Source organism: Schistocerca americana, chromosome 2 (genome assembly GCF_021461395.2).
Source record: "Schistocerca americana isolate TAMUIC-IGC-003095 chromosome 2, iqSchAmer2.1, whole genome shotgun sequence".
Lineage (NCBI taxonomy): Eukaryota > Metazoa > Arthropoda > Insecta > Orthoptera > Acrididae > Schistocerca > Schistocerca americana.
The window spans coordinates 109,696,501-109,768,589 of NC_060120.1; positions in this window are offsets into that span (position 1 = coordinate 109,696,501).

Consider the following 72,089-nt stretch of genomic DNA (forward strand, 5'->3'; position numbering starts at 1 on the left):
CCATTTGTGATCCCAAATTTAATATTGCACTCATCAACTGCTCCATGTTAACTGTTTCAAAATTCTTTTCGCCTCTAACATTTCCCGCAAAACCAGCTTCCTTCGTCATAGCTGTAAAGCTATCTGTGTTCGATACTATTTCAGAATCTTCTATCGTTAATCTCGTATTCTGTGAATTTTGTGATTGAGAAAAATTTTGAAATGGTTCCGGACTATTTTCCCGACTTATTACATTGTTTTCCACTTCATTATTCATGATACTGATTTCCTCTGTTGGCGAGTTCGCCATGTTAACAATTTCGTCATTCTCACTATCCATCACTTTTGCCTGTACAAAAATTATACACAATGACTCTTTATCTTCAACAATACCATTCACACGAAATATCAAACCCGTAGACAACAAAAAAAATAAATTTGAAAAATACCATTAGAAGAATGCCAATTACCAAATCTACACATGCAATATAGACTACAATTACTAAACTACAAATTACTACAACAATACTACTGTCTACTATTTTTACAATCAGAAGAATTCCAAGGGACGATCCGAAGCAGCGGTCGCCACGTGCATGGGGGCTTAATTATCCAAAATGCAAATATTTTTAGTTAGCTGTAAGTCCGATTACGCTGTTTCGTAAACGGTTGGCCCTGACTAGTATTATTACGCTATCTGACTGCAAAGAACAACAATAAAGAATGAAATGAAAATTTTCGTTAACACAATTAATTAATTAAGTCCCCAGCAACTATAAAACCTACTAAACCAAAGCACAAGTGTAGTTGTTCTATGTGTGGTAGTGTGACTCAACGTACACATCTGGCACGGTTCTTCTTCAACAAGACAAGAAATTTTAAATACCATTTATACTGAAGTAACTAAAAAATAGAAATACTACAATTGCGTAAGGAAAGCAGAATTACACTCTAATACAAGAACACACGCCAGATGCTTTGTTGACTGAACCTGTAATGATGCATTATTTAGGACACTGAAATAAAAAGAAACGGAGTTTGTTACCTCATTTATATTGATGAAAATCACTCTAATCCTTACAATATATCTCCACACCGCCTCTCTACTACCACATCTCAACAAGACTCTTCAGTATCACATCTCAGCAAGCACAGCCTACTAGCACATCTCAACAAACACTCTCTGCTACAACATCTCAGCACAGACTACCCCGAGTCCTCGACAGGCACTGACTACTACGAGCTCTCGACAAGCACTGTGTAGGCGGCTTAATAATACTCTTTGGCGCAATGGCTCAGTGTAGCCAACTTTCAAAATTTACGAGAAGGCAAAGCTCTAAATATTTAGAAAGGTGAAAGCTTTTGCAGGCACAGCTGAAGGCAAACAGACATTCATACAGAAGCGAGTGCTCACTTCTTATCGACACCTTTGTGTGGCGCTCTTCCGGCGGATCCAAGTCTGCTACAGAAATTTGCTAAAAGAAAAATCTGCCAAAGGTTTGCATTCCTTGCTGCGACAAGGCAAAGCAATCTTCCAGATTTGAAAAGCGAGACCAAAAGCTAACAGCTCTCCCCTCGCCAAGTAACAGCGCGCCACGCGGTCAGTCTAACTCACCCTTCTTCGACTGGAGCACAGCTGTGGACGCTTCCCGTACCGGCAGCAGACTGCCACGCTTTTTCAGCCTCTTCCACACTCCACGTGGCCCGGAAAACCCAAAGATGCCATTTCCGCCACCAAACTAACGCAAGTGGATTTCTCACAAGTAGCGAAAACCTCTCTGCCGACTTAACCACTACGAGAGTTGGCTATTCTGTACCACTGCTGCTGAATCTGTATGACTATCGCAGACTATCTGCAGCAGACTACGCCACCGTCTAGCAACGTGACACATAACCACATTCATTCAATCACACCACTATGAGAGATATGAGGATAGAGAAACAAGAAAAAGAAAGAGAAATGTTAATGAAATTGGGCTACCGCACTAATGAAAGCTGGTTAAGGGACCGTTTCAACTCTGCTATTCACAATAAAGTGCCTGCCAGAGGGTTCAATGAACCACCTTCATGCTGTGTCTCCACCGTTCCACTCTCGAACGGCACGCGGGAAAAACGAGCACTTAAATTTTTCCGTGCGAGCCCTGATTTCTCTTATTTTATCCTGACGATCATTTCTCCCTATGTAGGTGGGTGCCAACAGAATGTTTCCGCAATCAGAGGAGAAAACTGGTGATTGAAATTTCATGAGAAGATCCCGTCGCGACGAAAAAACGCCTTTGTTTTAATAATTGCCACTCCAATTCAGGTATCATGTCTGTGACACTATCTCCCCTGTTTCGTGATAATACAAAATGAGCTGCCCTCCTTTGTACTTTTTCGATGTCATCCGTCAAGCCCACCTGATGCGGATCCCACACCGCACAGCAATACTCCAGAATAGGGCAGACAAGCGTGGTGTGATCAGTCTCTTTAGTAGCCTGTTGCACCTTCTAAGTGTTCGGCCAGTGAGTCGCAGTCTTTGGTTTGCTCTACCCACAATATTATCTATGTGATCGTTCCAATTTAGGTTATTTGTAATTGTAATCCCTAAGTATTTAGTTGAATTTACAGCCCTCATATTTTTGTGACTTACCGCGTAATCGAAATTTAGCTGATTTCTTTTAGTACTCATGTGAATAAGTTCACACTTTTCTTTATTCAGGTCAATTGCCACCTTTCGCACCATACAGATATCTTATCTAAATCATTTTGCAAGTCGTTTTGATCATCTGATGACTTTACAAGACGGTAAATGACAGCATCATCTGCAAACAATCTAAGACGGCTACTCAGATTGTCTCCTATGTCGTTAATATAGATCAGAAACAAGAGATGGCCTATAACACTTCCTCGTGGAACGCCGATGGTGAATGAGTAGGACATCTGCCTGATTCATAGCACTTCCTCATGCGATTGTGCGGCAGTTAAAATGCGGATGAACTGCAACAGCAGCTAGAATGTTAACTTCCCCCTCTTCTGTCGCAACGCGTTTCTTTCTGTTACGTTGGATAGGTGTTAACACTACCACTTTCACGTAACTGGTTGAAGAGACTGATAAGTAACTGACGAGATTGTTAACGTCTGTTGGGATATCTCGTCACATACAGTGTACGAACTGCTGTCTTCCTGCACTCTCGATACACCATGAGCATGTCCCTGCACTGGTAAATCCCACTGTCCCTCACGGCTTTTTGCTTTGACTGTCACACACTAAGTGGCAACTGGCAATGCACCCAAGAAACACATACGCACATTGTAAGCTAGCATAACAACATCGTACCTAGCAATTACACGGGTTGAATGGCACAAGCAAGTGTCGGTGTGCAAAATCTTCAAAATACGATATCTCGTAAACGACTCGCACTACAATCCTGCAGCAAACACCATTGACATTCTAATTTAGCCTACTTTTAGACTATTAAACTGAATGGGCATCTCTCATTTTAGAAATGTATATGTTTCCACAAAAGTACACTTTCTAAGCGTTATTTATTTTTGTTTATTGGCTAAATGGCTCTGAGCACTATGAGACTTAACATCTATGGTCATCAGTCCCCTAGAACTTAGAACTACTTAAACCTAACTAACCTAAGGACAGCACACAACACCCAGTCATCACGAGGCAGAGAAAATCCCTGACCCCGCCGGGAATCGAACCCGGGAACCCGGGCGTGGGAAGCGAGAACGCTACCGCACGACCACGAGCTGCGGACTTTCTGGCTAAAAATCCGAGCCCCTGCCTCCGAGTCGGTTCTGTCAAAACCGCACATGAATAGCACCTTCCAGTTCCGGAATATTTACAGTGCAAGTTTTAGGTGGTTCCCCCTGTATATCTTTTCAATGAGCATCGTATGCGCAGAACGAGAATTCTGCCGCCGCGCGGGATTAGCCGAGCGGTCTATGGCGCTGCAGTCATGGACTGTGCGGCTGATACCGGCGGAGGTTCGAGTCCTCCCTCGGGCATGGGTGTGTTTGTCCTTGGGATAATTTAGGTTAAGTAGTGTGTAAGCTTAGGGACTGATGACCTTAGCAGATAAGTCCCATAAGATTTCACACACATTTGAGAATTCTGTCCACAACATCTCCTGCAGCTCAAGTCACGTGATTTTGGGACGGCCCATTGCAGCCCGTGTAGAGGTTAGGGTATTTTGAGTGTTATTACTTTCCTGCTACAGATAGATCACCTTCAAAAGTAGCGTGAAATTTTGTATATGCGTTTTACAGGCGTATTAACAATTTGATACCAGGAACTGAAGTTGACTTACAGATGTAAAGAGCAAATGGAATTGTGCTCTTTTGCCACAGTGTCATTTCTCGGATTACAGGTCACTTACGTTGCCTCAGGTGTAACGGAATAAGAAATGACAGTCAACAACATTTTTTACGTTATCTGTTGTACTTATTTATATTGCCGAATCTCTGTTGCAATTAATTACGATACAGTGAGTCCGCAGACGACGCCGAAGTGTCACGAGAAAGTAACGCATTTCGAACTACGAAACTGTTGCAGTCAGTACGGCAAGCGATTTGCATCAAATGCATGTCCATTATTATATTCCATTTTTCTTTACTCACCCCGCTGCTTTTAATAGATAAGTGAAATATTCATAACATTTTTCCGCCAGCTCACGGGAAAAGTAAAACTACACAATAAGCACAAGAAAAAATAATATTACAAGATCATTACTCGAATTTTGGAAAATAAAATAAGTGACAGCCAACAATACTTTTTTTAGATTTTCTACCCCACTGATTCATACTGTCGAATCTGTTCTAATTAATGACATTGCAATGACGCTGAACAAGAAACTGTCTCATGCAGAAGCTTTTAGACATTAGACACACACAAGGGTTGGAGAACCTGCATAAACTGGAAGAAATTAATCACTCATGTATAAATTTTATCTACATATGAACACAGCATCAGCATGTATACACTGACTGGTAGTTTAGTCACACACACTTGCAAATTTATCTAGCACTTGTCTCGTATACACATGGCCATAAAACCGCAGAAATTGTATCTACAATACCGTGTCTCAATATTTTTCAACATACAAAGTGCCTCATGTCAATAAGATACTTACAATTATATATTTGTTGTACATACCTATCAAAAGTAACTGTTCCTCCTTTCACATACTTCTCTTAACATCCCTGGCAACGACAATACTGCACCATAGCTGTTACTAAAACCCAAACGTGCAGAAAGGCACATAAAATAAAGCAAACATTTGTAATATTCAAGTTTCATTGTTACCGCAAAATTGTAGACAAGCAGCGTCGTCCCAAAATCACGCGACTAGCCACGTCTGGTCTTGAGAACACGCGCACTAGACTATGCTCAATTCATATATATATATATATATATATATATATATATATATATATATATATATATATACATATATATTCTACATCTAGTGCAGCTTAGGGATGGGGGATCGACAGGTAAATGCCAATATTCGATGTACTCAAAAACCACCCTACTTACTCTCGATATCGACGATGAATCGAATGAAAAATATCGATATATCGGCACCAAGTAAGTGTGCTGTCAACAGGGAATGTATATCTGATGGTGATCTCTTAAAAGATCGAAACCGGTCATCTAAAAAGGTACCCACAAGGGTGATGTAAGGAACTGATGAGCGTTTTCCAAATGTTGGACGTTAGATTCTGAAATATCTGGGCTGAAAGCGGCGCTTTACAAATGGCGCAGAAAATGGACGATAAAATCTCAATTTTGCTCCTGAGAATGGCTGATGGAAATGCAAGAACGTTGACACTATTTTGAGGAGTTTCTTGGAGCTCTCATGGGCGTAGAAGACAGATAATAAGTTCCCTATAGAGGAGGCGTTGATTTTAAAATGTCTGCCACCCCACTAGTGGCAAATTAGTAACTATTCATGTTCAGTAAATTTTTTTTCGATACTGACAACCATGAGAGACAGCAAAGGACCCAGAAGAGCAGTTGAATGGAGTGGACAGTGTTTTAAAAGGAGGATATAAGATGAACATCAACAAAAGCAAAACGAGGATAATGGAATGTAGTCGAATTAAGTCGGGTGATGCTGAGGGAATTAGATTAGGAAATAAGACGCTTAAAGTAGTAAAGGAGTTTTGCTATTTGGGGAGCAAAATAACTGATGACGTTCGAAGTAGAGAGGATATAAAATTTAGACTGGCAATGGCAAGGAAAGCGTTTCTGAAGAAGAGAAATTTGTTAACATCGAGTATAGAGTTAAGTGTCAGGAAGTCGTTTCTGAAATTATTTGTATGGAGTGTAGCTAGTGTGCATGGGAAACATGGACGATAAATGGTTTGGACAAGAACAGAATAGAAGCTTTCGAAAAGCGGTGCTACAGAAAAATGTTGAAGATTAGATGGGTAGATCACATAACTAATGAGGAGGTATTGAATAGAATTGGGTAGAAGAGAAATTTGTGGCACAACTTGACTACAAGAAGGGATCGGTTGGTAGTACTTGTTCTGAAGCATCAAGGGATCACAAATTTAGTACTGGAGGGCAGCGTTGAGGGTAAAAATCGTAGAGGGAGACCAAGAGATGAATACACTAAACAGATTCGGAAGGATGTAGGTTGCATTAGGTACTGGGAGAAAAAGAAGCTTGCGCAGGATAGAGTAGCATGGAGAGCTGCATCAAACCAGTCTCTCGACTGAAGGCCACATCAACAGCAACAACAACCGTCAACCAATAAGAAATCGAAATCGTGTTCCCGTTAATGAGCATGGAATTCTGCTTAATCAGTTTCTAGTTTTATAAGCGAGTGTTGCAACTTTGATAAGTACGCAGTAGGAGTAGGAGAAGATATTATGTCGGAGCGTAGCGTCATTGCCTAATTGGCAGTGATGTTTAATGAAACTGACAGACTTGGTGTGTCTACCTGAAGTCCATAAATTACATTTGTATCCCTGGAAATTTGAAGTGTGGCGTCACCCCACCGACTTCGAACTGTTATCCTGTCTTGTCTTCGTGGACATTACTGGCATAGTTTGCTAGGAGCCACCTGGAAGCTGTGTACATTTTCCACTGTAATAGGCGAATCTCGGAATCTTTCCGAGTGCAGTTAGACAGTTACAGGGCATGAATCACTGGTTTCGGAGCAGTGATAAGTCCAGGATATGAGGTCAAACGACAGCATTTTCCATCGGTTCTTTCCGCTGGCTCTTGCGACGGCAGACATAATGTAACCACTGGCAAATGACGTTGGTGGTCGGTGTTGAAAATCAAAAATAAAGATAAAAGTGCAACTGGTGTTGTCATTTGATCCCAAGTGATATCACAATTTGCACCGTCATATTCCGTATAGGCCACGAAAGCTGCAAACTCTTTCGCAGGTCGAAACAATTTTGGCGATCCTTATTTATACTGGTTTCAATTTTGGAACGGTGTGGAGACTTTCTGCGGATCCGCGGACGTTAGCCGCGAATGAGACTTCGCGTGACACGATGGGAGCTCCAAAGGCGACAAGATAGGAACGATTAAATCTGTTTTATTTATGTTAGGGATTGAAAACCAATGAAGTTACGATCGCACATGAAATCTTCTTTATTTGGGTGGATTACTAGTTTCGATTAACAATCTACCCATCTTCAGATCATAAAACATTCTTGATCAGTGTTGGTACCATTTCGGATTTACGCATTTTTAAAATCTTTCTTAAAGGGACAACATCCGTACATGACATAGTTAAAAACACCTTTCCGTCGTTCGTGGCCAGTATAATTTACGATGGTCACAAAACAGAGGCCTTATGCCGATAAAATTTGTGTAAATTACCAAGTTTTAACGGGATCACGGCTTTGTTTTATAACCATCGTTTAGTTAGACTGTCCACGAAAGATGAAAAGCCATATTTGATTAGGGCAGAGTCGTGCAGTATCGGCCAGCTAAAAATACCGGCCAACATGCCGAGTTCCTTTTCCGCCGCCGGATGGCGGAAACGTAAGGAAGCAGTAGCAAGCTTGTGCATCCATGTGCACTGGAGTTGGATATCTTCTTCCTCTCTTCAGTGATTTGTCTGTTCTCGGTACCTAATTGTGGCTGCTGTAGCTGTTAACGCTTGGAATATAATTTTTGTGCTCCTTTTTAACGTAAGTGACTAATTTCGTTGTTATATAAATCGGTTACCTATGTTACGTAAGGAACAACATCTAACAAAGGTTTCGCGATAATTTCTGTAAAGTAAAGTACAATGTGAATAGATCCTACGGCATGTTAGTCGTACAGTACCAGCCAGGCTATTTTATTTCATTATCTGCCAAATGTAATTTCAATTTTTAATTAATATTTCTTCTACTTACTTCTTTTCAGATTGACATGGCAGAAAATGAGAAAAAAGTAAGAGTAAAATGGAATGAGTGTACATGGAAATGGCTGTGAAGTAGGTTACGTCTAACGAAATGACTGCGAGGAAGGCTGTACGTTTTCTGTACGTCGAAACACTTGGAGACAGGATAAGAGTAATTGAAGAAATGCGCGAAAAAACGGGCTAAACCTCAAATGTAAAAACTTAGAGATAAGTGTTGCCATCTGTTGCTGGGTACGGGAACTATCAAAATTGACTTTGGTCTCAACCCTAATTGTCACATTAGGATATTTAGGGGTGAGACAAATGCCAGTTTTGATGTTTCCCGTACCCAGCAACAAATGACTAAACGTATCTCTAAGTTTTTACATTTGAGGGTTAGCCCGTTTTTCCGCGCACGTATTCAATTAAACAACGTAATTCCCCGTAAAAGTAACTCTTTAGATGGAAGACGTAAGAATACTTTCGATGAAGGAATGAAAAAAACAACTAGTATACTGCATGGAACAATTAGGTAACATGGCCCTCAACTAAAAGAAATTCTTGCAACAAGAATTAGTTAATAAGTTCATGCCCCTCAATAAAAGGAATTCTTGCAACTTGTATTTTTACATCCGAACGTGCCTCACCAGTTCAACAAACAGAATATGGTTGCTGGACAGCAATTTTACTATCATTTCATGTCGAGATACTCTTGTCTCTATCTAAGAAAGCCAGAATCTACAAGCCTCCAAAGGGCTATAGGTTTGACCAGGTGCCAAGTGAGCTAGACAGTGGTTAAATGAGCTGAAATATTAACAGCAAGTTCCCACGTTTATGTGTTCTGTTATTATTCAGTAAGCATCAGTGCAGTGTACAACTAACAACTGATGTTATCAAAGAGAAGGCAATGAATGGCCGATACTACATGACATTTTCTATAAGCCTTGTAATTATAGCTCTTTTACTTTCACTGTAAGTAAGTACTGCAAAAAAATTTTTTTTTTTTTTAACCTGCACCAGGCAAGTAACGAGCAGCCTTTAGTGGCTCGCCATCACAGTTTTCTTTTTCTTAAATATCTTTATGACTAATGCCCTTTTGGCATATTTATTATTTTATAAATGACATATAAGTACTGCCAGTCTTTCACGATGATTCCGAACTTATACCCTATTATGCGTTTTTAGTCATAATTCTGTGACCATGACCATTCTTTGATTTAATATTCTGAGGAAGACACTCCTAGCAGTGTTGAAACCAGGTTAATTTGTTAAAAATAGTGACCGAGGGCGGTTTTTCTTTCAATTGAAATTACAGTCATTACACTGGGCCATTCACAGAACATGTGTTAAGGTAAGAGAACAGCATGTTAATAATCCATTTAACCACCACAATAAACTCAAATTACTTAATCTGGCTGATACTATACGGACTCCCCTGTGCCATGTTTATGGATGTTGACGTTTTCAGAACGTACATGGAATATATTCGCATTCACGAATACCGGCGACCATAAGCTCTATAATGGAATGACGGCAATGAAAAATTGAGCCGGGCCGGAACTCGAACCCGGATTTCCCGCTCTATGCGAGCAGTCGTTCTAACCGCTTTGGCCCTCCGTGCACGACCCATAGCGAGAACAAGATTTTCAAATGTCGTCGTTCATGCGTCAAAAGTTGCACTCGTACACCTTACGTAATTCCCGCACAAGTCGCTGCATGATATCAGCGGATAAATATGATATTTCATTATTGTCTGTGTTGATAAGAAGTACGATGCAATGTTCCTTCCGACACACCGTTAAAAATATTTACCTTCACGGTCGGCATACCCTCAATTACGATATGGAAAAGATAGAGCTTGAGCTTGAAGAGGCAGAAGACTAACGATGTCCATATTGGTGAAAAAGATCGCCCAGTCACTCACAACACCCCTTATAAATGTACGAGGGAAAACAGAGGGTAAAGGCAATTTTTAGAAGTAAACATTCCACATTCCATTTGGAAAACGAAATCGCATGTAACATCATTTCTGTACATAACTCTCCTCAACTACATCTACATAGATACTCTGCAAATCACGTTTAAGTGCCATCTTCACAATTCTCTATCATTCCAATCTCGTATAGCATGCGGAAGAATGAACACCTATATCTTTCCGTACGAGCTCTGATTTCCCTAATTTTATCGTTTCGAACGTTCCTCCCTGTGTAGGTCGGTGTCAACAAAATATTTTCTCATTCGGGGGAGATAGTTGGTGAAATGAATTCCGTGAGAAGATTCCGTCGCAACGTAAAACGCCTTTATTTTAATGATGTCCAGCCCAAATCATGTATCATTTCTGTGACACTCTCTCCCATATTTCGCGACAGTACACTACAATAAATCGTATCGCAAAGCTGAAAATCACTTCTAGCCATGTCAGAACTGTGCCGTGGGTGTTCCAACAGCTGAGAATCATGATTCTGAATGCATTGGGTTATGTTATCACCTGTATGAAGCGAAACCATACTTTTTGTTGCTACCTCTACCCTTCGTTTTTATTTTGGGTTTCAGATCACGCAGTAGCTCAGAATAGCCGTCACTATTCAGTATTTGATTTTATGTACTGTAATGAATCAGCAATGGACATTTCATATCCCAGAGTACTCTCATCAACTTTCCTGCGGAAGCATGGTGTGCAACAGTTTAGACAGTCTTGCACGACTGCAGATGCTGATCCGTAACTAATGTTCGAGTCATGCGCAGCATCATCAGTTCTAGGATAACAATCATGACGAATTATTTGCTGACCTGTCTCAATGTGTCTGTCCGTTTCGAAGTGCGTGCGATACCAGAATGCTCTGCGTCACAGCTAGAGACAATTCCACTTTTAAGCCGATGTATACATTCATAAATTTGTATTTCACTGAAGCAGTGATAACCACACTTTTCTACGAATAATCCTTGCGGATTTAGTCCCCTCACAGTACGAAAGACGAATCAAACCCGTCATTTGTTCGTTGGTGCGTACGTACATTAAGGTGCTCTTCATAAATTGTTCTGAAATACAGAATAGATCAATTCACTGAACTAACACAGTCGGCGTACAAGGACGACAGTGGGGGTAAGGCGTATCATTGTTGATACAGTGTTATAAATACTTGGAGCAGCATGTAAATGGTTTCACTCATTGATTTGCGCTCATAACTGATGTATTTACATTTTATCTCTTCGCAAAAAATTCATTGCACAAAACATTATCCGGTAGAGACATCAACGAATCACAATCAGTTGTACAGACATGATGCCGAACTATGAGTCCACGTGTTGACTTGAGAATGAAAGGTTCCGCTCGTGTGACGTCTGAGAGGCTGTTCGTCTAGCATGTGTTGTCGCTTGTAAACAAAGTTAACCTGACGGTCCACTGTATTTCATCCTCGTTGCGCTGGCATCCTAAGCGTTATTTATGTAGCAAAGGGTACTAATTTGTTCATACAACGTTTAAACCTGCGTTACTCATCCTCAGATGCAGCATTGTATGCTAATAGGAATTCGGCTTTCCCCGCCGCTAGGAAGGTGTTACGGACACGCAGAGGTTGCCTGCGTGTCATCCTCATCTTGTTGTGTAACTTTAGTCTGGAACAAAGAGCTGTAGAGCAAAACAATAGCTCTTCTGTATAGTATAAACCTTGTTGGATTAAGGTAGAAAGTTATGGAGAACGCTAATTGTTGCTTGCCTTCGGTCTCCCCCCCCCCCCCCCCCCCCTCCACCGTCACCCGTCTTCCCTGGTGTCACTCTGTCTCTCTCTTTGTCATTTTACTACTAGACTGTCTTCCGCTCCAAACGTAGTGAAGTCATGCTGCTGTTTGCATAACCATACATTATTTATTGCCTGGCCTGGAGATATTGTGAGGTTTCGGAATGATTGTATATTGTTAAGAGAGGCATTTCGATACAAGATTTTAAACTCTAAGACGTTTCCAGCGGTAAATATGGTCTCGGACCATAATTTATTACTTACGAACGCGGATGAACCTGAATCAATTGCAGAAAGATAGAAAATTAAACCAGTGAAAAAGAATGCAACGTAAGTCGAATATGCAGCTTTGAGAGATTAAATAGTGAAGGAAGCAGAGGATAAAAATAGTATAAAGACGACGCCTTTAGAAGCCTCTGGGTGCCACGGAAATATTGAATTGAAAGGAAAAAATAGAAAAATGCAGCAAAAACTTATACTCACAGAAAATGCAAAACAGCTAAGCAGGAATAGCTAGGAAATAAATGGCTGTAGAAGGGTATATAATTAAGAGACATATTGTTGCCCTCTATGAGAAAATTAGACCTTTATAGAAAAGAGTAGAAGTTGTGTGAAAAGCGAGAGCTCAGAATTTTTTTTCTTTTGAATTTGTGTTAAGTTACTATGAGACCAAACTGCTGAGGTCATCGGTCCCTTGGCTTACACACTACTTAGTCTAACTTAAACTAACTTACACTAAGTACAACACACACACACACACACACACACACACACACACACACACACACACACACACACACACACACGCCCGACGGAGGACTCGAACCTCCGACGGGGAAGTCGCGCGAACCGTGGTAAGGCGCCTTAGACCGCACGGCTACCCCGCGCGGCGCTCATACGGTAAAGCAGTACTAAGAAAAGAAGGCAAAGGCGAAAAGAGGAATAAATACATATAAGGATTAAACAAGGGAAGTGGAGCCAATATTACAGAAACGGAAGAGGAAGTACATGGAGATATGGGAGATACGATGTAAGGCGGCTATAATTTCGCACCCTACAAGCACTCATCTACATACTTTGCCGTGATTTACAGGCTGTATGTCATGTATATGAATATTTAAGGAAGACTGACATTGTCACGTACGCCTTGTAAATAGTTGGTAACGCTTATTGCATGAAAGGTGACGCAGTGTCTTTATTATCAAAACGGCGCAGTCAATGATTATACTACACTATACTAGTACAGGTTGGGAAGGCAGTGGAAATGAAACGGCTGGCGTAACTCAGGCCCTGGGTGGAAAATCTCGCACAGGTGCGTTTGGTCGTGCTTGACACAGGAAGTAGCCAAGACGGACGGTCGGGGCACCAGAGCACTGAAACACAATACAGCTGCGACCAGCCGATATTCTAGCGGGGCCGGAAGGATAACCGGATAATACTTCAGAAACTCTGAAAATCTTAGAATAGTTTTGCATCGACGGACATGCATCCGTGGCGCGCTGCAAGTTCCGAGTGACCGTTCGCCTGGGCAACAGCTTATCCGGAAAATACACTCCCGGAAATGGAAAAAAGAACACATTGACACCGGTGTGTCAGACCCACCATACTTGCTCCGGACACTGCGAGAGGGCTGTACAAGCAATGATCACACGCACGGCACAGCGGACACACCAGGAACCGCGGTGTTGGCCGTCGAATGGCGCTAGCTGCGCAGCATTTGTGCACCGCCGCCGTCAGTGTCAGCCAGTTTGCCGTGGCATAAGGAGCTCCATCGCAGTCTTTAACACTGGTAGCATGCCGCGACAGCGTGGACGTGAACCGTATGTGCAGTTGACGGACTTTGAGCGAGGGCGTATAGTGGGCATGCGGGAGGCCGGGTGGACGTACCGCCGAATTGCTCAACACGTGGGGCGTGAGGTCTCCACAGTACATCGATGTTGTCGCCAGTGGTCGGCGGAAGGTGCACGTGCCCGTCGACCTGGGACCGGACCGCAGCGACGCACGGATGCACGCCAAGACCGTAGGATCATACGCAGTGCCGTAGGGGACCGCACTGCCACTTCCCAGCAAATTAGGGACACTGTTGCTCCTGGGGTATCGGCGAGGACCATTCGCAACCGTCTCCATGAAGCTGGGCTACGGTCCCGCACACCGTTAGGCCGTCTTCCGCTCACGCCCCAACATCGTGCATCCCGCCTCCAGTGGTGTCGCGACAGGCTTGAATGGAGGGACGAATGGAGACGTGTCGTCTTCAGCGATGAGAGTCGCTTCTGCCTTGGTGCCAATGATGGTCGTATGCGTGTTTGGCGCCGTGCAGGTGAGCGCCACAATCAGGACTGCATACGACGGGGCACACAGGGCCAACACCCGGCATCATGGTGTGGGGAGCGATCTCCTACACTGGCCGTACACCACTGGTGATCGTCGAGGGGACACTGAATAGTGCACGGTACATCCAAACCGTCATCGAACCCATCGTTCTACCATTCCTAGACCGGCAAGGGAACTTGCTGTTCCAACAGCACGTCCGCATGTATCCCGTGCCACCCAACGTGCTCTAGAAGGTGTAAGTCAACTAGCCTGGCCAGCAAGATCTCCGGATCTGTCCCCCATTGAGCATGTTTGGGACTGGATGAAGCGTCGTCTCACGCGGTCTGCACGTCCAGCACGAACGCTGGTCCAACTGAGGCGCCAGGTGGAAATGGCATGGCAAGCCGTTCCACAGGACTACATCCAGTATCTCTACGATCGTCTCCATGGGAGAATAGCAGCCTGCATTGCTGCGAAAGGTGGATATACACTGTACTAGTGCCGACATTGTGCATGCTCTGTTGCCTGTGTCTATGTGCCTGTGGTTCTGTCAGTGTGATCATGTGATGTATCTGACCCCAGGAATGTGTCAATAAAGTTTCCCCTTCCTGGGACAATGAATTCACGGTGTTCTTATTTCAATTTCCAGGAGTGTACCATCGACCGGCTGTTACAAGCCAAGTGATTCATTCGACCAGGCTGCACGTTCCTCGAACTATGATTCAGTCTCGATGCTCTCGTGCTGACGATGTTGTAATGGTCAACATGTGAACACGCAGACAGATGAGGTTGCCCTCCATTCAGAAAGCTGTTGCACTCAGCGACTAGTATATTGACTTGCAAGTTATAGATTAGTATTCAATGAACTGTGGATGAAGCCCGACCAACAGGGAATTACATGCACTGAGCGAAAATAATAGTGCATTGAGAATGGCTAACTTCTAGCCGAATAATAAAATTTAAAAAGCACGTGTGATGGCTGCAATCTACAGTTTAAGCAGACAGATGTCGTCTGCTGCGAGGCTTCATTTTCAACAACGCGCGCTAAACTGTGTACATCTAGAGGAGTGGAACGGAAACTGGGGCCTATTAGCACAGAGTGATCTTTCATTTAAATAAAAATTCAGCAAAACAGTAAAATTTCAGCATTCCTTTGAAGCATCAATCAAATGTTTACGTACGCAATACATAACTTTAATTAATCTTAAAATCTTGTCACGTCAGCTGGGACCACGGCCACAATACAATCAGCCCAAGTGGACGCCTTAATTGTGTGCAATGTAATGGTCCACTGTCCGCCCCCGGTAGCTGAGTGGTCAGCGCGACAGACTGTCAATCCTAAGGGTCCGGGTTCGATTCCCGGCTGGGTCGGAGATTTTCTCCGCTCAGGGGCTGAGTGTTGTGTTGTCCTAATCATCATCATTCCATCCCCATCGACGCGCAAGTCGCCGAAGTGGCGTCAAATCGAAAAACTTGCACCTGGCGAACGGTCTACCCGACGGGAGACCCTAGTCACACGAAATTAAATGGTCCACTGACACTGCCAGAACTGGGCGACACAAGATATATAAATGATATCACAATAGGCTCATATGCAAGGGAAACTATATTAAAACCTGACCACAATAACATTTAATTACAACTCCCTTTCCCCTTTAACACCCTTACCTTAAGACCATGAAATTAAATACAGCCCAGTTAAGAATTAGTGTACAAGAATGTAAAGCTGGATTCCGCTGTCTAAGTCAGATACCAATAAATTAACCTTACTTGCTTCTAAGGGCTCCTTCGCTCTTGAGCAGTTGCCATGCACTCCTGTTCGCCAGCTTTCACGATCGTGGCAATCTGCTTCTTTCAGGTCTCTCTTTCTCGCCATCCAATTTCTCCCGTTCTCCATGTTACTCTTCGTCCTTCTTGGCATCGACTATTCCAGGACTGCTTTTGGCCATCGTTCTTGCTCCATTCGCCGTACATAGCCATACCAATGAAGAGCTCTGTTCTCAGTTCTTTGCGTGACTGTTGTTTCACATCCATTATCTCCCTAATTTCCTCATTTCTCCCCCGCTCTCTTCTGCATATTCTGGCTGTCCTCTTTATTCCACCTCATTTCTGCTACTTTACTTCTCTGCCGCTGCACCAGAACCCATACTTCTACATCGTATGATAGTATAATTTCCACAACTGTTTGCACAATCCTCTGCTCTGCTTCTTTTGATACTGCTAGACTCCACAGAACGCCACTTAGCATTTTCATTGCTCCTCCTGCCCGCTGGATCCTGCTTTTCCACATCAGTTTCACAGCTTCTCGAGAAATGGATAATCAGTCCTAAGTATTTAAACTGCTTGCTAGCTTTAATAGTTACTTGCGGCAGTAATACATCCCTACGTTCCTCTCACATTTGCTCTTACTTATTGTAACCCCGCCTCATTACATCTGACATTCTCTCTACTTTGTGCTGTCAGTACTTCATCATCGGCGAATAATAATGAGTAGATAGTACCATCCTGGAAAGGAATTCCCATGGCTCCTCATGACTGATTCTACTGTTCCAATAATACACTGCATGTATGTTTTAAACAGGGTCGGCGACATAGTGCAGGCTTGTCTAGCTCCTTTTGATGTTTAGAATGTCTCACTCAACTTTCTCCCAATTCCAACTACTGTGTACCATTGTGGTAATTTCCCTGAATAGGAATACTTCTTGTGCATCTGTATACTCCACTGCTTCCCATATCGCACTGATAGGAACAAAATCAGACGCCTTTGTTCTTAATCCGCAAATATTATGTGTACTTCCTGATCCTTAGAGTAAGCCTTCTCGCTTATTTGTGTAAGGATAAATTATGTTCCATACAAGGTCGTCCATTTGTAAGACCTGCTTGTTCCTCTCACATCTTTCCCTCAACCTCATTCTGCAACCTCTTTTTCAGTACAGCGCTAAAAAGTCTCCTGACGGATGCCATAACGCATGTTTCTTATTTCCTTTTTGGTACACTACTGGCCATTAAAACTGCTACACCAACAAGAAATGCAGATGATAAACGGGTATTCATTGGACAAATATATTATACTAGAACTGACATGTGATTACATTTTCACGCAATTTGGGTGCATAGACCCTGAGAAATCAGTACCCAGAACAACCACCTCTGGCCGTAATAACGGCCTTGATACGCCTGGGCATTGAGTCAAACAGATCTTGGATGGCGTGTACAGGTGCACCTGCCCATGCACCTTCAAGACGATACCACAGTTCATCACGAGTAGTGACTGGCGTATTGTGACGAGCCAGTTGCTCGGGCACCATTGACCAGACGTTTTCAATTGGTGAGAGATCTGGAGAATGTGCTGGCCAGGGCAGCAGTGGACCATTTTCTGTATCCAGAAAGGCCCGTACAGGACCTGCAACATGCGGTCGTGCATTATCCTGCTGAAATGTGAAATGTAGGGTTTCGCAGGGATCGAATGAAGGGTACAGCCACGGGGCATCTGAAATGTAACGTCCACTGTTCAAAGTGCCGTCAATGCGAACAATAGGTGACCGAGACGTGTAACCAATGGCACCCCATACCATCACGCCAGGTGATACGCTAGTATGGCGATGACGAATGCACGCTACCAATGTGCGTTCACCGCGATGTCGCCAAACACAGATGCGACCATCATGATGCTGTAAACAGAACCTGGATTCATCCGAAAAAATGACGTTTTGCCATTCGTGCATCCAGGTTCGTCGCTGAGTACACCATCGCAGGCCCTCCTGTCTGTGATGGAGCGTCAAGTGTAACCGCAGCCATGGTTTCCGAGCTGATAGTCCATGCTGCTGCAAACGTCGTCGAACTGTTCATGCAGATGGTTGTTGTCTTGCAAACGTCCCATCTGTTGACTCAGGGATCGAGACGTGGCTGCACGATCCGTTACAGCCATGCGGATAAGATGCCTGTCATCTCGACTGCTAGTGATACGAGGCCGTTGGGATCCAGCACGTCGTTCCGCATTACCCTCCTGAACCCACCGATTCAATATTCTGCTAACAGTCATTGGATGTCGACCAACGCGAGCAGCAATGTCGCGATACGATAAACCTCAATCGCGATAGGCTACAATCTGATCTTTATCAATGTCGGAAACGTGATGGTACGCATTTCTCCTCCTTACACGAGGCATCACAACAACGTTTCACCAGGCAACGCCGGTCAACTGCAGTTTTTGTATGAGAAATCGGTTGGAAACTTTCCTCATGTCAGCACGTTGTAGGTGTCGCCATCGGCGCCAACCTTGTGTGAATGCTCTGAAAAGTTAATCATTTGCATATCACAGCATCTTCTTCCTGTCGGTTAAATTTCGCGTTTGTAGCACGTCAGTGGTGTAGCAATTTTAATGATCAGTAGTGTAGATAGCAGCTATGTGTGATAGACACCACTCTCTTGCTATCTCGTCTCAATCTGATTGCACAATTTACATTTAAGTCTCACTAGAGAAGGAGCTTTAAGAAGGAAAAGGGAGAGAAGAGTAAGAACTGAATGGATGACCACGGAATTGTTGGAGGTGGTTGCGGCAAAGAAGAAAGTATATCAAATATGGTTAAATTCTGGGAGTGAAGATAACTGAATTAGGTGCAAAGTACATAAGGAGATGGCTGAGAAACCATCAAGAAAGCGTAAGGAAGAGGAATGAGAAATAGTATGTGGGGAAACAGGCCATTCGATTGGATACAGGAGATCGACAAATGCGTGGAGGATGATAAGAAAGATGAAAATGACTAGGAACCCCGCACACACAATAAAACGTATAGCTGCTGGACTGTGGAAAAAGCGCTTTGAATTACTTCTGACAGAAAAAGTCTACAACAAAAGCTGTACACGAGGTGAAACAGAACCTATGCCAGAGGAAGCAGTAGAAGAGATGCTGAAAAAGTCAAGAAACGGAAGGGCAAGTGAGTTGTATGGAATTGTGGAAGTATGGACAGCCTCTAACAGTGACACTCATATGAATTAACCAATAATCTAAATCCTAAGCTATACTGACAGTTACAACATTCACCAAGTAATAAAACCCAGTTCTCGATAACCACTAGCAACACAGTAACAACAGTTTGACAAAAGAACCCGTAAAAGATCAGGTGAACTCACTCAGCTTCACTACAAATAATGCTACAGGCTTGATGTGAGCTTATCTACACCCAAATGTCTGCGCGAGAACACATAGCAGGCCGGCAAATTACGTGCGGAGGCTGCGCAACGATTAGAACAGTATACAGATCGTCTAGCAATGCCCGGCAGCGTAGGATAAACGGCAATAAAGTTCACCAATAACCTCACACGTACCGTTTCCACTGTGTATCCAGCTGCAGGACTCAATTGTGCAGTTACGGAACTTGAAACCGTTAGCATCAGTACATCAGCCAGACCATCATCGGATTTCAGCTGTATGACACGCTTCCAACACACAGGGCGACCTCGCGTCAGCTAACTCCTTTATGACCCTGTCTTACCATAAGGACAGTCCGCCCCGGTAGTTCAGTGGTCAGCGCCACAGAATTCCCATTCTAAGTGCCAGGGTTCGATTCCCGGCTGGGTTGGAGATTTTCTCCGCTCAGGGACTGGGTGCTGTGTTGTCCTAACCATCTCCATTTCATGCCCATCGACGTGCAAGTTGTCGAAGTGGCATCAAATCGAAAGACTTGCAGCCCGCGAACGGTCTACCCGACGGGAGGCCCTAGTCGCATGACATTTACATTTACCGCAAGAACAGAGTTATATTTTTTAATGTCCTACCCTATTTTTATTATGATTCTGTTTGATGGTACGAAAACAGACGTGTGGTTTATAGCGCAACATGATTGCATAACCTGTACACAGTGGATCTGAAGATGGCAGCTTAGTACTGTCGGGAACTACCGTAGTGCACCTACAAGCAATCAGAGCAGTAAAAGCTTCATATCTGAAGCTTACTTTACACTGAATATGGTTTTTCTTACAATTCTGAAGGCGAACAGTTCTCCAGCATTAAGTGAATACTATAAACAGCACTAAATTATTATCCACTGCCATCTCGTCATCTCTCATACTTTGTTTTGATACTGTGACACACACGCAGCAGTAGCAGATGTCACTAGCACCAAAACGAAACAAAACACGATCGCATGCCGCAATATCAGAACAAATTGCACGGAATGGCAGTGGGTCTACTACTCAACATAAAAACTTAAATATGATTCCTCTCAGTGAAAGTATTGTGCAAAAAGTAGCACATTAACAGTGAAGTAAGAAACAAAGAAACCGTGAGTAATGATAATTTAATTTCGTTTATAGTTAAAGCGTGAGAAGTGTGTATGTTCCTTGCAAACAGAACTGTAACAAAGACCGTATCGTTACAGGGACGTCTGAAGATGCTTTAAAACAAAGCATCACACATATGGTCTAAATGAGGCTTCTATTACAGTTGAAAAAGACAGTATTATCCTACATAACTTGTACAGAGTGACACACGGGAGACGGACGGTTTTGAACTGCGTAGTACTGAGGGCGCGCTGGTGGGAGGTGGTCGTGGTGGGGAGAATTCTGATCCACACAAGACGCCATTTCATTTACTCTGTCACTATGGAGCAGTGGGACTTGCAACGTCGAGTGTTTGTCTATGACAGTTTCGTGAAAAGTGGTGAGTCTGTTATTGCTACGCAGCGATTGTTTCGTGCGCGGTTTAATGTCAGTCGACATGGAGCTGTTCCGAGTTGTAACAAAATCCTCAGATGGGTGGAAAACTTCAGGTCAACTAGAAACATATCGGATAAGAAGCATCCTGGCCCAAGGCGCAGAGTAACGACACCAGAAAATGAAAGGGTAAGGCAAGTGGCAGTCAGAAGCCGAGGACGGTCAGCTAGATATCATGCTAATGAGTTACGAATCAATCGTGAATCGGTTGGACGAATTTTGAATAAAGAATTAAAATTCCATCCCTACAAAATGTCCATTGTCCAACAACTTAAGGAAACTGATTTTGCTGTACGAGAAGACTTCGCTTACAGAATGCAGGTGATTTTGGTACCGAATGAAAATGAAATTTTATTGATGAGCGATGAAGCTCATTTTCATTTAAACGGGACCGTGAATAAGCAAAACCTACGTTGCTGGGATCCAGAGCATCCACACCTAACCCACCAGCGTCCTCCACACTCAGAAAAAGTAACAGTCTGGTGTGCTCTTGGCTCTGTTGGCATTATTGGACCTTATTTTTTTGAAGAGAACGGGGCCACAGTTACTGTTAATTCGGATCGTTACATGCTTGAAACATTCTTGAAACTAGAACTAAGAAGACGACGAATCCCTTTAAAACACGTTTGGTTCCAGTAGGATGGGGCAACATCGCACATCGCAAACACTTCAAAGACAGTTCTTAGACGCATGTTTCCTGGCCGGATTATCTCGTTTTGGCAATGTTCCTTGGCCTCCCAGGTCTCCCGACTTGTCAGTATGTGACTTCTTTCTGTGGAGGTACCTTAAGAACTGTGTCTATAACCACAAACCACGAAATTTGGACGAGTTGAAGAATGCAATCATTCAAGAAATTGCTGCCATCCCTGCAGAGATTTTAGTCCGTGTGATGGAGGATTTTGAGAAGAGACTTGAGTCCTGCATTCGAAATGAGGGACATCACCTTGACGACATTATTTTTCACAAATAACTTTGTTAACTAAAATGGCAAATAATGAGCTTTAATTTTGTGTAAATAAACATGCATTAATTTTAAAGTTGGCTGAGTATTATATTATTTCATGACAACCGTCCGTATCCCGTGTGTCACCCTGTATAACTGCGGTTTCGGAAAAAGAGACTGAAAAGCAAAAGAGGCAACATGTACATTACGTTGATATTCAGTCGAACAGAAGCCCCGAGGGAAGAACTGCAGCATCTGGAGTGGGTTCGGTCAGAGGTCGCGCCGAGTGGCCTGACAGCTGCTTCATAGGGCGGTGCGGTCGCATATGGCTGCCGCGGACTTTCAGCCCTTTGTGGGATGAAGCCGTGGGCGGGGACGCGGCCCTTCACCCTTGACCTTCCGCCCACGTAGCGGGAAGGGCCCTCGCGGATAGCCAGCTAATGAGCTCCGGCAACAGACGTCTGCTGCCACCCGCAGGCTGTCTCGTTCTGCTCCAAATAACGCCCGTATTTTTGTCGTCACACTAGCGGCCGTGACTGGTACACGTTATAAGAGAAGCACATAAATACAGCACGTTTCTAGTAAAAAAAGTTTTTCAAAGGACATGAAAAACGTCAGCTGGTGAACAGTAAACAGCTATGCGTGGTGTTGCATAAAGTACCATCCTACTTCCCAGGACTATTTCTTCCAGAGGTATGAGGTACACGCAGATTAAATTTTAAGTTACGAATAAGACTACACAGTTTTCCTTCTCAAAAGAAAAACCTGACTTTACAATGTGGGAGAGTGTTGCACCTCGGTACAATTTTCTGACTTTCGTCTCTACCCAGCCCAGTAACAAAAGTTTAATATATTTCCTTATTCCATTTTTACATGACTGCATTCACTAATGTGGTGCAGTCTTTTCTTGAAATTACAAAAATTACTCTGAAAACTTAAGATTTTTTCCAAATGTGAAAACGTATTCCCTTTTACAATAGAGGCATGCCCATAAGAACAGGTAATTGACTGAAATTTAAGAGCGCTGCAATCTAGAAAATTTTTGTCGATACTGTATTTAATAATCTATGTGTTACATTATTACTCTACTACACACCAACAGTCAGAAATGAAATCAAATCAAACAGCAGAAGTACAAAAAAAACAGTTACAAGTTAAATACATTTTTAAATACAAGCTACTGCCCAAAAAATGTATATAAATATACATTTTCAAGGGAAGCAAAAATTCTTAAGACGTTAAAGAGACTCTGTTCATTTGCAAGTATCACATTTTCCATTGTACAAGACCTTCTTCTTCTCTTTCAGGGTACAAGATGGTACACGACTGACAAAGTAAGGCTTAACTGTCCACATGTTTTGTAAATAGTTCTAGAAAATAAAGCATTTTACTCAGCATAAAATTCTGTATCTAGCTGAAGATTTAACAATATATTCCAAATACCTTTAACATATTATAAATCAATTAAATACGCAGAACTCTACAAATGCTGCTTTAAACACAGGCTCATATCTGACAACAACACTGTATAAAATGGCGGAAACTTTTCATGGCGGTCTCTAGTTCATATTCCTACGTCTGATTCCAAATTCAGTCCTTAGCCTGAAGTACCGATCAGGAGTTACCGTGTGTTCCTACTATAACAAACCAATATTTACGGATTTTTAGATAAACTTAAGATACCATTCTGATTTTACCGAAATCAGCTAGGCCACCTCTTTTTTCGTCTGTTTTCGTTACGACTTCGGTGGTGTAGTACGAGATTCATGATCTTTACGTAAGTGCGCTGTACTCCGACGTATTGCGTTCTTTTCCAAATTTGTTTATGATATAATAACACATTTTTGAGAACTATTACGTGAAGATATTGTAGTACATCACCTGATCGTCCTTTAGATCATACTTTACAAAAATATGTAGTCAAATGATTTTGTTTCAATGAGAAATGTAATTTCTTTTCAGTTTTTTCATATAGTTTATAAATAATACCACGTGGACTTAATTGATTTCCAGATTTAACTTACATAATGCCAAATAAAACTTTATTGTTCACCAAATTAAGAACCATCAGTAAAGTGTGAAAACATAATACAAACTTTTACATGTGGTATATTTTGAAATTGTTGAATTTACTTTCGTAACTATATAAAGTATATTCTATTGCTATTCTGATCCTTAGGTTTTATGTAATCGTAAAAATACATAAGTTTGTTTGAAATAGTCTGGATTACAGAAACCGGCTGTCATTGTAATATTCAGTTTGAACAAATACCTTCCAGAACATACCGCAAAACAATGATATGATAGAACTGAACGTGCGCTAAATAAGTCACAGTTTGTCTACAACAGGCAGTCTGTGATAAGTATGTGTCTCTGTAAGCACTTCTACTACACGCATTGTAAGTCCTTCGTTCTGAAAATGTGCTGTGCAAAAAACTCTCGTTTGTATTAAAATTGTATGTTGTGTTTTGTGCAAAACGTGTGATGAGAAACCGTCAATATCTGCATCTACATGGATACTCCGCAAATCACATTTAAGTAGCTGGTAGAGGGTTCATCGAACCACCTTTACAGTTCTCTATTACTCAAATCTCGTATAGCACGCGGAAGGAACGAACACCTATATCTTTCCGTAAGAGCTCTGGATTCTCTTATTTTATCGTGGTGATCGTTTCTCCCTGTGCAGGTTGTCGTCAACAAAATATTTTCGCATTCGGAGGAGACAGTTGGTGATTGGAATTTCGTGAGAAGATTCCTCCCCAATGAAAAGCGCCTTTGTTTTAATGATGTCCATCTAAAATCATGTATCATTTCAGTTACACTCTCTCCCCCATTTCGCGATAATAAAAAACGTGCTGCCCTTCTTTGAGCTTGTTTGGTGTACTCCGTCGATCCTATCTGATAAGGCTCACACACCGCGTAGCAGTTTTCTAAGAGAGGACGGACAAGCGTACTATAGACAGTCTCCTTAGTAAATCTGTTCCATTTTGTAAGTGTCCTGCCAATAAAACGCACTTTTTGGTTAGCACTCCCCATGCGTTCCTTACAATTTAACTTATTCGTTATTGTAGCACCTAGGTATTTACTTGAATTTACGGCCTTTAGATTTGACTGCTTTATCGTGAAACGATGCCAGAGCATCGACATCGACCCAAAGTCCCCTTACCAGACCTAAGTCCAGCACCCAAGAGCCTCGCACCTCCTCAGAGAAAAAAAATCCGATTTCCCGCAAAGTGCACGAACGACACCGCCTCCTCGCCGTCTTGAGCCAATCATAGGGCTCTAGAGGCGCTAAATCTCCCCTCCCACACGACAGCACAAACTCCTGTCGAACCAGGGCAAGAGTTAAGAATCTTGAGTCTCTGGAAAAAGAAGAAACCTCCAGTTACTGGCTTTTTTTAAGTTTTCGTGGAGGGGAAAGATGTATTTTCTCCGAAGTCGTGTCGCTTCTCACAGCAACAAGTGAACAGGTACAATATTAAAGATCTTTATCTAAATCGCTAGTGCCTTGGAGCTTGTTAGTCCGAGCTATGAGGTGTAATAAACATTCTATCTCTAAACATTTCTCAGATGCTGGAGTTTCTTATACAACCAATGTAGCCAATGGAAGTGGGTCACAGGCCTATTTGCAGTATCATCACACTTGAAAACTTGTAAATTTTTATTACACGTGGCTCTACACACAATGCCCGGTTTATGACTCCACTGGTAGATGCATCCCTTCAGTCTATCGCCCCCAGCCCAGCCTTTAGCTGGCGCCAATGCAGGTATAGTGGCATTGTTCTGCTGGAGACCTGTCTCGACAAGGGGCTGCTCTGTCTTCCCTGTATGGCTGTGGGCTTGTACAGAAAGATTTACTGAGGAATGGGCTTGCCGCCAATTGCTTCCAACTCTCAACATGCTGTTTCTAAGAGATAAGAACCATAAAAACACCTCATGCTTTTAGCACCCCACCAGGCTCCATCAACATCTGTCGGGGCCGTTAACTTTCTAGGGTCTTGCCGAGGTACTTCAGGTTGCAATGAAATATTTAATAATATTCTGTATTCAGAAAATAGGTGAGAGAGTAACTTGTCATTTCTCAACTGCTCTCTTTCCTGATGGTCACTTAATTTTACTAAACATGGAGGATGATTTACAATTAACCCCACATTGGTTGGACTTAGTAGGGAAATGCTATAACTTGAAAATATCAGAAAATAAAAGTTATGGATTTCAAACAAATATATCTAGTAGTTCTAAAGTAATGCTAAGTGGAAAATCAGTTCAACAAGTATCTCATTCTTGTCTGTTAGGGAGTGATATAGGGCCGGCCATTGTGGCCGAGTGGTTCTAGGCGCTTCAGTCCAGAACTGCACTGCTGCTGCAGTCGCAGGTTCAAATCCTGCCTTGCCCATGGATGTGTGTGATGTCCTTAGGTTAGTTAGGTTTAGGTAGTTCTTAGTCTAGGGGTCTGATGACCTCAGATGTTAAGTCCCATAGTGCTTAGAGCCATTTGAACCTTTTTTTTTTTTTGGAGTGATATAAGTGATGAATATGATAATGACATCTCCAGTAAATTAAAAAAATTTCAAGTGCTATGTGGCACTATACATAGAAAATAACAGAATAAAACCAGAGAAGTACGAAGAAAAACTTCTACAAATGAGAGCACCTGTGCTCACGTGTGGAAGTGAGACTTGAAGAATAACTAAGAAAAAACAAAAAAAGGAAACAACAGAAATGAATTTTTTAAGGAAGGTAAAAGAATGTACCCTGAAAGATCAAATAAAAAATTCTGAATTAAGGAAAGAGTTAAATTATGTTTTGCATGAACTAAAAAATAGAATACAGGGTACGAAAATGGAACAAGCATATTGAAAAACTGGGAGCAGAAAGAGTTGTCGGTTATATAACAGACCGTAGAGTTAGAAGAAAGAAAGATACAGAAAGACCACGGAAAAGGTGGATTTTATGAAGACTGAACAGATTCTCAGCCTAGAAGGAGAAGAAGAAGAAGAAGAGGAGAAGAGAGTTGGTGATTTGCCTTTTTCCGCATTAGCGACAATGAACGGAACATTTCATTCTTCAATAGGACGGATTCCCATCGCACTGGCTCCTTTACGTAAGAACATTCCTAACGATGAGCTGCCTCAGCGATGGATCGACGGTAATGAGTATAGCTGTCTCACATGGTAACACTGACGTCAAAGTTCGCCTGATCTCAAGATATGCGAGTTTTTGTTTTCTGTGGTATGTAAAAGACTTCTGTGTGCGTTCCTTTCAGCAACGATGGGTTCACTGCGACGTCGTATAGCAATAGCGGTGAACGTAGCGACTTCAGTCATGCACAGAAAAGTGTGAAACCAGGTTGACTATCATCTTTATCCTTGCTTGGTCCGGCCGAGGATACATTTAACATTTGTGAGAATTAAATGAAAAATATAGACGAGAGCATTGCACGTAGAGGATGGTATATCTAGCATCACAACCAACCCTTGGATAAACTACGAATACTTCATGCATGTAGTTCTAGGGAGTATCACTAATGTTGAATTTTCTGTTTATTGCTCCAGGAGAAGACTTTATATCAGCACCTGTCTTCATCTGGCACCAACGTCTAGAGGACGATTTCAAATATGTCTTACTACACCGGTTTCTGTCAGATCACCGAAGTTAATCGCTGTCGGGCGTGGGCGGCACTTGGATGGGTAACCATCCGGTCCGCCATGCACTGTTACCATTTTTAGAGGTGCACTCAGCCTCATGATGCCAATTAAGGAGCTACTCGACCGGATAGTAGCGGCTCCGGTCAAAGAAAACCATCATAACGACTGGGAGAGCGGTGTGCTGACCACACGCCGCTCCTATCCACGTCCTCAGGTGAGGATGATACGGCGGTCGGATGGTCCCGATGGGCTGAATAAAGTGCTTTTACGACCATCCGGGTTTTTAGTTATACCACACAGAAGCACAAAGCTGAATTTCGACTTTGTCATTCTTGACGTCCAGCATCTCAGAGTCCTCCGATCGGTCCTCACCGGCGGCCAACCCAGTTACTGCTCGCACTGAGGTTGATCCCTCATCCGTGATCGAGTGGGAGGTCACCCGGGGCGCAGCACCTGGCGAAAGACTTCCCAGGGGGATGCATCCCCGGTGAATCTGACAAACAGATTCCAGGTGCTGCCTGTGGCTGACACTGTCACTCAGCCAGATGCCATCGCCTGTCCTGCTTCAGAGGAAACCTCTCAGCCTGCAAGATCTGGGCAGTCAGAGACGGCAAGATTATTGATACTTGGGAGCTCCAATGCTACGCGCGTTATAGGACCCCTTAGGGACATGGCTGCCAAGAAGGGGAAGAAATACAATGTGCACTCCATGCGCGTATTGGGTGGAGGCATTGCAGATGTAGAACAGGTCCTTCCGGATACCATGAAGAGCACAGGTGGTGGCTCACGTCGGTACCACTGATGTGTGACAGTTTGGACCGGAAGAGATTCTCTCTGGGTTCGAGCAGCTAACGGAAATGGTGAAGGCTGCCAGTCTAACTTGCGAGATGAAAGCAGAGTTGACCATTTGCAGCATAGTCGACAGGACCGACTGCAGTACATAGCTGAGTGGGGGGTTGGAATCTTTGAATGAGAGGCGCAGACGGTTCTGCAACCGTGTAGGCTGCAGATTCTCGACTTGAGACGTAGGGTAGTTGGGTTTCCGGTTCCACTGAATAGGCCACGTGTCCACTACACGCAGGAGGCGACTAACAGGTAGCAGGGGGTGTGGCCTGGACCGGGCGGCTTTTAAGGTTAGAGGGTCTCGGGAAAACAAAAAAGGGCATCAGTCACAAGGGCGCAGGCTGAACACAGGAAGAACCGAGATACAGGAACCATCGGTATAACAGCTGAGTTGAGAAAGCACTGATGCTCAAATCGTTAAAGCCACTGAAATCTGACTAAAGACGGAGATAAGTTCAGCCCTAATGTTTGCGAAGAACCTAACGGTGTTCCGAAGGGATAAGCTAAACACAGTTGGCGGTGGCGCGTTTTTTGCTGTTAGAAGTAGTTTATCCTGTCGAGACGTCAGAGGAGATAGTTCCTGTGACTGAGTATAGGCAGAGGTCATTGTCGGCAACCGGGATAAAATAACAATCGGATCCTTTTACTGACCTTCCAATGCAGATAATACAATTGCTAAAAAAGGGTCACAGGAAACTTGAGTTTGATTTCAAACACGTACCCGACTCATACAATTATATTTGGCGGTAACTTTCATTTACCCTCGATATGTTGCCCGAAATACGTGTTTAATACGGGAGGTACGCTGAAACCATTCTCTGAACATTATTTCGAGCAATTAGTTCATGAGCCCACGCGAATAATAAACGGTTGAGAAAACACACTTCACCTCTTAGCAACAAATAATCCTAAGTTAATAACGAGCATCAAAACGGATACAGGGGTTAGTGAACACAGGGTTGTTGTAGCGAGACTGAATACTGCAACGCCCAAATCCTCCAAAAATAAACGAAAAATATTCCTATTCAAAAAAGCAGAAAAAATTCACTTGACGCCTTCCTGAGAGACAATCTCCACTCCTTCCATATTAACACTGTAAGTGTAAACCAGATGCGGCCTGAATTCAAAGAAATAGTATCAGCACCAATTGAGAGATTTATACCAAATAAATTCTGAAACGACGGAGCTGATCCTCCTTGCTACACAAAACGGGTCAGAACACTGCAGAAGCAACGAAAAAAACATGCCAAATTTAAGCAAATGCCAAATCTCCAAGGTTAGCAATCTTTTACAGAAGCTCGAAATTTAGCGCGGACTCCAATGCGAGATACTTACAATAGTTTCCACAACGAAACTTTGTTTTGAAACCTGGCAGAAAATCCAAAGAGATTCTCGCCTTATGTGAAGTATGCTAGCGGCAAGACTCAATCAATGTCTTCTCTGCACGAAAGCAATGAAGATAATATTGAAGACAGTGGTGCCAAAGCAGAGTTACTAAACACAGACTTCCGAAATTCCTTCACCAAAGAAGACGTAAATATTTCAGAATTCTAATCAAGAACAACTGCCAACAAAAGTAACGTCAAAGTAGAATCCTCGGGGTAGTGAAGCATCTTAAATCACTTATAAAAAGCAAGTCTCCCGGTCCAGACTGTATACCAGTTAGGTTCCTTTCAGAGTATGCTGGTGCAACAGCTCAGTACTTAACAATAATATACAACCATACGCTCGACGAAAGATCCGTACCCAAAGCCTGGAAAGTCGCAAAGGTCACACCAATTTTCAAGAATGGTGCTAGGAGTAATCCATCTACATCTACATCTACATTTATACTCCGCAAGCCACCCAACGGTGTGTGGCGGAGGGCACTTTACGTGCCACTGTCATTACCTCCCTTTCCTGTTCCAGTCGCGTATGGTTCGCGGGAAGAACGACTGTCTGAAAGCCCCCGTGCGCGCTCTAATCTCTCTAATTTTACATTCGTGATCTCCTCGGGAGGTATAAGTAGGGGGAAGCAATATATTCGATACCTCATCCAGAAACGCACCCTCTCGAAACCTGGCGAGCAATCTACACCGCGATGCAGAGCGCCTCTCTTGCAGAGTCTGCCACTTGAGTTTATTAAACATCTCCGTAACGCTATCACGGTTACCAAATAACCCTGTGACGAAACGCGCCGCTCTTCTTTGGATCTTCTCTATCTCCTCCGTCAAACCGATCCGGTACGGATCCCACACTGATGAGCAATACTCAAGTATAGGTCGAACGAGTGTTTTGTAAGCCACCTCCTTTGTTGATGGACTACATTTTCTAAGGACTCTCCCAACGAATCTCATCCTGGTACCCGCTTTACCAACAATAAATTTTATATGATCATTCCACTTCAAATCGTTCCGCACGCATACTCCCAGATATTTTACAGAAGTAACTGCTACCAGTGTTTGTTCCGCTATCATATAATCATACAATAAAGGATCCTTCTTTCTATGTATTCGCAATACATTACATTTGTCTATGTTAAGGGACAGTTGCCACTCCCTGCACCAAGTGCCTATCCGCTGCAGATCTTCCTGCATTTCGCTACAATTTTCTAATGCTGCAACTTCTCTATATACTACAGCATCATCCGCGAAAAGCCGCATGGAACTTGCTACACTATCTACTAGGTCATTTGTATATATTGTGAAAAGCAATGGTCCCATAACACTCCCCTGTGGCACGCCAGAGGTTACTTTAACGTCTGTAGACGTCTCTCCATTGATAACAACATGCTGTGTTCTGTTTGCTATAAACTCTTCAATCCAGCCACACAGCTGGTCTGATATTCCGTAGGCTCTTACTTTGTTTATCAGGCGACAGTGCGGAACTGTATCGAACGCCTTCCGGAAGTCAAGAAAAATAGCATCTACCTGGGAGCCTGTTCATGGAACCCAATGAGACAGAGAATCAGCTGCCTCTGCGTGACCTCTACCAGCAACAACCTGAATCAGGAGGCGGAAACCATACGGAGTGGCAGCTTACATCTTGCGCTAAGACCAATTTTTCATTTGCCCTCAGTTTCCCGGTATTTTCGCCATGTTGATCTTATCAGTGCCATCGTCATCAGGAACTAATGCCTGCATATTTCCGCCGCCAACTGTACTGTGGAAGGTACACTAAATTACGGGCCCATATCGTTAACGTCGATATTCAGCAGGGTTTTGGAACATATATTCGCACATTATGCATTATCTTGGTGCTTGGAGACCTGTCCTGAGACTGACTTCACTTGCGAGTAGTTTAGACTGGGGAGCCTGTGGTGAAGTTCTTACCGTACCGTCAGTGTGACGGTCTACTCGTCTGCCGAGGGCCCACTTATTCGTTCTTTTTTTTTTACCAGTCTTGACGTTTGGTATTCTTGTGCGCTCTGTCTTATAGGTGAGCCAAATTGGTCCTTGCTAGAACCAGCGAATGGATGTGTCACACATCGAGATCTACCATGATTTCACGGGTCTGGTAGAGAGTAAATTGCGATCCGTCTGCCTGATCGCTAGACTGTGAGATTTATGCATTTGTTTCGTTGCCGTGATCGATTCACAGGTGCCGCATCACGTCTCGCCTCCGCTGCACACATCTCGCCAGTTGCAAGTTACATCGCTGCACGAAGCAAACAGGGTAACGTACAGCCACTCTGGCCTTGTCAGGGCATACAGATCTCAATCGCCACTTGCTCTCAGCTGCACCTACATTGAGAAACTTTGTAAATTTGAACAATCAAAGGGGCTGCTCAGTGTCAGATTAATTCAGATTGCGGTATCCACATTTTTATGGCCAGATTACTTGACTCACTTCTGCCACCCCGAGATCCTTGTCCACTGTACTCTTAAACCACCTGTTAGTTGTTTCGGCACTCAATCAATAACTTGTTTAGCATAATTTATTTCCGTTTTTTTATTTTCAAAAATAAATCTTGCTAGAACTCTGGTAAATTTTGCTTCATTCTCGACCATTTATATAGCCCCCACACAATCTTTAAACTTTTTTTAGGAATTAATTTCAACCATGGGTTAATTTCTTGCTTCAATTGTCTAATAATGATGAAAATATACATTAAATAAAGTTGGTAAGAGATTGCAAACTTTTTGTTCTCTCTGTCAATTTCTATTGCTACTGTTCTCTCTTCGCCTGCATTAAATAAAATTTCGTTACTCAAATGCAACTTTTTTATCACTTGTATTAAATGTTTAGGATAACTCCGTCTTTCCGTTACATTCCCTAGCATATATCTACTCACTCCATCGAAGGCATTTTCATAAACCACAAATCCAATATGACTGTCCTGTTTCCAACATAACCAGTAACCGACCAAGCAATTGTTCATGCAACTCAATCAGCCAGAGAATTAACTGCCCGTGGGTGACCTCAACCGGCAACAACCTGAATCAGCAGGCGGAAACCATACGGAGTGGCAACTTACATCTTGCGCTAAGACCAATTTTTCATTTGCCCTCAGTTTCCCAGTATTTTCGCCATGTTGACCTTATCAGGTACATCGTCATCAGGAACTAATGCCTGCATATTTCCGCGGACAACTGTACTGTGGAAAGTGTTTCTGATATCTGGCAGTAGACACGAAGTGATGAACAACTGTGATAATTTACAAGTATACGCTAAAATTTCCACATCCAAAGAAATTTTTTCCTAAACCGCGAAATCTTCAGATACAGTATCTGTTCAAATGCTGTGGCGTTCGCTGTGTTATTCAGTGGTTTGGTATTTAACTAATTTGAAAATAAAAATGATAATGTTCTTACATTACAGTGAGTAATTACAAAATAATTTTTTCTCCCAGCTAAAGATTTGATTAAGTTGCTAAAGAAATCCAAGTTAACGTTGAGTTAGTGTGGTCTGTAAGTTGTGTAAGTGTCACAGTTCATACAACAGATTCTATACAACTATTGATTATGATGGAAGCAGTTATCTTCAGCAAAATGATCATTAAAACCACCGAATATCAGCTGCGCCCAACACTGACATATGTCACCTGAAATAATATTCTTCGCAACTCGTGCGTAATTAATTTCGGCTCCATACATCAGCAAAAGAGTTTGTTATATAGATCGTGCTATGAGCACTATCTTTAAAGAACGAATCTGATTCGAATTATGTTCATTAAAATGAGTTCGGGACCACCGGTGCACATTTATTTTTATACATTTTTATTACCTTCGGCATTTATGTCTGCAGAGTTTCGTAAGTTGAATTTGCCGCTGAGATAATTGTTAAGATGGTGGCAGACAATTGACTGAGACTTTCTATTGTTAGAGGAAATCTCCTTTTAACAGGATATGTATTTGAATTAATGCTTACTAAACTTTACTTTTATACTGTGCACTATTTAGACTAATTATCATGAAGTAAACCTTCGATACTTTCGTAAGAAACACAGATAAAAATTCGATACAAATCGCTATCATGAATGGCTGCGCTCCTTGCAGCAGAAAGAAATAATTAACACAGATAATGCTTATTGAGAGATGAATTAAAGTTACAAATATTTATTCACTCATATTAATAACAATAATGAACTCTATTCTCAAGTAATAATTAACAAATAATTACAATTTCTTAGCAGACCTCAGTTTGATATGCGTCTTGCGTCCGCAACCTACAAAAGCCAACCAAAAAAAAAGGTAAAAACAAAGGAAGACGAACGCAGGTCATAAAAGGAATTTACAATTATCATTGTCTTTGTATGATACACATCGATATGTCCAATTACATCATAAAATATGGTATGAATAATTAATATTTATCATCATTTTGTTTTATTTCACTGTTTTTCTGTATGTCGGATAGATAATGTTTATAACTGTTAGAGGCATAATTTTCTCTCGCCACACTGTAGCTAAAATTTATCTCATGGATGTTACAATGTACCCGGACGCTCCTACGTAATGCGCAGTTCACGACTAGATGTCACTAGAGGCAGAACCGCCAGTATAAAAGGAGATGGGGAATATTGTGTTGAAGCAGTAACAGCAGAATGGGTCGGTCAGGAGCGCTCAGTGATTTCAAACGTAGTCTAGGATGTTGCCTGAGCAACAAATCCATCGGGGCATTTAATCCCTTCTAAGGCTGCACAAGTCGACTGTGACTGTGCCAGGGAACAGCCACAACTAAACCAACATCATGTACTGACGGGCAGGGACCGCCAAACATAGCAAATAGTGCTTGTAAAAAATCGCGTGCAGTCAACGGAAGGAATCAGTCGGTAGGCTGAAGTGCTACCAGCAGCCCACCTAACAGAATGTACGTAGGGGTTTAAGAAGAATCGGCTGCAATAGTCGATCAGCTCCTCGAAAGGCACACATTTCTGTAGCCAAATCCGAGAGATGGGCAGTGGATTACTGCAAACCAGTGATTTAGAGTGATGAGTCACGTTACACCCTTTGGCAATACGATGGAAATGTTTGGATTTGGCGCATTCAAGGAGAACGTTACCTGCCATCATGTGCACCGAAGCAGGAGGTGACGTTATTGTATTGGGGATTTTCGTGGTTAGAGTGTGGTTCCCTAGCGCTTAAGAAAACATTAATTGCGGAAGGTTATGAACATATTTTACAGCATTGTGTAATGCGTATAGCAGAGCCACAGTTCGAAGACGATGATTGTGTCAGCATGGTAAAGCACGCTATCATAAAGCAGCATCTGTGAGGCAACGCTTTAAGTACAGTAACATTCCTGAAATGTACTGGTTGGCCAGGGTCCTGACCTGAACCCAGTGGAACACCTTTGGGATGAATTTGAACGTTGACCTCGCTGCAGACCACGTCCTCCAACATCACTATCCTTCCGCTCTCGAGGAAGAATAGGCTACAGACACCTCCCTGAATGTGTCCACATCACAGTTGAAGCCGTCGGAAATGTGGACACACGCCATATTAATGTCCAGTACCATTACCCGTGAGTTGCCGGCCGCAGTGGCCGAGCGGTTCTAGGCGCTACAGTCTGGAACCGCGCGACCGCTAAGGTCGCAGGTTCGAATCCAGCCTCGGGAATGGATGTGTGTGATGTCCTTAGGTTAGTTAGGTTTAAGTAGTTTTAAGTTCTAGGGGACTGATGACCTCAACAGTTAAGTCCCATAGTGCTCAGAGTCATTTGAACCCGTGAGTTGTAATATTATTGGATTTCAAATACTTTACAAATGAGATATTTGTCATAAAAGAAAGGAATAGCTATCGGGCTGCAGTTCGTAAAGATATTAAGCATCTCAGCGCATGTGTAAAGAGACGAAATACTTTATAATTTGTGCCTACACCAAGATGCCCGTCCAGCGTTAAAATATTTCAAATAAACACTATGACTCGCTGGGAGCAGATATTTAAATCATTGCTATAGCGCTCGATAGCAATAAGCTGCGAAAAATTTGAAAGAACAATCCATCATATGTTTAGAAATGTTTTAGAGACTTCATTACCTTTTTACGTTTGGTCTCCGAGTCGTTAAGACGTGTTGTGTAGCACCGCTACAAGTTACATTTTATTTATTGTCAAAAACCATGTAAATCACCAAGCAAAACGCTTCGGTAAACCGTGTGGAGCTAAAAAGTACTTACGCGCACGCCAGAACATTTAATTTTTAAGAAATCTCTGACAGACAAGAGTAGCGATTGATGAACTGCTCCATCTATGAAAGAAATATAAAAATTTAAGTTTTGTATTCATTGCATATTTGTTAATGTCTATTAGTTTAACGCCTTTGTTCTTTGACAATATATTGATGCTTCACTTTACAGAATATCTTTACTTACTCTTTTCTTTAAACTCACCATGATTTTTCAATCTATGTAAACTTTGTTACAGGTTCGCTCTTCATTGCGGTATCTCGATTGTATTCGGGAGGACATTAATGTGTTTAATTTCCAATCTAATAACTTTTTACAAAATTTCACTGTTTTCCATTAATTTCCATTTTTTTAATTATTCAAATACGTCACTTAGGTATGTTCATCGAAGATTCTGATTGCGTGAAGGCAATCCGGGTCAAAGGTCAGTTACGAAACTACCTTCGTGTAATCAAACCTAACTGCCGTGAGTACGCAATCTAGTGTTATAGGTTGCATTATTTATCTTGTCGGAAAACATTGCTAGACATTATCATCATTACTGTTATATTTGATTAAATGTATGTGAATAGCAAAATCTATAACACTAGAGAGTGCACTCAGAAATTGGCAAGTACCCCCCCCCCCCTCCCCCCCCCCCCCATCAATATTAGCTCCTAACTGAAGATTAGAATGATAAAGAGCTTTCTTTGAACGCTTTCATTTGACAAATAATTGAAGATAAATGATGTTTAGTTTTCGTAGGTGTCTAAACACCGAAATAATGAGCCTATGACCGAGCTATGAAGCCGTGCGGTCTGAGGCGTCTTGTCACGGTTCGCGCGGCATGGGTGTGCGTGTTGTCCTTAGCGTAAGTTACTTTAAGTTAGACTAAGTAGTGCGTAAGCCTAGGGAGCGATGACCTCAGCAGTTTGGTCCCGTAGTCCTTGCCACAAATATCCAAATGAGCCTATGACACAATTGGTACCGCTTAATTCTAACAACATTTTATTTATATTTATAGAAAGATGAAGTAATTCTCAGCCCATCGCGAATGTTACCTACAATTCCCCCTCAGAAAAGAAAGCTAATTATCCCCATTGATGGTAGATACTGATTACAAAACGTGCTTCCTCTGCAACACTCGGCACTCTCAAGTGACACTTACTTCACTCACACCCTGCAACCTCATCTTAAAATCAACCAGGTCAAACGCTGTACACTATACCTACTCTTTCTGTACCACTGGATTACTGGACTCCTTGCCCCAAACGGGAACACTTCAGGTTGCCATTTCATTGCGTCTGATCACTGCCTCACAGCATGTAGCGGCCATTACATAATTACTACTGTGTTGTGGTGTCAGTTATATCGTTTATTATAGTGAAGTAAATAATGAAGCTTCCAAATAGGAGAAGGCATTTTCGTACGTTTAAGCAAATACATGTTGTTGTTGTTGTGGTCTTCAATCCTGAGACTGGTTTGATGCAGCTCTCCATGCTACTCTATCCTGTGCAAGCCTCTTCATCTCCCAGTAACTACTGCAACCTACATCCTTCGGAATCTGCTTAGCGTATTCATATCTTGGTCTCCCTCTACGATTTTTATCCTCCACGCTGCCCTCCAATACTAAATTGGTGATCCCTTGATGCCTCAGAACATGTCCTACCAACCGATCCCTTCTTCTAGTCAAGTTGAGCCACAAACTGCTCTTCTCCCCAATTCTATTCAATACCTCCTCTTTAGTTATGTGATCTACCCATCTAATCTTCAGCATTCTTCTGTAGCACCACATCTCAGAAGCTTCTATTCTCTTCTTGTCCAAACTATTTATCGTCCATGTTTCACTTCCATACATGGCGACACTCCATACAAATACTTTCAGAAACGACTTCCTGACACTTAAATCTATACTCGATGTTAACAAATTTCTCTTCTTCAGAAACGCCTTCCTTGCCATTGGCAGTCTACATTTTATATCCTCTCTACTTCGACCATCATCAGTTATTTTACTCCCCAAATAGCAAAACTCCTTTACTACTTTAAGTGTCTCATTTCCTAATCTAATTCCCTCTGCATCACCCGACTTAATTCGACTACATTCCATTATCCTAGTTTTGCCTTTGTTGATGTTCATCTTATATCCCCCTTTCAAGACACTATCCATTTCGTTCAACTGCTCTTCCAAGTCCTTTGCTCTCTCTAACAGAATTACAATGTCATCGGAAAACCTCAGAGTTTTTATTTCTTGTCCTTGGATTTTAATACCTACTCCGAATTTATCTTTTGTTTCCTTCACGGCTTGCTCAATATACAGATTGAATAACATCGTGGAGAGGCTACAACCCTGTCTCACTCCCTTCCCAACCACTGCTTCCCTTTCACGTCCCTCGACTCTTATAACTGCCATCTGGTTTCTGTACAAATTGTAAATAGCCTTTCGCTCCCTGTGTTTTACCCCAGCCACCTTCAGAATTTGAATGAGAGTATTCCAGTCAACATTGTCAAAAACTTTCTCTCAGTCTACAAATGCTAGAAACGTAGGTTTGCCTTTCCTTAATCTAGCTTCTAAGATAAGTCGTGGGGTCAGTATTGCCTCACGTGTTCCAATATTTCTACGGAATCCAAACTGATCTTCCCCGAGATCGGTTTCTACTAGTTTTTCCATTCGTCTGTAAAGAATTCGCGTTAGTATTTTGCAACCGTGGCTTATTAAACTGATAGTTCGGTAATTTTCACATCTGTCAACGCCTGCTTTCTTTGGGATTGGGATTATTATATTCTTCTTCAAGCCTGAGGGTATTTCGCCTGTCTCATATATCTTGCTCACCAGATGGTAGAGTATTGTCAGGACTGGCTCTCCCAAGGCCATCAGTAGTTCTAATGGAATGTTGTCTACTACCGGGGCCTTGTTTCGACTCAAGTCTTTCAGTGCTCTGTCAAACTCTTCACGCAGTATTGTATCTCCCATTTCATCTTCATCTACATCTACATCCTCTTCCATTTCCATAATATTGTCCTCAAGTACATCGCCCTTGTATAGACCCTCTATATACTCCTTCCACCTGTCTTCTTTCCCTTCTTTGCTTAGAACTGGGTTTCCATCTGAGCTCTTGATATTCATACAAGTTGTTCTCTTTTCTCCAAAGGTCTCTTTAATTTTCCTGTAGGCAGTATCTATCTTACCCCAAGTGAGATAAGCCTCTACATCCTTGCATTTGTCCTCTAGCCATCCCTGCTAAGCCATTTTGCACTTCCTGTCGATCTCATTTTTGAGATGTTTGTATTCATTTTGCCTGCTTCATTTAGTGCATTTTTATATTTTCTCCTTTCATCAATTAAGTTCAATATTTCTTCTGTTACCCAAGGATATCTAGTAGCCCTCGTCTTTTTACCTACTGCTGCCTTCACTACTTCATCCCTCAAAGCTACCCATTCTTCTTCTACTGTATTTCTTTCCCCCATTCCTGTCAATTGCTTCCTTATGCTCTCCCTGAAACTCTGTACAACCTCTGGTTTACTCAGTTTATCCAGGTCCCATCTTCTTAAAATTCCACCTTTTTGCAGTTTCTTCAGTTTTAATCTACAGTTCATAACCAATAGATTGTGGTCAGAGTCCACATCTGCCCCTGGAAATGTCTTACAATTTAAAACCTGGTTCCTAAATCTCTGTCTTACCATTATATAATCTATCTGAAACCTGTCAGTATCTCCAGGGTTCTTCCATGTATACAACCTTCTTTTATGTTTATTGAACCAAGTGTTAGCTATGATTAAGTTGTGCTCTGTACAAAATTCTACCAGGCGGCTTCCTCTTTCATTTCTTCCCCCCAATCCATATTCACCTGCTACGTTTCCTTCTCTCCCTTTTCCTACTACCGAATTCCAGTCACCCATGACTATTAAATTTTCGTCTTCCTTCACTATCTGAATAATTTCTTTTATGTCATCATACATTTCTTCAATTTCTTCGTCATCTGCGGAGCTAGTTGGCATATAAACTTGTACTACTGTAGTAGGCGTGGGCTTCGTGTCTATCTTGGCCACAATAATGCGTTCACTATGCTGTCTGTAGTAGCTTACCCGCATTCCTACTTTTTTATTCATTATTAAACCTACTCCTGCATTACCCCTATTAGCCGGCCGAAGTGGCCGTGCGGTTAAAGGCGCTGCAGCCTGGAACCGCAAGACCGCTAAGGTCGCAGGTTCGACTCCTGCCTCGGGCATGGATGTTTGTGATGTCCTTAGGTTAGTTAGGTTTAACTAGTTCTAAGTTCTAGGGGACTAATGACCTCAGCAGTTGAGTCCCATAGTGCTCAGAGCCATTTGAACCATTACCCCTATTTGATTTTGTATTTATAACCCTGTATTCGCCTGACCAAAACTCTTGTTCCTCCTGCCACCGAACTTCACTAATTCCCACTATATCTAACGTTAACCTATCCATTTCCCTTTTTAAATTTTCTAACCTACCTGCCCGATTAAGGGATCTGACATTCCACGCTCCGATCCGTAGAATGCCAGTTTTTTTACTCCTGATAACGACGTCCTCTCGAGTAGTCCCCGCCCGGAGATCCGAATGGGGGACTATTTTACCTCTGGAATAATTTATCCAAGAGGACGCCATCATCATTTAACCATACAGTAAAGCTGCATGCCCTCGGGAAAAATTACGCCTGTAGTTTCCCCTTGCTTTCAGCCGTTCGCAGTACCAGCACAGCAAGGCCGTTTTGGTTAGTGTTACAAGGCCAGATCAGTCAATCATCCAGACTGTTGCCCCTGCAACTACTGAAAAAGCTGCCCCTCTTCAGGAACCACACGTTTGTCTGGCCTCTCAACAGATACCCCTCCGTTGTGGTTGCACCTACGGTACGGCTATCTGTATCGCTGAGGCACGCAAGCCTCCCCACCAACGGCAAGGTCCATGGTTCATGGGGGGGGGGGGGGGGGGGGGGGAGGGGGGGGGGGCAAATACATATCAATTTTATTGTCACAGATGGATGATGCAAATTATGTGTGAAGTAGGTGAACTATGTGATGAACAAGGAAGATGATGTTCATACACTCGTTCCACAAGCTTTAACCTCCACCACACTGTCTGACGCGTTAATGCTAGTATTTGAAAAAAAAATGTAACTTTTGTTAACTTACGTAATCAACATTACAGTTTTACGGAACAGCGATGAGAATAATAATGATCAATGGAAAATGGTTCAGTTTGGAGGCAAAAACACTGCTGAACGTTTTTTTATCCCTTAAAAAATTTCATTTTTTTTGTTTTTTATTTTTCCCACAGGATTTTTCCCATGGGACTAACCTTTATAGGTTTAGGAAAAGCATATGATACTGTCCCGAGAAAACTGCTTTGGAGAGCATTACATTTGGCAAACATAAAGAGTCCTTTAGTTAAAATAATACAGGAAATGTATAAAGATAGCATATGTCACGTGAAAATTGGTTGTACATTTTCACAGAGATTTACGACAAGCAAGACTCTGTTACAAAGGTGCCCCAAGTCACCAATATTATTTAAAATCTATACAGATATCAGTCTTAGCACATGGTCTCGTAAATGCAATGGGATAGGGCTTGAAATTGAAGATGGAGTTTATTTACATCACTTAGTATTTACTGATGATCAAGTAGCTATAGCACAAGACGCGGAGGATACAAATCATATTTGTAACTCATTAGCAATGGAATATCGAAACTGGGGATTGAAGATTAATTACCAGAAAACAGAATACCTCACTAATGACCCAGATCACTTACACATAGAGGGAAAGAAAATTAAGAAGGTCAATACTTTACGTTACTTGGGATCCATTTTAGAGTTGCAGAGAGAATAAGAGGTAGAAATTAATAAAAGAATCTTATGGAGCAGAAATGTTATAAACCGAACCAAAAAAATCGATACTAGAGAGTGTAGTTATGTATGGAGTGGTGATTTGAACTGTAAATCTGAAACACCTAAAAAAACTGCAAGCAGTAGAAATGGAGTACATCAGTAAGAATTTCTAGAAAAAAAAGAAACGACGAAATAATAAAGAGAATGGAAGTAAGAGAAAGAATACATACATGACGGATAGAAAGAAGTTACAATGGTGCGGACATGTAAGAAGAATGGAGGAAGCCAGAATTCCGAAAATGACCGTGGAATGGGAACCAGAGGGAAGGAAGAGAAGAGGAAGTCCTATGACCACCTGGCTAAAAAAAGGTACGGTTAACACTGAGAAGACTTGGCGCGGAGAAAGAAGATATACAAGATCGAAATACCTGGAGGGACATCCTGAAGAGATAAATTAAGATCTTGTGTAAAATATGTAATAATTGCCGGGTATTTGTTATGGGCCGTCCGGGGTGGCCGAGCGGTTCTAGGCGCTACAGTCCGGGACCGCCCGACCGCTACGGTCGCAGGTTCGAATCCTGCCACGGGCATGGATGTGTGTGATGTCCTTAGTTTAGTTAGGTTTAAGTAGTTCTAAGTTCTAGGGGACTGATGACCTTAGAAGTTAAGTCCCATAGTGCTCAGAGCCATTTTTTTTATTTGTCATGTTGGAGAAAAACCTTTGTATAGAGGAAAATCTCAATAAATAAATAAATAATTTCATCTTACCTGTCACGTTGGGAAACACTGAGGTATGCGGATACTTTTGATCAAACAGTGTATGTTTGGTCAGATAGCGTATGTTTTCTACGTTTTCTGTTCTACAGTGTAAGTATAACAAACCACATGAATCACCTGCGTAACATCTCAATGCCACCCCCAGTCACCCAACGCAGCACGAACCTCAGTGTTTCTGTTGTGAGTGCGTTTGTGTAATCCAGTGGTTGGAAATTTCATCCAGGATGCGGACAGGAACAGCATGATCATCGGGGAAAACGAAGCTGCAATAGAAGTCGCTTAAGCAACGGCCTGCGCTTATCTTCCGGGTCCGTATCTGAGCAACGGTGGCGAAACGCGCCCAATGTAGTCGCCTTGGCTTCTGACCAGGAGCTGCCACTGCCGCCTCTCGTATACCGGCGTCTCCTTCACAGGCGCTTACAAAGTGAGCGACAGTCTCCTGGCTGGGGAGCATTCACACTGAATAGACCAGCTTTTGGTGAGACTGCAGTGCAACTTCTCTTACTTCTGCATCTCATGCATGGCCCTCCTTGGCCGAAGCCGTTCCGTAGCACAAGTCACACCAACATCCATACTTGTTTTTAAGGGCTTCTCCACTCTTCACCAGTTGCCCAATATTCTCATTCATCAGCTTTCAAGATCATGGCAGTCTTCTTCTTTCAGATCTCTGTTCCTCATCATTCCAATTATTTCCACTCTCCATGTTAATCTCTGCCGTCCACGCTTCCACCTTCCTGGCGGCAACCATTCCAGGGCTGCTTTTGTCCGTAATCCTTGCTTCATTCGCCGTAAATAGCCCTACCGTTGAAGAGCTCTACTCTCAATTCTTTATACGACTGCTTGTTCCACACTCACTGTCTCCCTAATTTCCTCATTTCCTCTCTGTTCCGACCTTGATATCCTGGCTGCCCTCCTTATTCCATCCACTTCTAGAGCCTGCACTGTGTTTCTCTGCCGCTCCCCCCAGGATTTATCCTTCTGCACCGTATGTTAGTACACAATACCCAAGAAAGGACACAGGAGTAATCCACTGAACTGCAGACCGATATGGCTAACGTCGGTTTGTAGTAAGGTTTTGGAACATAACTTGTGTTCGAACATCATGACTTACCTCGAAGAAAATGAAACAGGCAACACAGATTCAGAAAATATCGGTCTTATGAAACACAACTGCCTATTTATTCTCATAAAGTAATAATTGTTACTGACAGGGGGCGTCAAATTTATTCCATATTTTTAGATTTCCAGAAGGCTTTTGACACCATTCCTAACAAGGGACTTCTAATCAAATTGCGTGCCTGTGGAATATCATCACAGTTCTGCGACTGGATTCGTTATTTCCTTCCGGAAAGTTCACAGTACGTATTAGACGACGGAAAGTAGTCGAGTGAAAGGGAAGTAATATCTGTCGTTCCCCAACGAAGTGATGATGATGATGTTTGGTTTTTTGGGGCGCTCAACTGAGCAGTCATCAGCGCCCGTACAAAGTCCCAATCTGTATACAGTCCAGATGTTTTACCCACTCCAATCTAGCCACTGTCACGAATGATGATGAAATGATGATGAGAACACGAACACCCAGTCCCCTGGCAGAACCCCAAGGAAGTGTTACAGGTCCTCTGCTGTTCTTGATCTACAAAAACGATTTAGGAGACAATCTGAACAGCCCTCTTAGATTGTTTGCAGATAATAACGTCATATGCTGTCCGATAAAGTCATCAGATGATTGAAACAAATTGCTAAGCGATTTAGACAAGATATATCTATGGTGTAAAAAGTGCTAACTGACTCTAAATAATGAAAAGTTTGAAGTCATCCACATTAGTACAAAAAAAAATCCGCTGATTTTTTGTTACAGAACATATTATACAACTCTAAAAGCTGCACAGTTAACTAAATATTTAGGGATTACAATTACGAATAACTTACACGGAAACGATCACATAGATAATATTGTGGGGAAAGCAAACCAAAGATTGCGATTTATTGGCAGAACACTTATAAAATGCAACAGCTATACTTAAGAGACTGCTTACACTACGCTTGTCCGCCGTTTTCTGGAGTATTGCTGTGTGGTGTGGGATCCGCATCAGACAGGATTATCAGAGGACATCGAAAAAGTTCAAAGAAGGGCTACCCGTTTTGTATTATCGTGAAATAGGGGAAAGTGTGCCACGCATATGACAAGCTAATTGACGTGCCAGTCACTAAAAAAGACAGTCGGTTTTCGTTGCAGCAGGACCTTCTTATGAAATTTGTCCTCAGAGTACGAAAATATTTTATTGACGCCAACCTACATAGAGAGGAAAGATCATCATAATAAATAAAAGAGGACTCAGAGCTCGCACGGAAGATTTAAGTGTTTGTTTTTCCCGCGCACAGTTTCAGAATGGAACGGTAGGAAAATAGCTTGTAGGTGGTTCGATGAATACTTTGCCAGACACTTAATTATGAATTGCAGAATTATTATGTAGATGTATAAAGGTCATTCAACAAGAAACGAGTCGGAGGCATAATTACAAAAACCAATACCTGTATGTTAGAAGTATTGACCCTGGATGTTGAGACAGTTGTCCCACTGTGACACAAAGCGGTGAATGGCTGTCTCATAAAATTCCCGGGGATGCGATGTCAATGAGTTCCGCACGTACAGTTGGACGTCGTCGTCCGAGGTAAATCGTTTGCCCTTCAGAGCCCTTTTAAGGGAACTTTGGCTTTCACTGTCACTCGGCGGTCCTGGGTAACGATGCATCCACCAGCTGGACGATGTCATCAGTAATGCCGTGTGGTGCTCCAGACCGTGCATCATCGGCTAACGACACCCGTCCTTCCCTGAAAGCGGCTGTGCCACGCCTTCACCATTGCAAGGTTCAAATGGCTCTGAGCACTATGGGACTTAACTTCTGAGGTAATCAGTCCCCTAGAACTTAGAACTACTTAAACCTAACCAACCTAAGGACATCACTCACAACCATGCCCGAGGCAGGGTTCGAACCTGCGACCGTAGCGGTCGCGCGGTTCCAGACTGTAGCGCCTACAACCATTGCAAGGGCCATACAGTTTTCGCCGTACGCTTCTGACATTCGTCGATGAACGTCCGTTCCTCCTCCTCCTCCTCCTTCCGCTGTCAGAAAACGAACAACACCTCCTTGCTCTTCTTTTGACGCCTCCCTGCCACTGTTTGCAATGCGACTGACAAGGTTGGACGATTGATGCATGCTGCTGCTAGCTCTGCATAGTCACGTGACGTGCACGCGTGCCCTCTAGCGACGGGCTGTGAACTTCCACGCTCTGGTCGGAGCCACATCTCGTCACACACGCCACGATATCACCCTCCTGTCACAGGTTTGCGCATTCCAGACTCCGGTTCGTTTCTTTTTGAACGCCCCTTATAGATGTAACTATTGCACTGACGCTCAGCAAGTACGCCGCGATTCCGGACCTAAGAATCAATATCCATTTCCAAAATCTGGCCTTCGAGTGCAGAAATGGAGGTGAAGTACATACAGTAATTGCCACGATGTCTCACGCCAAATCAACTACTGGGCCGTAGGAAACAATGCTGTTAAATCGTTATGCAACTGCACTACTGGCCATTAAAACTGCTACACCACGAAGATGACGTGCTACATATGCGAAATTTAACCGACAGGAAGAAGATGCTGTGGTATGCAAATGATTAGCTTTGCAGAGCATTCACACAAGGTTGGCGCCGGTGGCGACACCTACAACGTGCTGACATGAGGAAAGTTTCCAACCGATTTCTCATACACAAACTGCAGTTGACCGGCGTTGCCTGGTGAAACGTTGTTGTGATGCCTCGTGTAAGGAGGAGAAATGCGTACCATCACGTTTCCGACTTTGATAAAGGTCGTATGCTAGCCTATCGCGACTGCAGTTTAACGTATCGCGACATTGCTGCTCGCATTCGTCGAGATCCAATGACTGTTAGCAGAATATGGAATCGGTGTGTTCAGGAGGGTAATACGGAACGCCGTACTGGACCCCAGCGGCCTCGTGTCACTAGCAGTCGAGATGACTGGCATCTTATCCGCATGGCTGTAACGGATCGTGCAGCCACGTCTCGATCCCTGAGTCAATAGTTGGGGACGTTTGCAAGACAACAACCATCTGCACGAACAGTTCGACGACGTTTGCAGTAGCATGGACTGTCAGATCGGAGACCATGGCTGCGGTTACCCTTGACGCTGCATCACAGACATGAGCGCCTGCGATGGTGTACTCAACGACGAACCTGGGTGCACAAATGGCAAAACGTCGTTTTTTCGGATGAATCCAGGTTCTGTTTACAGCATCATGATGGCCGCATCCGTGTTTGGCGACACCGCGGTGAACGCACATTGGAAGCGTGTATTCGTCATCGCCATATTGGCGTATCACCCGGCGTGATGGTATGGGGTGGCTTTGGTTACACGCCATCTCTTGTTCCCATTGACGGCACTTTGAACAGTGGACGTTACATTTCAGATGTGTTACGACCCGTGGCCCTACCCTACATTCGATCCCTGCGAAACCCTATATTTCAGCAGGATAATGCACGACCGCATGTTGCACGTCCTGTACGGGCCTTTCTGGATACAGAAAATGTTCGACTGCTGCCCTGGTCAGCACATTCCCCAGATCTCTCACCAATTGAAAACGTCTGGTCAATGGTGGCCAGAGCAACTGGCTCGTCACAATACGACAGTCACTACTCTTGATGAACAGTGGTATTGTGTTGCAGCTGTATGGGCGGCTGTACCTGTACACGCCATCCAAGCTCTGTTTGACTCAATGCCCAGGCGTATCAAGGCCGTTATTACGGCAGAGGTGGTTGTTCTGGGTACTGATTTCTCAGGATCTATACACCCAAATTGCGTGAAAATGTAATCACATGTCAGTTCTAGTATAATATATTTGGCCAATAAATACCCGTTTATCATCTGCATTTCTTCTTGGTGTAGCAATTTTAATGGCCAGTAGTGTATATTTTGTTAGGGAATTATGTTGTAACTTAAAATTAAAAAAACTTTCCTCCCGACTCTCTGTGTTCCGGAATCGACAGGCAGACGGAAATTACATACCATCCTTCCCTCTGTACAGGAGTTACTTTGAGCCAGGTTAATTTTAGTCCAACGTCTTTCAAGCTGGTGGTCACCTAGATGGCAGTTACCGCTAGAGAGACTCAATGGTTTGAAAAAGGTAGCCATAACACCTTCCTCGGAGATAATTTGCGGTTAGGACCAGCAGCTGATGGGGTTCTAACAGATCTGCAGAGTTCCTTATGAACTCGCTTTTAAGACAGACATAGGAACGGCCATTTAGGGTGGTAATAAAAAGAATGCCTTCTCTGGTTGATCCTACCTCCAACCGTCACAGAAGCTCTCCTGTGTGAAGTTTGGAAGGTAAAAGATGAGGTGCTGGCCGAGGTAAAGCTGTAAGGGCTCGTCGTGCATCTTGAATGGATTGTTCAGCTGGCCGAGTCCATGTACAGCACAATTTCAGCCTGGTAGGACGTCTCCAAACAGTTTACACCCTGTTGCAGTGTGAAAGGTTTGTTCTGGAAACTGGGCGTGATTGTTGCCCTCACTGGAGGATGTTGCATGAATATTCTCTCCGCTTTACTAGGGCGCACCATCAGTGACGATAATGTAGTTTCTTTTTGTTATTGTGACGTCAGGTACGGATTCAAAAAATGGCTCTGAGCACTATGGGACTTTACATCTATGGTCATCAAATGGTTCAAATGGCTCTGAGCACTATGCGACTTAACTTCTGAGGTCGTCAGTCTCCTAGAACTTAGAACTAATTAAACCTAACTAACCTAAGGACATCACACACATCCATGCTCGAGGCAGGATTCGAACCTGCGACCGTAGCAGCAGCGCGGCTCCGGACTGGAGCGCCTAGAACCGCACGATATGGTCATCAGTCCCCTAGAACTTAGAACTACTTAAACCTAACTAACCTAAGGACATCACACAACACCCAGTCATCACGAGGCAGAGAAAATCCCTGACCCCGCCGGGAATCAAACCCGGGAACCCGGGCGCGGGAAGAGAGAACGCTACCGCACGACCACAAGCTGCGGACAGCCGGTTTGGTGTTTTAAATTTTAGTTGTTTTACTCTTAAGGCCTTCAGCCTAGTTTAGAGTACTGTTTCACGTAAGCCCTTTGGCATTTTCAAAAATTTTTGAATTTTTAAGTCTTCGGCCTTCAGCCGGTTTGAGTTTCAGTTGTTTGTTATTAACGCCTTCAGCCAACATTAGAGAACTGTTTCACGTAAGGACTCTGGTATTTAAAAAAGAAAAAATTAATGTTTTGGAGTTTTAAGTGTTCGGCCTTCAGCCAATTTGAATTTAACATGTTTACTTCAACCTAACTAAAGAACTGTTTTAAGATAAGGCTTGCCTTTTAAATTTCTGATTATGCTTGCGTTTTAAGTTATTGTCCTCCAGGGCCGGCCGTTGTGGCCGAGCGGTTCTAGGCGCTTCAGTTTGGAACCGCGCGACCGCTACGGTCGCAGGTTCGGATCCTGCCTCGGGCATGGATGTGTGTGGTGTCCTGAGGTTAGTTAGGTTTAAGTAGTTCTAAGTTCTAGGGGACTGATGACCTCAGATGTTGAGTCCCATAGTGCTCAGAGCCATTTATTGACCTTCAACCGTTTTTAAATTAAAGTGGCTTTCAGCCGGTAATTAAGTCCCAAAGATTAAAGCTGTGTGTTTAAAAAATTTTTTGGGCTCTTGTAATGTTTGATCAAGTAATAAAGTAGTACGTTCGAGTGTAACTGACAGCCCATTATTTTGGCCCCTTTTCACAATTTATTCTATTTGTCCTGTCCTGCAGGTTAGGTTGGTTGGTTGTTTGGGGAAGGAGACCAGATAGCGTGGTCATCGGTCTCATCGGATTAGGGAAGGATGGGGAAGGAAGTCGGCCGTGCCCTTTCAGAGGAACCATCCCGGCATTTGCCTGGAGTGAGTTGGGGAAATCACGGAAAACCTAAATCAGGATGGCCGGACGCGGGATTGAACCGTCGTCCTCCCGAACCTGCGGGTTAAGCAGGGCATTTCAGATGTAACTAAACATCCATAGGCTCATGTGAAATAGTTAAATTACGTGTAACGGATAAAATTTACTCAAAAAGGGAGATCCTAACGAAATAATAGACTTGGGTTGACCATTTAGTAAAATATTTAATTAGTGCCAAGGAGGTAATCTAATTAACCAATGAAACAGGATTCCATATCAAATTAATTTATTACTAACTGCAATTAGAACACGTAGACATGAATTTAATCATACTATTTGACTGAGCATCAGAAATTGGAAGTACACAGCCTAATCATTATCGAATATGAATGGTACTTAAGTGTTGTCAAAGACCGGAATAAAAGAGGGGTACGTGATGTTATAGTTTCATCTATCATCGGAGCGAATAAGAGCTCGCGGTAGTTTATCAGTGATTGCATTATTACTCCGAAAGGAGGTTTTCTCTAAACATGCATACTAAATCGTGACATAAACTGAATGTACCCTAAAACTGTTCATGAAATAATAAGGTCCGAAACTACCGCTCACACCTAACACTACTTCTGCCAATAATTTCAGTGTCTCCTCGTCCGTTTGCTTAAGCTCAGGTCTTGCCAAAGTCTGCATGTAGTGGAGCAGAAGTCACGATCTGCTGCTAAGTGTTGCTGGCTGTGAGGAAGTCAGCCCTCGTCGGCTCTCGGCAGAGAATTGGTTCTATGCGGCGGCCGGAAAAAAAGTTCCGTTCGGCACCTGAGGAAGGAGTTTCCTGTTCGTTCTCCAGACTCACTCTCGCTCTTGCATCTTTGTACCTTTTGGTGCGCCAGTCAAAGGATTTAACAAAACACTGATCAATGGTATGACTAAGGAAATCAACAATTTCTGAGTTTTCAGTGTTAACCTTGTGATGTCATGACTAATAAAGAGATGTATTTTTTCCCTTTCTTTCACCATCTTGTACGCCATAGATATATTTCTGATGACGTAGAACATTTTTCATTTGGTTGTATAGTGTAGGACATGAAGTGTGTATGACTATGTTTACTGTGCTATTTTATATACGAGTTGCTTATGTAATGACTCGGATTTTTTTCTTATGATCTTTTAGATAATTTTATTAAATGTATTGTGTGAAACGGAATGCAATAGGCATAAGTGTTGTAAGAACTGTGGAGCGACAGAGGAATCGATAGTTGTCGGGTCGAACAGTGAGCAGACAGTGGCAATTGGTGCGTAAAATGGCTCAAATGGCAGACTTGACTTCTGGGGTCATCAGTCCCCTAGAACTTAGAACTTTTTAAACCTAACTAACCTAAGGACATCACACACATCCATGCCCGAGGCAGGATTCGAACCTGCGACCGTAGCGGGTGCGTGGTTCCAGACTGTAGCGCCTAGAACTGCTCGGCCACTCAGGCCGGCTTGGCGCGTAAGCATGGCGGTATGGAAGCAAGTACTGAGTGTAGCAATGGTGCGCGTTTAACGCGATATTACTAGCGGACTTTTCTGTGTTAGACCGGTTTGAAATTTCACTGTATGATGGGTATTCTAAACGGACGTTGTATAAGGCAAACACTGTTGGTTATTGCAGAATGATGCTTGTGGCAGTGACAATGCACTCGGGAACAGACAGTACAGTCGTCGGTTAAGAAATGAGCTGCATTACATAAAATGTGAATTTAATATTGCTCATTTTCTTGACTACCATATATGACGTGTGCTAAAACACTAACTGCAATGTGGATCCGGCCGCTGTGGCCGAGCGGTTCTAAGCGCTTCAGTCCGGAACCGCGCCGCTGATACGGTTGCAGGTTCGAATCCTGCCTCGGGCATGGATGTGCGTAATGCTGTGAACTGTGTTGCTACGTAAGTGTTTTCGCGAAAACAGTGTTATTATGAGCCATCAATATTAACAATGGATGGACTGTCTAAGTCCGCAATTGGCAAGATATAGCAAATGGAGTGTTAGTTTAAACACCTCAAGAGGAGTGTGTCAAACTATCGTGTGTAAAAGTTGCAGTTGAACTAATACGATCTTCAGGTGCTGCATAAGCAGTTACTTTGTTCCGGCCTACGACAAATGAATGCTACGCCACTTATTACCACCGCCAGCCGAAACAGGAAGTAAGGAAAGAGGATATTTTAATGCCAAGGACACGACTGGATGAACTTATAGGATTCATATCAGCAACTTCAAACTGCTTCTACCGCCATCGCCACATCACACCGACCCAGAACAGAAGAGAATCAAAAACATTCCTCTCTTAGAGATACACAATTGTAACCAATTTAATTGCGTTATGTTTTGTAATAGACTATCTCTTAATGTTTCTCTCTGTAAATAAAAGTAGTGTTTTGTAAAGACTGTTCACCTTCAGTGATTGTTGACCCCACCCCCAACAGTAGTTGTTGGCAGCATTTATTTGTTTTTGCTTTTAGTGTATTTGTACTATTCGTTGCATGCGTTGTATGTGTCTTTTCGAAGCGCGTGCTTCGATGTGTATATACAGTAATTTAGACAGGAGAATTTATGTGTTGCGCTGAGAAATGTGGCCAAACGTATAAGTTGAGACATCTGCCATTGAAGTTATTTACACCGACCAATTACAAGGAAGTAGCTTATTCGCCTTTGGTTCAAGTATTGGAGAGAGCTTTCAATCTGATAGTTATCAAAGTATGCGATCTTCGTTTACATGCCACTTAATGTCATATTCCCATTCGTTCATGTTTAGATCCTAATTTATCTGGGTTTAACTGTTACTGGTATGCAAAATTCCAGTATACTATGTCATTATGTATCAAATTAGCTTCACATTGTTTTACTGTTTTCCACTATCAAAGGATTTTATTAACATGATCTTAACAGGATTGAGAAACGTCTCACATAGAGGTGTGCTTTTGAAGTTTCGGAAATAAGCCGTGTTCGTGGGGTTTACACAACATTAATTTACTTCTTGCAGTTTTTATTTAAACATTTTCTGATTACAAATTCGCGGTCATAGCAAATCTCCAGGAACCGTTTTCTTCCCGGTGTATGGAAGGACTCCGTTTTGGATAAGTCTTCTTGACGAACCCTTCTCAGCTATCGAGTTGTCTCTCTGGCCAATGCGCTGACTCCACATTTGGAACTTTCTGGAAACCAGGGCTGCCAAACTATTACTGTTAACCAGTAAGGAGTCTCATTCTGAATTGTCAGCAATCTGACCGGATTGACCAATATGAAGACTTGAGCCTCGCCGTTTCTCACGGTTCTACAAGGTACTTTCCACCTCACATCACTCGCTTCTGAGAAGGACTTTCCAACTTGAAAACAAACTTCTTACGTCAAACAGTTACACCTGGCTGCGCCGGCTCTCTAAGCTCGGCGAATCGGACAAACTGAAGTGTTCTGCTGCTACGTTACCTGATTTTCTGGCAAGTCTTCCGTTCCTGCCTAGTGCGAAATACGGTACGTTGGCTTCTTCTGAGTTTCAATGATGGCGGTGAGAAAGACTCAGACAATGCCTCGGCGAGCGGCTTACACGCTCTGCCACACTGGACTTAGCGATCCCTCACTCTTAAGCCGCAAAGGTTGTACGCTCCTGACTCTGAACGGGACTTGCTCCGTTGTGGAAAAAGGGATTCTCAGGCTTTCCTCGGTCTGCGATTCACCATTCACGAAAACTACAGAAAGATTTTCACGCAACAAGCTCAATACAGGTAGAGAGCAGTAAGATTTTAATTGTCGTCCTAATTTCCGCAATCACGGAATAAAGTAAGTTATGACATTAAAACATGAGACGTGTCAGTCCAGTGCTACTTACCACTTAATAACTTTGTGTATTTGTTTGATTTCTTGAATAAAGCCCTTCTCGGAAAGGATTTGTTATGTTAATATTTAAACCAACCTTTTAAGTACAGCACACGAAAAAGACATTCATTTACAAAGTAAAATTTCTTAATTTCATTTATGTTTTTGTAAGAAGCGTCTGCTCGAGAAAGAGCACAATATCTGCGACTTGCAGCCAGTGATAGTTTGTGCAGTTGCTGCATTTCCTTCATTCGTCCGGTATCTTCCTCATTCTCGCGTCGGGAATTTCGTCATTTGCCTGTCAGGCTGTTTCTCTCCTAGAAACACCTCTCGTCATCATTGCTTTGACATCGAATGTGTCGTTTGCCACGTAGAAGTTGGGGACATTCGTTACTCGATACTGACCGTAATCGGTCGAAACCGACCATAAGTGCCGGCCGGGGTGGCCAAGCGGTTAAAGGCGCTACAGTCTGGAACCGCGCGACTGCTACGGTCGCAGGTTCGAATCCTGCCTCAGGCATGGATGTGTGTGATGTCCTTAGGTTAGTTAGGTTTAAGTAGTTCTAAGTTCTAGGGGACTGATGACCTCAGAAGTTAAGTCCCATAGTGCTCAGAGCCATTTGAACCATTTGAACCGGCCATAAGTCAACACGCTCTGTAGAACTGGAAACTGTTTCGTGGTTATTAATAATAATTCAGTTAATGTTTTAAACGAGTGTGTGCAGTATGCTGACCGCGCATAAGTGAAACGTGGAATAGAAAAGGTATGTGTTGGAGCAACTTTACAAAACGCATTTTATTACCCGCTCTACACACTCCTGCAATAACATTGTGTTCAAACGCATTTTAACACCTTCAGAAAGAGCGCTGAAAAGTAGCAGTAGCAACAAATAGTACTTTGTCCTCTAGTATGACTGAATCAAGCTGCATTAATTCCAACAGTTGCTTTTATATTGTTTTTTTAAGCTATGTTGGCTACAATTTAAGACTGGTGGACTAAAGCGAAACCCTTTAATTGACCAACAATGACTAGTTAATATTCGCTTTCAGTATTACAGCATTGTTTTTCATTCTGGCTGTTAGACGTATGGAAGCCAGACGTAAAAACGTTGTTGTGCTAAGATGCATTTTAGAGCAAATGTTTACTGGACAATTTTTTCTTGTTGTGGTCTATAGTACTACTTCCCAAAATGTGGAACGCAAAGAGCTTGCAGTAGAAGAGATTTGCTTCACAACTCGTAGCTCCTAAGGTATGCATTTTCGACCCTATGTTTACTGAGACTTTTTTGCTTCTAGTATATATATATAACTTATCAACTGTGTGAAATGATTTGTCTGATTTGTCTAGGAGTAAGAAATAAAATGGATTAAGGAAACATTTGACACCCTTTTGAATGGCGCTCGAAATCACATGCAACATATGAGGTGCCGATTGACAATGTGAAGTTCAATGTTTAATCTAGAATTTTTAAGAGTACTAGAGGATATTTGTCTGGTTGTGCAGACCGTGCAGCCTGCCGTTGTGTGGCATATCTTTTGCTGTACATGGTTTCGAGCATCATTCAATGGGGTGTTCAATGTTTCTCTAACTACTTCAGCCTTCCTTTTAAGCAAACAATTTCATATAACATTTCACCATATTTTCGTTTTTTCAAGACTTTTCAAAATATTTTGTTGGCATTTGAATAGCACAACAAAGTAATTTTATGCACAAAATAGGTAGATCTTAAAGAGACGATATTTTTTAATCTTAATTTAGACTGCTAGCAGCAGCTGTTTATGAATTAATTCAGTTTTCCTGGAAATAATTAGTTAAGTTTTTCTCAATTACTGTGTTGACTTTTCTGCTGGACAAGATCTCATGTTGGTCAATTTGGTAGCCCGTTTACACATTGCCCACTCTTCGATGGCTATGAAAATTCGTACAAAAATTTTCTCTCAAATCACAAATTAAGTTTTTCTTAATTACTCCGATTAATTCCAAGCTATTAAATCTTTTTGCAAAATGAGACCTCATGTTGGTCAGCTTGATATCGCATTTATCTATTTTCGACTCTTCTCTTGGCTATGAATATGTTGTTGTTGTGTGGTCTTCAGTCCTGAGACTGGTTTGATGCAGCTCTCCATACTACTCTAACATGTGCAAGCTTCTTCATCTCCCAGTACCTACTGCAACCTACATCCTTCTGAATCTGCTTAGTGTATTGATCTCTTGGTCTCCCTCTACGATTTTTACCCTCCACGCTGCCCTCCAATGCTAAATTTGTGATCCCTTGATGCCTCAAAACATGTCCTACCAACCGATCCCTTCTTCTAGTCAAGTTGTGCCACAAACTTCTCTTCTCCCCAATCCTATTCAATACCTCCTCATTAGTTACGTGATCTACCCACCTTATCTTCAGCATTCTTCTGTAGCACTACATTTCGAAAGCTTCTATTCTCTTCTTGTCCAAACTGGTTATCGTCCATGTTTCACTTCCATACATGGCTACACTCCATACAAATACTTTCAGAAACGACTTCCTGACACTTAAATCTATACTCGATGTTAACAAATCTCTCTTCTTCAGAAACGATTTCCTTGCCATTGCCAGTCTACATTTTATATCCTCTCTACTTCGACCATCATCAGTTATTTTGCTCCCCAAATAGCAAAACTCAGTAACTACTTCAAGTGTCTCATTTCCTAATCTAATTCCCTCACCGTCACCCAACATAATTCGACTACATACCATTATCCTCGTTTTTCTTTTCCTGATGTTAAACTTATATCCTCCTTTCAAGACACTGGCCAATCCGTTCAACTGCTCTTCCAAGTTCTTTGCTGTCTCTGACAGAATTACAATGTCATCAGCGAACCTCAAAGTTTTTATTTCTTCTCCATATATTTTAATACCTACTCCGAATTTTTTGTTTTGTTTTGTTTCCTTTACTGCTTGCTCAATATACACATTGAATAACATCGGGGAGACGCTACAACCCTGTCTCACTCCTTTCCCAACCGCTGTTTCCCTTTCATGCCCCTCGACTCTTATAACTCCCATCTGGTTTGTGTACAAATTGTAAATAGCCTTTCGCTCCCTGTATTTTACCCCTGCCACCTTCAGAATTTGAAAGAGAGTATTCCAGTTAACGTTGTCAAAAGCTTTCTCTCAGTCTACAAATGCTAGAAACGTAGGTTTGCCTTTTCTTAATCTTTCTTCTAAGATAAGTCGTAAGGTTAGTATTGCCTCACATGTTCCAACATTTCTACGGAATCCAAACTGATCTTCCCCAAGGTCCACTTCTACCAGTTTTTCCATTCGTCTGTAAAGAATTTGCGTTAGTATTTTGCAGCTGTGACTTATTAAACTGATAGTTCGGTAATTTTCACATCTGTCAACACCTGCTTTCTTTGGGATTGGAATTATTACATTCTTCTTGAAGTCTGTGGGTATTTCGCCTGTCTCATACATCTTGCTCACCAGATGGTAGAGTTTTGTCATGACTGGCTCTTCCAAGGCCATCAGTAGTTCTAATGGAATGTTGTCTACTCCCGGGGCCTTGTTTCGACTCAGATCTTTCAGTGCTCTGTCAAACTCTTCACGCAGTATCTTATCTCCCATTTCATCTTCATCTACATCCTCTTCCATTTCCATAATATTGTCCTCAAGTACATCGCCCTTGTATAAACCTTCTATATACTCCTTCCACCTTTCTGCCTTCCCTTCTTTGCTTAGAACTGGGTTGCCATCTGAGCTCTTGATATTCATACAAGTGGTTCTCTTCTCTCCAAAGGTCTCTTTAATTTTCCTGTAGGCAGTATCTATCTTACCCTTAGTGAGACAAGCCTCTACATCCTTACATTTGTCCTCTAGCTATGAATATATGGACAAAAATTTCCGTGTTATTACTAATTAAGTTTCCTTAATCACCCTCATCAATTTATAGCAATTAAATATTTCTTTGCACAGTAGGCCTAACGCTGGTCAGTTTGATACTCCATTTGTCCATTCTTCGTTTGGGTACGAAAATTGGAACAAAAATCTGTTGCGTAGTTTCTAGGGAGTCTTGTTTTCGCTCCGTTCGAACATTTGACCAACAAAATCGTATATGTTCATATGAGAAAATTACGCTGACATTTATTAACACTGTCATTTCTGAGATTCAGCATCATTTAGCTTCCAGGCACCCAGCATAGCAAACAGGGGAATTACCACTAGACACAAAGGTTTAAGGATCTATTTTTATGTTTTTAGGAAAGACTAACGAATGGCTGTGTTGTGATGTAACAGTACTATTCTCTTAAAAATCAACATTTTTTTATTGTTAAAAGAATGGAACTTTAGTAAGTGACCGAGTAGTTTGTTTATAGTGAGCTTTTAAAGAAACGGAATTGTGAAAAAAATGGAAATTTCCCGTGTGGGGTATGGTTGGATTACTTTTTTTAGATTTTGATAAAACTCTAACTGTGATGCAGCGACTCCTTTGCTAAACAGTAAGCTCCGGAAAACACTGTTTCCAGTCGGTTTGCAGAATTTCGCAGTTCTCTTGCTTCCGTTAACGATGAATTTCGTGAGTGTCGACCGAAATCGGCATTTGAGTTACCTTGAGAGGGAGTCTTCGTTAGGCACGACGAAGACTGCAGGACATTCGATTTTACATGAGCGTGGATTCCACACAATTTGAAGGAAGAACAGAAAAAGGCTCATAGAAATTTGACCGGGGAAATGAAGGATCCGTGTATAACATCGGGAATACCAGACGAATCTGTACGAGCCGGATACTAAGCGCAGTCAGCTGTTTTGGTGTCCCAAAACGAGCCGAAACCAACAAAATTACTTTGTCCGTGACGCATTTCCCAGAAAATGAATGCTTGTTTCTTTGGCTATACTGTATTCTCCGGCAGGTACGGTATGGTGCGCAACTGTATACAGAGAGGCTTCTCACAAGGGAACCTCCCCATCGCACCCCCCTCAGATTTAGTTATAAATTGGCACAGTGGATAGGCCTTGAAAAACTGAACACAGATCAATCGAGAAAACAGGAAGAAGTTGTGTGGAACTATGAAAAAAATAAGCAAAATATACAAACTGAGTAGTCCATGCGCAAGATAGGCAACATCAAGGATATTGTGAGCTCAGTAGCGCCGTGGTCGCGTGGTTAGCGTGAGCAGCTGTGGAACGAAAGGTCCTTGGTTCAAGTCGTCCCTCGAGTAAATAGCTCAATTTTTTATTTTCAGACAATTATCAAAGTTCAGGCACTCACACGTAATCACTTTCGCTCTCCAAAATTCCAGGACATGTTCAGATTTGCTTGGACATATGCAGGATTTGACGGTCTACACACGGAAAAATTTGAAAACGTTGAAAACATGTTTTGACAGAGCACAGGGAAAACTGTGCGAATTTGAAACTGTTGCATTCATTTGTTGCAGTTTATGTGACAAACATTTATGTTTTCATCACTTTTTAAGGAGTGATTATGACATCCACAAGGAAACCTAAATCGGGCAAGGTAGAAGAATCTTTTTTCCCATTCGCCAAGTGTACAAGTTAGGTGGGTCGACAGCACATTCCTGTCATGTGACGCACATGCCGTCACCAGTGTCGTATAGACTATATCAGACGCGTTTTCCTGTGGAGGAATCGGTTGACCTATGACCTTGCGATCAAATGTTTTCGGTTGCCATTGGAGAGGCACGTCCTTTCGTCTACTAATCGCACGATTTTGCGGTGCGGTCGCAAAACACAGACATTAAACTTATTACAGTGAACGCAGACGTCAATGAACGAACGGACAGATCATAACTTAGCGAAAATAAAAAAAAAAGTGAACTTTTCACTCGAGGGAATACGTGAACCAAGGACCTTTCGCTTCGCGGGCTGCTTACGCTAACCGCGAGACCACGGCGCTCCTGAGCTCAGATTATCCTAGATGTTGCCTATCTTGCACGTGGACTACTCAGTTTGTATATTTTGCTTATTTTTTTCATAGCTCCACTCAACTCCTTCCTGTTTTCTCGATTGATCTGTGTTCAGTTTTTCAAGGCCCATCCACTGTGCCAACTTATAACTAAATCTGAGGGGGGTGCGATGGGGAGCTTCCCTTGTCAGCAAGGCTAGTCTCCAGAAAGGAGGAACGTAGTTATGGTCAGACGCCACAGATGGCGCGCGCAACACAAACCACATTATGCTTCCGTCCGACGTCATGCAAATAGTTCGAGCTGAACATCCAGCCGCCAAACGTCAGACGCACAGCTCAACTCATACATACCTACAGGGTGTTTCAAAAATGTCCGGTATATTTGAAACGGCAATAAAAACTAAACGACCAGCGATAGAAATACACCGTTTGTTGCAATATGCTTGGGACAACAGTACATTTTCAGGCAGACAAACTTTCGAAATTACAGTAGTTACAATTTTCAACAACAGATGGCGCTGCGGTCTGGGAAACTCTATAGTACGATATTTTCCACATATCCACCATGCGTAGCAATAATATGGCGTAGTCTCTGAATGAAATTACCCGAAACCTTTGACAACGTGTCTGGCGGAATGGCTTCACATGCAGATGAGATGTACTGCTTCAGCTGTTCAATTGTTTCTGCATTCTGGCGGTACACCTGGTCTTTCAAGTGTCCCCACAGAAAGAAGTCACAGGGGTTCATGTCTGGCGAATAGGGAAGCCAATCCACGCCGCCTCCTGTATGTTTCGGATAGCCCAAAGCAATCACACGATCATCGAAATATTCATTCAGGAAATTAAAGACGTCGGCCGTGCGATGTGGCCAGGCACCATCTTGCATAAACCACGAGGTGTTCGCAGTGTCGTCTAAGGCAGTTTGTACCGCCACAAATTCACGAAGAATGTCCAGATAGCGTGATGCAGTAATCGTTTCGGATCTGAAAAATGGGCCAATGATTCCTTTGGAAGAAATGGCGGCCCAGACCAGTACTTTTTGAGGATGCAGGGACGATGGGACTGCAACATGGGGCTTTTCGGTTCCCCATATGCGCCAGTTCTGTTTATTGACGAAGCCGTCCAGGTAAAAATAAGCTTCGTCAGTAAACCAAATGCTGCCCACATGCATATCGCCGTCATCAATCCTGTGCACTATATCGTTAGCGAATGTCCCTCGTGCAGCAATGGTAGCGGCGCTGAGGGGTTGCCGCGTTTGAAATTTGTATGGATAGAGGTGTAAACTCTGGCGCATGAGACGATACGTGGACGTTGGCGTCATTTGGACCGCAGCTGCAACACGGCGAACGGAAACCCGAGGCCGCTGTTGGATCACCTGCTGCACTAGCTGCGCGTTGCCCTCTGTGGTTGCCGTACGCGGTCGCCCTACCTTTCCAGCACGTTCATCCGTCACGTTCCCAGTCCGTTTGAAATTTTTCTAACAGATCCTTTATTTTATCGCTTTTCGGTCCTTTGGTTACATTAAACCTCCGTTGAAAACTTCGTCTTGTTGCAACAACACTGCGTTCTAGACGGTGGAATTCCAACACCAGAAAAATCCTCTGTTCTAAGGAATAAACCATGTTGTCTACAGCACACTTGCACGTTGTGAACAGCACACGCTTACAGCAGAAAGACGACGTACAGAATGGCGCACCCACAGACTGCGTTGTCTTCTATGTCTTTCACATCACTTGCAGCGCCATCTGTTGTTGAAAATTGTAACTACTGTAATTTCGAAAGTTTGTCTGCATGAAAATGTACTGTTGTCCCAAGCATATTGCAACAAACGGTGTATTTCTATCGCTGCTCGTATAGTTTTTATTGCCGTTTCAAATATACCGGTCATTTTTGAAACACCCTGTACCTGCGACCTGCTGGGCTCGTACAGCGTACTGCGCTACCCTTTTGGCGCGAAGTGACGACGACAAGGACTAACAACTGATGCCCACCAGATCCGTTATGTCTAATGTTCCACGGTTGTAGCTACACTTGGAGGGACAGCGTGGCGCTCTTGGCCTCCACTCACACCTGCAAGTTCAGGACACACAACACACACACACACAGACACACACACACACACACACACACACACACACACACAGAGTGTATCAAAAGTTAGTTGGACAGTATTGATATCGTCCCTCAAGTAAGCAGCATCGTTAGCTGCAATAGGTAGGAGATGTGCTTTGTTTTTGATGGAGATAAACTTAGGCTGCAGTGTTCTTCTTCGACACGCTGGTGTAGAAGACTGCACAGAACCAGCTAACTGAAAAATCCGTGCAATACGCACGTTTATTTATATACAGGGTGACACACGGGAGACGGACGGTTATTAATGAAATAATACTCAGCGAACTTTAAAATTAATGCATGTTTATTTACACAAAATCAAAGCTCATTATTTGCCATTTTAGTTAACAAAGTTATTTGTGAAAAATAATGTCGTCAAGATGATGTCCATCATTTCGAATGCAGGACTCAAGTCTCTTCTCAGAATCCTCCATCACACGGACTGAAATCTCTGCAGGGATGGCAGCAATTTCTGGAATGACTGCATTCTTCAACTCGTCCAAATTTTTTGGTTGGTGGTTATAGACACAGTTGTTAAGGTACCCCCACAGAAAAAAGGTCACATACTGACAAGTCAGGAGACCTGGGAGGCCAAGGAACATTGCCAAAACGTGAGATAATCCGGACAGGAAACATGGGTCTAAGAACTGTCAATGAAGTGTTTGCGGTGTGCGATGTTGCCCCATCCTACTGGAACCAAAATTGTTTTAAAGAGATTCGTCGTCTTCTTAGTTCTGGTTTCAAGAATATTTCAAGCATACGAATGTAGCGAACCGAATTAACGGTAACTCTGGCCCCGTTCTCTTCAAAAAAATAAGGTCCAGTAATGCCAACAGAGCCAAGAGCACACCAGACTGTTACTTTTTCTGAGTGTAGAGGACACTGGTGGATAAGGTGTGGATGCTCTGGAGCCCAGTAACGTAGGTTTTGCTTATTCACGGCACAGTTTAAATACAAATGAGCTTCATCGCTCATCAATAAAATTCGTATTTATTCGATCCCAAAATCACTTGCATTCTGTAAGCGAAGTCTTCTCGTACAGTAAAATCAGATTCCTTTAGTTGTTGGACAATGAGCATTTTGTAGGGATGGAATTTTAATTCTTTGTGCAAAATTCGTCTAGCCGATTCACGATTGATTCGTAGCTCACTAGCATGACGTCTAACTGACTGTCCTGGGCTTCTGACTGCTGCTTGGCTTACCCTTTCAACATTTTCTGGTGTCGTTACTCTGTGTCTCGGGCCAGGATGCTTCTTATCCAGTTTGTTTCCAGCTGATCTAAAGTTTTCCACCCATCTGAGGATTGTGTTATGGCTCGGAACAGCTCCATGTCGAACGCACACGAAACAATTGCTGCGTAGCAATAATAGACTCATCACTTTTCACGAAACTGTCATAGACAAACACTCGACGTTGCAAGTCCCACTGTTCCATAGTGACTGAGTAAATGAAATGGCGTCTTATGTGGATCAGAACTACCCCCACCACGACCACCTCCCACCACCGCGCCCCCGGTACTACGCAGTTCAAAACCGTCCTTCTCCCATGTGTCACCCTGTGTAAGGGTCAATATAGGAATTTTCCCTTGTACAACATAGTGTGTCGATTTAAAGTTTAAGATTCGCATATTTTACTGTTCGCGTCGCTTCTGCGTAATCTTTCGCTGATTGTATCAATGTTCAAATGTGTGTGAAACCTTATGGGACTTACTTAACTACTAAGTTCATCAGTCCCTAAGCTTGCACACTACTTAACCTAAATTATCCTAAGGACAAACACACACGCCCATGCCCAAGGGAGGACTCGAACCTCCGCCGGGACAAGCCGCACAGCCAGCCGCACAGTCCATGACTGCAGCGCCTGAGACCGCTCGGCTAATCCTGCGCGGCGATCGTATCAATACCCGCTTGTATTGTGATATATTTGAAATTTCGAACATTCACGAGTGCGGCGATAAATTAGTGCTGTTACTGTCAATTCAATGCTTAAACTAAATTTTGTTTTAAAGTTTTTGTGGACAGTAGGCCTATCCTCGTTCAAAACAATATTTCTCTAATTTCATTGTACAATTGTGTCAGAAGTAAGTGAGTTTCAGAATTTTCGGCCGCTAACAAAACAATATTTTCGTAAGTTAGGGGTACGAGTGTTTTGGATACGTTATTTAATTCGAAGCAAATCAGAGTTTCTGGTTCAGAATTCAGCCAAAGAATACAAAACTTCTGAATTTTATTGTATATCAATACAAATAAACATGCGTTTTTTCAGAATTTTCGGAAGCTACCATGGTCCTTTGCAAAGCCTACGAGCATTTTGTAACAAATCGGCGTTTGTGATTTAGTTGCTGTAGCAGATTTTCTAATTAACATATTCTATTACAATCAGCTTTCCCTTAAAGAGGAGTAGCCCTATATGCTTTCTGCATTTATCGTAAATTAACTGTTTTCGTGTTTGCTAACAACTACAAGTAATATCAAAACGTTTTAGGAACCTAGTAATTTTTACCACAGGTTTTTGTGTTGCCTTAATAGAAATCCTGTTTTGTGTATCTGCTTAAATTCTTATAGTGAATTAGCAACTTTTTAGCTAAACAGATTAAAAGATAATCAGCAGGTTTAATTTAAAGTTATTTTTTTACTGCCTTGTAATACATTGAACCAGCCAAAATAGAGGCCCACTGTCAATGTCGTTATTAAACAGGGGATGAGTTGACTTCCGTAAGCAGCAGAAAATCGCCCTTACTACTGTCAAACGATTGGCAACTGCTGTGAATCGGTGTGTTGGAAGAGATCCCAAGAGTCATGTACCTTTGATACCCGTACCAGAGGTACCTCAAGTTCTATCCTCTCCTGTGGATCCTGTCTCCTCTGCAGAAGTACAGGATCTATCATTTCTAGTCCAGTAGACTGCATGTGATGTGTCAATGGTAGACCTAGGCGTCCTGTGCAGGGTGGACACGGACTAGGGAGGATTCAGGGTGTTGTCGTGATCCCCCTGACCAACAAGTTTGAGGTGCTGCCTTTCACTGAAACTGAAACTGAGCCACAACGACTCACTTCACCTGTTTTGGGGAAATATGTTCCGTCCGGTGTCAGGAGGAGGCAAACGCAAAAGGGTAGCGGCCTATTAATCGGCAGCAGTTCAAACGTACAGAAAATGATGGTACCCCTTAGGGAAAGGGCAGCAAGGGATGGGAAAGAACACCAGTTGCACCCAGTGTATATGCCTGGGTGTGTCATTCAACATCTTGAAGATGCTAATCCGGCAGCCATTGAGGGAACAGGATGCAACCAACTGCAGATTGTGGCACACGTTGGAACAAATGTTGTCTGTCGTCTGGGGTCCCAGGTCATTCTTGCATCATTTCAGGGACTGGCAGAGAAGCTTGAGAGGACCTGTCTTGCACATGGATTTTCAACGAGGCTCACAGTTTGCAGCATTGTCCCCAAAACTGATTGTGACCCTTAGGTTCTGAGTCGAGTGGAAGGACTGAACCAGAGACTTCGAAGGTTCTGTGACAAGCTACGCTGCGACCTCCTGGACTTGCGCCATAGGTTTGAAAACTGTAGGGTTCACCTAAAATGGTCAGGTGTACACTACACTTCAGAGGCTGCTGTGCGTGTGGGGTGCATACAAGGGGTTTTTGCAGATTATGTGACTCTCCATCCAATCCAGATAACGATAGCTGTAGGTAACGCAGAAGTATCAGTGTAAGATCCAAAGAAATGCCTCCCTTTGGTAAGAGTATTAAAATCCTAATGATAAACTGCCGAAGCACTCGCAACAAAAAGCTAGAGTTTGAACCGCTCGTGAAAAGCAGTGAAACTTACATAATACTAGGTACAGAAAGCTGGTTGGAACATGAAATTGATAGCAGTGAGATTTTTTGGAGAAAATTTAAGTATTCATCGAAAGAATAGGCAAATAGGAAATGGAGGTGGTGTATTTGTCACAGTAGACAAGAAACTCAAATCCACCGAGACAGAAATTAAAGCTGCATGTGAAACTGTTTGGGCAAGACTCAGTATCAAGGACGGAGATAAAATGGTAACTGGATCCTTCTATCGCCCACCACACTTATCACTTTATGTAACCGAAAATTTCACAGAAAATCTCAGTTAACTTGTATGTAAGTTCCCCAATCATACTGTAATTATCGGTGGAGACTTTAGTCATCCTACAGTTAATTGGAAAATTTACGGTTTTGTTAGTGGTGGGCGTAATAAGGCATCCTGTGAAACTTTACTAAATACCTACTCTGAAAACTACCTAGACCAGATAGTTTGGAACCCTACTCATCATGCAAATATATTGGAGCGAATAGCAACAAATAGACCTGACGTCTTTGAGGATGTCCACAACGGAACTGGTATTAGTGACCATGACGCTGTTGTGGCAATAATGACTACCAAAGTACAAAAGACAACTAAAACAAGCAGAAAGATATATATTCAGTAAATTTGATAAAAAATCAGTTGTGTCATATCTCAATGATGCATTTGCAACTTTCAGCACGGCTCGGGAGCATATAGAGGAAATCTGGTTGAAGTTTAAAAGACTAGTTGACTACGCACTGGACAGATATGTAACCAGCAGGACAGTTCAGAATGGGAGGGAACCTCCACGGCAAACAATCACTGTAAAGAAACTTCTAAAGGAACAGAGATTACTGCATAATAGGTGTAAAGCAAAGAGGAGGACTATAGATAGAGAGATGCTGAATGACACGCGTTTGGCTGTCAAGAGAGCAATGCGTGATGCCTTCAAGGACTACCATAGCAGAATATTGTCAAGGGATATTTCGAAGAACCGAATGAAATTCTGGTCGTATGTAAAGCCTGTATTGGCACCAAAGTTAGTGTCCAACCCTAGCGAATGAGAAAGGAACTGAAATTGAGGGTAGCAAAGAAAAAGCTGAAATGCTCAACTCCGTTTTCAAATGTTCCTGGTTAAAGGAAAACCCAGGAGCATTGCCTCAATTTAATCCTCGTATCACTGGAAAGATGAATGAAATAAGTGCCGCGTGGGATTAGCCGAGCGGCCTAGGGCGCTGCAGTCATGGACTGTGCGGCTGATCCCGGCAGAGGATCGAGTCCTCCCTCGGGCATGGGTGTGTGCGTTTGTCCTTACGATAATTTAGGTTAAGTAGTGTGTAAGCTTAGGGACTGATGACCTTAGCAGCTAAGTCCCATAACATTTCACACACATTTGAACATTTAAATAAGTATTAGTGTCAGTGGTGTTGAGAAACAGCGGAGATCGTTAAAATTGAGCAACGCTCCAGGTCCCGATGGAATCCCTGTCAAATTCTATTCTGAGTTTGCGGATGAGTTAGCCCCTCTTCAAACTATAATCTGTCGTAGATTCCTCTAACAATAAACCGTGTCCAGTTCCTGTAAAAGCCATAGGCCACATCCGTCTACAAGGAGGGTAGTAAAAGTGATCCACAAAACTACCGTCCAAATCCTTGACTTCGATTTGTTGTAGAATCTTAGAACATATTCTGAGCTCAAACATATTGAGTTACCTTGAACAGAATGATCTCATCAGTACTAACCAGAATGGACTTCGAAAACATCGATCGTGTGAAATCCAACTGGCACTTCTCCCTCATGACATACTGAAAGCTTTGGATCAAGACATCCAGGTAGATGCAGTGTTTCTTGATTTCCGAAAAGCATTTGACTCGGTACTATCATATATGGTATCATGTGAAATCTGCGACTGGACTGAGGACTTTTTTGTAGGGAGGACACAGCACGTTATCCCGGATGGAGATTCATCGTACGATGCATAAATAACTTTGGGTGTGCCCCAGGGAAGTGTGTTGGGACCCTTGCTGTTCATGTTGTATGTTAATGACCTTGCAGACAATATTAACAGATGATAAAGTTGTGTATAATGAAGTACTGGAACTACTGAGTGAAACTACTGGTGAAACTTCTGTCTTTTTACTTATTTTTATCGTTTGAAACACTGACGTACAAAATTTTCCCTGACAAAGACGCCTCAAACTTAACCAATACATTTATTACCCACAATACACAGACCCAACGCAATCTGACTGCTATACAGTGACAACATGGCTTCAAATAATTAACTCAAAAACTTGGCCCTGAATTGCAAGAAATGCTAACAATAACCCATACATTTTCATAAGTCACTTACCTCACAGAAAATCTTCATAATACGAACTACAGCAATTACAGCAAACAGCTACCACAATCAACTAAATAAAAAGATTCTAACTAATATAGACTCTAACTACCAGGAGGGATATGGTAAGCAAAAGAATGATTTTGTTGAAGAGCAAACAATGCATTTAGAAGATTTTACCTTATTCATGTGACCTCCAGTTCCAAAAATTATATAGTTCTCAATAATTCCACTACTCAAACATTACCAACTACATCCATCCTCATTTTACAATACACGTCCCACCAATACTGAGTCTCCATTAAGAAAATCATGTCCAAGCCCTTCTCTGTACGCTCGCTAACTACTAGTCCGTCCAACCACAGAATCTCTTGCCGCGAGCACAGAGCACTGTCAGAGTGTATAGGCTGCCAACATACAAACATACAAACAGGCATCTTACAGTACAGTCTGAGAGAAACTACATAAATATTCAGTCAGATCTTTATAAGAGTTCAACACAGTGCAGAGATTGGCAACTTGCTCTAAATGATGAGAAATGTAAAATTGTGCACTTCACAAAGCGAAAAAACCTGGTATCGTATGACTATAATATCAATGAGTCACTGTTGGAATTGACTAGCTCATACAAATACCTGGTGTAACACTTTGTAGGGATATGAAATGGAATGTTCACATAAGTTCATTCGCGGGTTAAGCAGATGGTAGGCTTCGGTTTATTGGTAGAATACTGGGGAAGTGCAATCAGTCTACAAAAGAGATTGCTTACAAATCACTTGTGCGACCCATTCTAGAATATTGCTCAAGTGTGTGGGCCCTTGCCAGATAGGAATAACAAGCGGTCTTGAAAGTACACAGAGAAGGGCAACAGGAATGGTCACAGGTTTGTTTCATCTGTGGGAGAGTTTCACAAGAGATACTGAAGGAACTGAGCTGGAAGACTTGAAAGTTTCAAGAACCGGCTGTAAATGATTACTACTGCATGCACAGATGCATTGAAACAATCACACTTCGAGCGCTCCTTACGCGAATGGAACAGGAAGAAACTGGTACATTGCGACGTACCCTCTGCCCTGCACCTCACGGTGATTTAAAGAGTATAGATGTAGATTTATCTGCAGCTGCTGCCCAGAGCAGCCGAACTGGAAATTTCACTAGTTATATTAGACGCTATTCGCTGGATTCAAGACTAGACCAGTGGACGAAGCTAAGGGGAACGCCTCAGACACGACCAACCGATTCAGCTCAAATTTGGCAGGTCGCTTGTGTACGACCTAAAACTAAGGAATCTAAGATATATTGGGTCAACACCCCCGAAATTTTGAGAAAATCACCCCTAAAGGTTATGACGAGCAATCGACTCAAAATTGGCAGGATCGATAGATAATTGTACATATAACAATTTTCATCATCAGGTATAGGGTCCGAAAATGCATCCTTTTCCAGAAATCGAGGTAAGAAACTTTTACAACTGCCGCTTCTGTTCCCACATGGTAAACGCCTTTCGCCGACCGCACCGATAGCCCAACGGCCAAGGTAACTGTCTGGGACTCGGAGAACCCGGGTTTGAATCTCGAAGAAACCTAGCGGATGTTTTTCTTTTCGTTTGTATTTTTCCATATCTCAATTAATAGGAATAGGAGGGTTAATAAGGTAAGTATTATTATCATTCATTATTGATTTACTTACCTTATTAACCCTCCTATCCCTATCAATTGAGATATGGAAAAATACAAACGAAAAGAATATCATCCGCTACGTTTCTGCGAGATTCGAACCCAGCCAATTAGCTTGGCCATTGCACTATCGGCGCTGTCGGCGAAAGGCGTTTACGATGTGCGTACAGAAGCGGCAGTTGTAAAAGTTTCTTTCCTAGATTTCTGGAAAATTTTGCGTTTGCGGACCCCATACCTGATGATGAAAAATTCTCTATTTACAATTATCTATCGATCCCTGCAATTTTGAGTCGATCACTCGTCATAACCTGTAGGGGTGATTTTCTCAAAATTGCGAGGGTGTTGACCCAAAATATCTTAGATTCCTTCGTTTTGGGCTGTACACAAGTGACCTGCCAAATTTGAGCCGAATCGGTTGGCCGTGTCTGAGGCCTTCCCCTTGTAAGTCAAAAAATGGTTCAAATGGCTCTGAGCACTATGGGACTTAACATCTGAGGTCATCAGTCCCCTAGAACTTAGAACATCACACGCATCCATGCCCGAGGCAGGATTCGAACTTGCAACCGTAGCAGTCGCGCAGTTTCGGACTGAAGCGCCTGGAACCGCTCGGCCTCCGCGGTCGGCGAATCTAGGTCAGTGTAAGCAGATATTGCCATGCATCGTCTTCAGACTCAAGATAAGTAACATATAGTTCCTCTTAATGAAACTGAACCGTTGCGCGATCGATAGCTCACGCCACATATTCTGGAACACAATTTCTGGCGTGAAGGGGGCGTGGCACGTTTGCGGCGAGTGCCGTTGAGGCCGTTATACGGGGAGAGGCAGATGTGATGCAGCACGGACAGCGCAGGTCTGTGGGGGATGGGCCAGCTATTTGTTCTACCGTCTGTGTGACTTCCAAGCTGGCCTGAATGATCATATTCCAGGCACGGGGGACGTGCCCCGGTAACGGGACTGGAGATATTATTCAAAAAATGTTCAAATGTGCGTGAAATCTTATGGGACTTAACTGCTAAGGTCATCAGTCCCTAAGCTTACACACTACTTAACCTAAATTACCCTAAGGATGAACACACACACCCATGCCCGAGGGAGGACTCGAACCTCCGCCGGGACCAGCCGCACAGTCCATGACTGCAGCGCCTTGGACCGCTCGGCTAATCCCGCGCGGCAGATATTATTCCTTTGGCCGATCAGGTCTGGAGGCGAGCGGTGGGTCGTCGTCATCCACATACATCCTGGTGGCTCAAAGTTTTTCCACTCTTTCTCATCACACAGCGGCTTTGTTTGATCGGTGAGGTACTTTCAGTTCTTTGCCGAGACCACATGGCATTCGCAAAGACTGATCTTCCTCCCTGCTGTAACCGTGATAATTGTGACTGATTAGCTTCCAGTGCGTGTTCGTGCCCTGCTGCTTCTATATCGGACTCGATTCAACCTCCTGTTGTTGTTGTTCCCCGTTTCTGTGTCTGGCCAGGTTATCTGAGAAGCGTGTGGCTTGTGTCAAAACATAATAGCTTCCATCTGGTAATTGTCATGGTTACAAGTCCCTCGGCCGGACGGGGTGGCAAAGCGGTTCTAGGCGCTACAGTCTGGAACCGCGCGACCGCTACGGTCGCAGGTTCGAATCCTGCCTCGGGCATGGATTTGTGTGATGTTCTTAGGTTAGTTAGGTTTAAGTAGTGCTAAGTTCTACCCCTAGAACTTAGCACTACTTAAACCTGATGACCTCAGAAGTTAAGTCCCATAGTGCTCAGAGCCATTTTTGAGCCACAATTCCCTTGTGTGTTTTAAATTATTGGGGTTTTGTAAATTTGTTTTGTGTTTAATGTCATTAATCGCCCAAAACATTTTTCTTGGCTAGTACGTTGTGCAGTAAATCGCCCAGTCGCTTCCATTAGCTATTTGCAGCCCATAAGCTTACGCGCCTTGTTGGTTGTATTTTGGTTGGTTATACTTTTAAGCCAAGATTGTGATTACATAGATAATGTTTATCAGCCAACCGTTCGCGTCTTCCTTTCACCTCTGTTTTCCGTCTCACACGACAGTTAAGTAATTACCCTGTCCATTCAAATGGTTCAAATGGCTCTAAGCACTATGGGACTTAACATCTGAGGTCATCAGTCCACTAGTCTTAGAAACTACTTAAAACTAACTAAGCTAAGGAGATCACACACATCCATGCACGAGGCAGGATTCGAACCTGCGACCGTAGCGGTCGCGCGGTTCCAGACTGAAGCGTCTAGAACCGCTCGGGAACAGTGGCTGGCACGGTTTCCATATCGTGGGGTCTGCATCTACGTCTACATACATACTCCGCAATCCACCATACGGTGCGTGGCGGAGGGTACCTCGTACCACAACTAGCATCTTCTCCCCTTGTTCCACTCCCAAACAGAACGAGGGAAAAATGACTGCCTATATGGCTCTGTACGAGCCCTAATCTCTCTTATCTTATCTTTGTGGTCTTTCCGCGAAATGTAAGTTGCCGGCAGTAAAATTGTACTGCAGTCAGACTCAAATGCTGGTTCTCCAAATTTCCTCAGTAGCGATTTACGAAAAGAACGCCTCCTTTCCTCTAGAGACTCCCACCCGAGTTCCTGAAGCATATCCGTAACACTCGCGTCATGATCAAACCTACCAGTAACAAATCTAGCAGCTCGCCTCTGAATTGCTTCCATGTTCTCCC